Source organism: Lactuca saligna, chromosome 6, assembly GCF_052625555.1.
Source record: "Lactuca saligna cultivar CGN05327 chromosome 6, ASM5262555v1, whole genome shotgun sequence".
Taxonomy (NCBI): domain Eukaryota; kingdom Viridiplantae; phylum Streptophyta; class Magnoliopsida; order Asterales; family Asteraceae; genus Lactuca; species Lactuca saligna.
The window spans coordinates 133,891,365-133,963,453 of NC_136422.1; the positions used below are offsets into that span (position 1 = coordinate 133,891,365).

The 72,089-nt window shown below is 35.2% G+C and overlaps 2 protein-coding genes and 1 pseudogene across 2 annotated transcripts; 2 read left to right on the forward strand and 1 right to left on the reverse strand.

Annotated features, from left to right (window-relative positions):
- The first annotated feature begins 10,027 nt into the window (after window positions 1-10,027).
- On the forward strand, window positions 10,028-13,069 carry LOC145000910 (protein NTM1-like 9). Its single transcript, XM_078960213.1, has 5 exons — window positions 10,028-10,299; window positions 10,690-10,979; window positions 11,051-11,557; window positions 11,641-11,904; window positions 12,555-13,069. The coding sequence occupies exons 1-5, from the start codon at window positions 10,149-10,151 to the stop codon at window positions 12,822-12,824; spliced, it is 1,482 nt and encodes a 493-aa protein (XP_078816339.1). The 5' UTR covers window positions 10,028-10,148; the 3' UTR covers window positions 12,825-13,069.
- Window positions 13,070-26,549: 13,480 nt separating this feature from the next.
- Window positions 26,550-27,847, forward strand: LOC145002917 (uncharacterized; annotated as a pseudogene).
- A 17,217-nt stretch (window positions 27,848-45,064) lies between these two features.
- LOC145001203 (soluble inorganic pyrophosphatase PPA1) lies at window positions 45,065-46,475 on the reverse strand. The gene is made up of 8 exons (XM_078960559.1): window positions 46,317-46,475; window positions 46,219-46,247; window positions 46,077-46,142; window positions 45,867-45,974; window positions 45,728-45,793; window positions 45,522-45,642; window positions 45,353-45,434; window positions 45,065-45,275 (listed from the first exon to the last, which is right to left on the reverse strand). Exons 1-8 carry the CDS (start codon window positions 46,414-46,416, stop codon window positions 45,233-45,235), a joined length of 615 nt encoding a protein of 204 aa, XP_078816685.1. The 5' UTR covers window positions 46,417-46,475; the 3' UTR covers window positions 45,065-45,232.
- Window positions 46,476-72,089: the final 25,614 nt, after the last annotated feature.

The window sequence follows — 72,089 nt, forward strand, 5'->3', positions numbered from 1 at the left end:
TTATTACACTTGTCCCATGCTCCTAGCATGCACACAATATTTACCTATGGTTCTTACTTTTGTGAAATAGACAAATTGAACACATTTCCAATCATTCTCATTTTACAACTCCAAATCCATTTTCTTAAGTGTAAGAATATCAAATTCTTGTTACTTATAGAATATACTAGATTCTAACACTTTATGCAATGATCCTTTTGTAATGTCACTGCACCAAAGTCTCGAAGACTATTGCCAATGATATTACAAAGTCCTCTAACGTAGATTGTTACAAGACAATTCCTTAGATATGATGTCTCTCACTCAAAGTACATTCCTTTGAACATCCTTTTGCATAAAAGTTTCTAATCTAGACATAGATTTCCAATATTTACTTCCTAATATGAACACGCTTCCATATTTATCTCATGACAACTCATTCTTAATAGAATCTTTTCTATTTGTAATGATGTCGATATGGTCCATCCAATATGGAAACATTTCCATATTTTCCAATACTATACTTCCAACTACTCACAAGCGACCAATCCTCGTCGAACTTTGGATTGTCCTTTGATAGTTGTTTAATTATTTTAGTCAAAACCAATTCTAGTCCCTTTTCCCTCTAAATGCGCTAGACATTTGGAAAATTTTAGAATGGTCAAACATTAAAGCATTTGCAATCGATCCTATACCCGAAGCGTATGGGACACGATGCATAATGTTTATTTGCTATGTTCTCAAAATTCGAATTGTGAAGAGGAATGCCGTAATCATAATCGAAATTTTAAGAACACACTATGTACCTTTGACTAAATTTATCAACATTTCTCAACCTAATCCTTTACATTTGAAATGAAGCATAATATTCTCTCCCTTAATTATAGCACAACAACTTTACAACCCTTACGACTTTGCAAGGTATAACTCTTGTTTTTCTATAATTAATATTGCCAACATGCAATACTTTCTATAATAATCATACAATCATAACTTTTATGCTCCCACTATCATGATGATTACTATAAAACATAACACTTATGCTCCCACTAGCTTCGACATGTATTCATAAACATCTTAACTTTCAGAGAGACAATACCTATTGAATTTCTTAAGTCCATGTTTCTAATACTTAGTGCTTTGATAATCTTTTATCAAGGCTTCTTGAACTTATACACCTTTGCCTTTAGATAGTTCATATGTGTGTCTCAACAATTAAGACTAATTGCCAAACCTCATAATTCAAATTATGGAAAGGGATACCGTAACCATGATCGAATTCGAGAATGCAATTTTACAATCACTATCTTCTTAAAATCTTTCTTAGTGAAAGAATTTCCTCACAATCATTTTCATGAAGGAGGAAATCTTATGACACTTAGATTTAAATGGTGTATTTGTTCCTATCCATGTGAATTTGTTAAAACTAAAGTTTACGACAAATTCAAACTCATATGGACCGAGCCTTTTTTTAATCTTGATTTCTTGCCTTATGGTAGCACAACTGCCCACCACGTCTTCCAAGTAGTTAAGCATCTCACCCTTTTCCTATCAATGTACCTTTCATTGATCAAGGTGCTTTGTCTTTTATGCGTTCAAAATGAGTACTCATTGGACTCACATGCATAATTAACTCAATTGGAACAGCACAGAATCAAAATATCGTCAACACGATAGGTTGTAAAACTCAACTCGTGTGCTAGTGATGATCGATAAGGTTTATTTGATTTGTTCTTGAAACTTTTCAAGACATTTAAGACTCCCACTGCCTCCTTGACATATAAGATTCTCTTGTCAATAAACATTTGTTGACAACCAAATATTCAAGAGTTAGTGTAGCTTTTATCAAAACACTTCATAAATTGGTACAAGTTGGTCTTTGTCTTATTCAAGACATCACAACTTTTCACATTTTATGAATGTTATAAACCTTTAATACTTTTCACTCATTGTCACAATCTTAACTTTAAGACTTGTTATTGGAACGAAGTATGATAGACTTCTTGATTTAACCATTTCTTCAATCCTTGATTCCTCTTCTTAAACATACAATTGTACTAAGAGTTACTTAGAGGATCAATTGAGACATGGTTCTTAATCATTAAGACCCATTATAAAGCATAAAAGCTACTCTCCCTTCTTCTTAGAATGGAGAAACGTTTATCTTTCTGCCTACTTGATTCTTCTTGTTCGTTCTACTATTGATCTAAACCCTTTAATCAATTCATAATTACACTTAATCTTGTAAGTGTAATCATATTTACGAAGCCATTAGTAAATCATGACAAATATCTTTGTTACTCTTATGGTGAACTTGATCAACACACAACTTTGTGTACTCGATCTCCTAGTCCTTCACTTGACACTTTGTCAACGAATTTGTCTAATTTCCAAATATGAAATTTCTCATTCACCATGCAACCAAGTTGCGTGATTCCAAATTTCAGTCCAATTGAAACTTTGGGCGATGAGAAACTCTCCCTGTTTGGTAAATTCTCGACATTTCCATAAATAACATAACTAAGAATCATACCATTCGTTGTAGAAATATGCAAACATCAATTTTCATAACGATTTCATTTCAAGGAAGTAAACAAATAAATAAATAAGTCAAACAAAATTTATCTTATTTATAAAAGCAGCGGAAAAACATTTGTCCTTACAATGCAAAATCTATTGAAAACTACGTAAAAGGAAAATTTCTAACAACTCTATCATAACTATCTAAGCTCAAAATCCAATCTTCAAGTCCATGCGATCGAGATCCATCTCTTGTGATTAGATTCATCTTGCTCTCTTATCAAGCTTCCTTTCTTTTCACCGATCCTGCAAAACATTCAAATGCAATCTTACCACATCATGTATTTGAATCAATGAATAGGAACTTAACGAAGTTAGATAGTGGATTTTACCTGAAGCGCAGTCATACTCTTTGACTCTCCCATCTTTGGAATTTTCAGGCTCTTGGGGCAGACTTCTATCCAACGCCCTTTCTTTTGGCAGCAAACGCAGGTCGGTTCTCCTAGAACGTCCTCGGAAGCATGGTCGGTTGACTCTCCCAACAAATATGCTCCATTGCTTCGCCAAATCATTTCTGATTCAGCAGCAATGAGCATGTAGGTTAGGTCAATGAGGTTGTCGTCATGATCCATCATATAATACTTTCTTTTGAACTCATTATATGATTCAGGAAGTGACTGCAAAACCCAATTTACAGCCAACTCATTCGGGAATGACACACCCAACATAATCAACCTATCGATGTGTGATTTCATTCCTAGAATGTGGGCACACACGGATTTACCATCTTCATGTTTCATTTCCAATAGGGCCTTAGTGATATTGAACCTTTCAATTCTTTGATCTTGTGGGTTAGGGAGAACAATTGGAGGAGGAGGAGGAAGTGAAGCATGATTTCTTGTTCCTTGATCAAATCGTGGAATATCATCTTCATGTGGAATGCTTGTTCCACGGGATTTGGGAAGACCATGATTGTCGAACTTTGACATCTACAAAACGGGAGAAAACAAATTCAAGTTAGTTGATTGATTGAGTCCTTAGTAAATCACCCAAATGAGATACTAAGGCTAGGACCCAACACAATACGCTACAACCTAGAAAAGGGATGCCGTAATCTAGTTGCAGAATATTTGAAGGTAAGTGAATGACGATTCACTAATTTCCACCATGAAAAACAAAAAAGAAATTTCAGTTTTAAATCTATGAAAACTCCTAGATCCTTTGAGATTCATTGACCATTTCAATGGCATGTTTAAATCTCGATATGCCCCTCTCGTTTGTGACTGGGATGCCGAGGATCACAAAGCGGGTGTGAATAACCATGCAAAGTTACATGGTGCCCTCACATGTTACAGTCAGCTATTCGATGTGCCGGTAAACCACACACGCTCCACCGAACTATGACAAACATTGAGTCACCCTTTGCTACCTTTGCTTAGAACCATTTAGTGTGCCGGTAAACCACACACGCTCCACTAACGTCTTCGCAAGGGCACAAAGTGTAATTTCATGGAATTGCATCAATTCACTTTTCCTAAGTAACTAAGATTGGGAATTTGTAAAAACATTTAGTTACTTTGTATTTCATTATACTTATAATGGAAGGTTTCTTCCTATCCTACCCGTTCGGCTAACGACCCTCCATTAGTCAAGAGTGCGGTGGGTAAGACTGGATACCCATTCAATCTCCATTTTATAGGCAATTTCCTTAAACACCCCTTATAGACCAACTTCGTGAATGAGGCCTACTAATGGTAAGACTAACTTTTATTCATATATATATATATATATATATATATATATATATATATATATATATATATATATATATATATAATGTTAGACTTTTAATGTTATATATAGTATAGGGTGCATTTTTACACTTTTAAAATATTAGGTGGTTAACTTTAACAATTACACTTTTAATTCAATTAAATGGTTAACCTAGACTTTTATGGATTTATTAAGTCTCTTTTAATTATACTCCTTAATTAATAAATAAAAACATAAGGGAGTGATTTGAACTTTTCAAAACATTATTAGGGTTTTAGAATTTAACATTCCTAATCAACTTTTAATCAACTTTTAAATTCCAAAACTTAAGGGCAAGTTTTGAAACTTTTTTCAAAACATTAGGGTTTTAACTATTTAAATTTCAAAACTTCAAAACTTTTGGGTTCAAATTTAAACTATAAAACCTAAAGGGGAAATATGAAACTTTTCATAACAACAAGGATCAAATAACAAATAATTTTAAATTAACATTTAATCACATAATTATCCATATTTGATTTATTTAATGATTTCTTGCAAAACAATTTATCAATTTACTCAAAATAATTAATCAATTATCTTATAAGGAAACAATATCTTATTAATTGATAAATATCTTCATTTAGATCAACAATATAGTCAAATATATCATATAATCGGATTAATATTGATCTAACATGATAAGGTAACTATCCATATGCAAAAACAGCAATAAATCCCAAGATAAGCACTATCTGACGAGTTGACTCGTCGAGTCAAGCCTTGACTCGTCGAGTCATCCTGGACTCGGCGAGTTCAGCTATGGACTCGGCGAGTCCAGCCTCTAGAACACCAAAAAATCGAATTTTTTAGATATACAACGCATCAATACAATTGAAACCATCCTAGTCTCTGATACCACTGATGGGTTTTTTGGTCATAAGACATCATATGTGCTCATACAAACCCTAATGCTTGGATCTAGGTTTCTCTATTGTACATGCTTTGAATCCAAGACTATAAACCCTAAGTCTAGTATATGGAAATCGATATTAACATATGAATGGGTTTAAGAACATACCTTGATTGTTATATAGCAATAACAATCCTAATTCCACCTTGAATTGACTTTGGAATGCTTAGAGTCACAAGTGTCACTCCTCTAATGGCTTACAAACACCAAGAGCAAATGGAGAAGTTATAAAGATAGAGGAAAGAGGTTAGAATTCATCCTTAGGACTCCTTAGGAACAAGTACACGAATTCTAAGGCCTTAGGGTCTTTATATAGGTGTAGAGATAGGGTTTCAGTCATTATCCTTATCTAGTTGCTTTGAGATAAGCCTTGAAAACCCTTATCCTTTATCCTTTGGACGATTTCAAGGATCCTTATCTCCTTGAATTCGTTCAACCCATATTTAGGATAACCATTACCATATTTTGTAACTATCACATAATTACATTTCAGCCCCTCTAGTTTAATTAATTACACTTGATCACAAAATTAATTCCTAATTAATTATTGACCAATATTAATTAAGCAAATATGATTTCTCCTTTTATATATTATTCTTATAACCTATTAATAAATCATAATAACCTCTCTCTCTCTTTATTTATTTCTCCAATCAAGTTGCTTTGGTGAAGGCAACCTAAAAGGACCATGCACCATCGGGTCAAGTACATACCAAAATAGTTATGGACTTAGACACTAATCCAACAGTCCTGAACATCATACTAGCATACTGTGCCTAGGGCTAATCCCCGGGTCTTCTACTCATAACTACATGGGCCGGTATTGTGGCCTTAGACCCATTCACACAAAGGGAAACTCACCTGCACTGGCTGAACTTGCTGATGATCTCACTAGTTGCTGCCCGACAACTCACGGAACTCCTGCTCCCCTTGCTCCCCGAACTACCAATATCAATGAAACACTGAGTCTGACTGACCCCCGAAAGACAACCAACTCAACCCTGGTCAAGGACAAAGTCCTGGTCAAAGTCAACCTTCCAGGTCAACACTACTCGCCGAGTCACCCTACTGACTCGCCGAGTTCAAAATGACCAGATTCCTTCCATTCGTGACTCGACTCGCCGAGTCAGTCCATGACTCGTCGAGTCTACCGATTTCTGAGTCTTGACCTGTCCAACTCATTGAGTCTCCACCCGACTCACTGATTCGAGTCTCAATTCGAAGGGTTTGGGGTTTCGCGACCTGACTTGCCGAGTCCAAGAACAGACTCGCCGAGTACAAGACAATCTTCATACGACTCGACGAGTTGTTCATCCCACTTGTTGAGTTTCTCCACAACTTCATGCTACTCGCCGAGTCCACTCAAAGGACTCGTCGAGTCCCTTCAGTTCTCCTTACATGCAGAGGGCTTTTGAGTCATGCATGGACTCCAAACTACAGATCTACCCTTCCCGAGCCTATTCCTCATGTAAAGTTGCAAACTTTACGTGTAGAGAAGGAGATTTAGGCAAAATATGCCATAAACTAGGGTTTAAGGCCAAGAGACTTCAAAATCGACTCAATGGCTGATACTTTATGCTTCTCCAGACCATAACACACTTGGATCTGAAGTAGCAACTCCAGATCCGGCTTCTAACCCATAAGGGTGGCTAATCATGGCTTAAAAGCCCCAAAACTCACAACCAAAATTTGATCTAAGGGAAGGAAATGACTTAATACCTTCAATACTTCAGAAAGGTTCCACAAACTCCAGATCTTAAGCAAATCCTTGATGCTTCACTGATTCCCCTCCTTCTTCTTCCTTCAAATCACCCAAAAATGGCTTAGAAGCTTGAATGCACAATAATGGAGGCTTAGGCTTCGTTTTCTGAACAAGGGAGGCTCTAAGGAACCCTAATGGAGAGAATAAGGAGCTTAAATAGCGCCCAAAGTCCCAGACTTAAGGTTTTCCTCGCACATACCAGACTCGCCGAGTCCACTTGGCCGACTCGCCGAGTTGGCCACTTACACCTTGACCCGGATCCCGCTCGGACTCGCCGAGTCCCTCCTTTGACTCGCTGAGTTGACCTTTAAAAATCAGGGCCTTCTTTCCTTTCATGGCCTTTAAGACTTTGGGTGTTACAACTTGATAGAAAAACCATTTCTTTGATGATCTTCCTTCACAAACAAGAATTCCCACAACTCATTCAAAAGCTCAAAAATTGTCAAATGGATTAAGGTTTGCTAGGGGGTCGATATGAGGGATGGAGGATGATAAGAGGATAGGTTTTGGGGCTATAAGGGTGTTTAAATAGTACACAAACCCTAAATATTATGGTTTGGTCCAAGCCACGTAAGCCTTGCGTACTAGTGTATGCTCAGAGTACTCGCATGAGACCAGGTACTCCTAGCATACCACTATGTACGCCTAGTGTACCCATGCTGCCCCTAAAAATATAAAAATACCATAAAGGGTAACTTTGCAAATAATAATATACCATGTACGCCTAGCATACCAGCATGTACACCCATGCTGCCCCCACTTGAATTAGACTTCATCTTTGAAGTCTGATGCCATGAATAAATCAGTGTAGTGCTTCTGCATCTCCACCTGAGGTTCCCCCATCCATTCAGAACCTTTCTGATGTTGCCGGTGGACCTTGACCAGAGATACCTCTTTGTTGTGTAAATCCTTCGTCTTCCAATCAAAGATCGTCACCAGTCACTCCAGGTAATTCAGGCGATCATCAACTTGAATGTCAATCAGAGGAACAACTGTGGACTCATCAGGCTAATCCAGTCGGTATGCAACCTTGCCTACTCTGACAAATCTCTTGAAAGGACCAATGAATTTGGGGCCTAGCTTGCCCACTTCCGAAATCGGATGGCACCTTTCCAAGGTGACACCTTCAGAAGCACCAAATCTCCTAACTGAAACTCACGGTCTGAATGTTGCCGAGATGCATAACTCTTTTGTTGGCTCTGTGCGACTCGCAACCTACCGCACATCTGTTGAATCAACTCGGTGGTCTTGATTACAACCTCAGTACTACCATGATCTGATGTCCGACCTCCCCTCAGCAAACCAGGGTCTTGCACCTCCTTCCATTCAACATCTCAAACGGTGGTCGGACAATACTAGCATGATAATTGCTGATGTAGGAGTACTCGGCCAGTGGAAGGTAAGTATCCCAATTCCCTCTAAAATCTAGTACACAATCTTGCAGCATATCCTCGAGTGTTTGAATCGTCTGCTCGCTTTGGCCGTTAGTCTGGGGTGGTATGTTGTACTAAAATACAACTGAGTACCCAATTCCTCATGAAACTTCCTCCAAAACTTGGTGGTGAAATGAACGTCCTGGTCTGAAACCATCGAAATTGGCACCATGTATTGAATTACCACCTCTCTAACGTAGATGTCAACAAACTTCTCAGGAGATATGATCTCGGTAATCGGTATGAAATGCACACTCTTAGTTGTCCTATCAACAATGACCTAGATAGAATCAACTCCACGTCCCGTCCTTGGAAACTTTGTGATGAAATCCATGCTAATCTCTTCTAAATTCCATATGGGAATGGGTAAGGGTTGTATCTTGCAGTGGGGTATCTGGTGTTCAGCCTTGACTTTCCTACAAGTCAGGCACCGCTGAAGCAGATATCACGGCCTAATGACTCAAAGCATCAGCCACCATATTGGCCTTCCTAGGGGGTAAAAGATCTTGCAATCATAATCCTTTTCCACATCCAACCATCTCTGTTGCCGCATATTTAAATTCGGTTGATCCATCAAGTATCTCAAATTTTGTAGTTAGTGTTAACAGTACACCTGAACACATACATATAGTGACTCAAATCTTGAGGGTGAAAACCACCACCCCCAACTGCAATCATGCGTAGGATAATTTGCCTCATGAGGCTTCAACTGCCTCGAAGCGTAAGCAATCACATGAACCCTCTGCATAAGGGCAACTCCCAAACCTGAAATAGAGGAATCATAATAAACCACAAAATCATCCAAACCCTCTCGAAACTCAAGAATCGAGGCCTCGCATAGGCCTGTCAAATCGGGCCATCGTGTCGTGTTTTTGTCTGACACGACACGACACGACAAGATTTTTTGTAACACGAACACGACACGACACGATGTCGTGTTTTTTTTCACTAACACGAAAACGAACCAATTAAAAAACGACAACATGACACAAAACGACAAAGATAATATTACATAACTATTATTTTATTTAATTCATATTTAATCATATATAATACGATAAAAACGACAAACACGAAAACATGACAAATACATGCTCAATCGTGTTAATTTCGTGTGGATTTGTAAACACGAACACGACACGATACGACATCTTGTTTTTTAAACTTGACACGAACACGACACGAAAACAAATTCGAATTTTGATTTCGTCCCGATTTCGTTTCGTATCGTGTATTTTTGTCGTGTCGTGTCATAAATTGACACCCCTAGCCTCGCATAATCTTTGCTTCAGAGTCTCAAAAGCTAACTGTTGATCGGGCCCTTATCGAAGCACCACCTTCTTCTTTGTCAAGCAGGTCGGGTCGGGTCGGTTCCGACCGGTTCGGTCCGTTTGCTCATGCCTAGACAAATGTCACCGCACTCGCACCGACTTCAGAACGGTAGCATGGGGTGTTCCGAAGAAAACGGTTAGTTTCTGAAAAAAAAAATATTTTTATTATAAAGTGACATTTATAATGATTAATTTAATTATATCCCAACTTTCATCATATTTGTACAAAGTTAATAAGGATATTGTATCATTATTTATTTTGCAACCATGGTTACTTTATAAAGAAGCCAGGTTTCAAAAGTAGAATTCTTTTCAGCCATCTTTTTCATTTTTGCTTCCGAGATCAGTACTAGGGTTTTGCTGCACATTGTTGCTTCTTCTGATCGAGAAATCGAGAAATGGAAGCACTACCGTTGGGTTTCAGATTCCGGCCGACGGACGAGGAGCTTATCAATTACTACCTCCGCCAAAAAATCAACGGCCACCATTCAGAGGTTCATATCATCCCGGAAGTCGATGTCTGCAAGCTAGAGCCTTGGGATTTACCCGGTTTCTCTCCCTCTCACCTTCCTATTAACCTACAATATGTTTACATATCTGTCTGTATCTCTGCGTTTTTCTCTCGCATCAGCATAGTTTCTATGATACGATTTCGTCTTTAGAAGTTTTAACTTTTTGTAATCGTTTTATATGCATAAAATTGACCACGCGACCCCAAAATCTGGAATCTCGAATTTGTTCTTATCAATCATTAATGGTCAATTGCATCTATTCATGGAATATTAGTTAGGTGATAGTTAATAGTACTTGTCGTTTATCCACTTGAAATAGATTATAGATTTTTCAGATTTCGCTCTCGTATCTCCTCATCTTTTCTTAATTCCAACTAGACGAATCAATTTCTACTCTTAACATGTTCTGTATTCTATACATCTACAGATCAATCAGTTATAAAGACGGATGATCCAGAGTGGTTTTTCTTTTGTCCTCGGGACAGAAAGTATCCAAATGGCCATCGATCAAATCGTGCCACAAATGCTGGTTACTGGAAAGCTACAGGAAAGGATAGAACTATAAAAACTCGTGGTCGATCAGACGCTAAGATAATCGGCATGAAGAAGACGCTAGTTTTCTACAGAGGTCGAGCTCCCAAAGGCGAGCGCACCCATTGGATTATGCATGAGTATCGTCCCACAGAAAAAGATCTCGATGGCACAAACCCTGGGCAGGTAATTGTTTCTGTTTTCCATTTTCAAAATTTCTATACGCATCTCTTGATTTCTCAGTTCATGTAATGCAGGTAGCATATGTTCTCTGTCGTTTGTTCAGAAAATCAGATGAAATCATGGATGCCTCAAAGTATGAGGAACCAGAACCAAGTAATTTATCTCCTACACCACATAAATCATCTCCTGAAAATGCATCTTTTGTATTCCTACAACCACCATCACCACTGGATCTTCAAACAAATGGAATCGAGCCTGTTTGTTTTGAAAGCAGGGTTGCTGACGTGGACAAGATTCCAGAAATTGGAGCATACTTAGATTCAAGATTTGCAAATGATTTTGGTAGTGATGACAATGGGCTAGGTTTTCAAGATGGGACATGTGAACCAGATGTATCCCTTTCAGAATTGTTGTCACTCCTACAAAAGGGTAGTGAGTCATCATTTAAAGATCCATGTAATCTGAAAAATGAAGAAATGGGAAGTGAAACATTTATGTCTGGACCATTTCAGACATCACATCAAAGATTGAATGTCAATTCACATATGATAAACAATGGATATGATTTACCTCAAAAACAGGTAACAAATGGCTCATTCCATTCCATTCTTTTGTGATTCCATTCCATTATATCAATTTTAATTGGAATTTTCATGTCTTTCAGATTCTAATGCCTCCAAGATCTTCTGAATCAACTAGTGGAACCAATGCTAGTGGGAGTGGGAGTGGTCAAACGGGCCGACCCGACATCAAGATCCGGACCCGTCAATCTCAAACGGATCCAAATCCCGAACATGTCATTGGGCAGGGGACTGCTTCTAGAAGAATCCGTCTGCAGATTGATTCTTCTTCTGGATCAAGCAGCCATGGTGATAGCTGTAGCAACGACCATGAGAATGAAGAAGAAACAAGTTCATCAGTATCTGAGGTAATCCCAAATCTCTCACCCATGTTTTGTCATAATGGAGGGGCATTATAGTCATTTCAACATTTTATTTTATAATGGAGGGGCATCATAGTCATTTCAACATTTTTTTTATAATAGAGGGGCAATATAGTCATTTCAACATTTTTTTTAATGGAGGGGCATTATAGCCATTTCAATGTTTTTATATAATGGAGGGACATTATAGTCATTTCAACGTTTTTATAACGGAGGGGCAATATAGTCATTTCAACATTTTTTTAATGGACGGGCATTATAGTCATTTCAACGTTTTTTATATAATGGAGGGACATTATAGTCATTTCAACATTTTTATAATGGAGGGGCAATATAGTCATTTCAACATTTTTTTAATGGAGGGGCATTATAGTCATTTCAATGTTTTTTTTATAATGGAGGGACATTATAGTCATTTCAACATTTTATTTTATAATGGAGGCGGGCATCATAGTCATTTCAACATTTTTTTAATAATGGAGGGGCATTATAGTCATTTCAACATTTTTTTTATATAATGGAGGGACATTATAGTCATTTCAACATTTTTATAATGGAGGGGCATTATAGTCATTCCAACATTTTTTTTTATAATGGAGGGGCATTATAGTCATTTCAACATTTTGGTTATACAGGTTTGTGACACTGGAGAAGACACTGGGATAACTTCAAATGCATCCAAAACTGATCAAGGAGAAGATCAACGGCTGAGATCACAGAAGAAACAAGAGGGGGGTGTTAGTGTTATTTCCAACATTCAAATCCAACCGTTGATTTTGGTGAAGGCATACTGTGGTGGACATTTTCTGAGGTCTTCCTTATTTAAAATAATCAGCGTATTTCTTGTTATATTTTTAATGGTGATTTCTTTAGGTGTTGCAGAATGCCCTATTTTCCTTCTTTGATTAGATCAAAGATGACGATAAAAATTTGTTTATATGCAAACTTAGGTTTCATTTCAGGTGTTTATGTAATTGAGTTGAAATTCATGGGATTGGTTTGTGTATTTGTGTAATATTAGTTGCATGTATTGTTTCATGTGAAATCAGGTAATTTGTAAAATTTTCGATCTTATTGGGCTTTTTTATGGGCCAGGTTAAGAAGTTTAGTGGGGCCCGCTCGTTATAATTTTGGCCTTTCGGGTTCTTAATTGATTTTTTTTTTTATTTTATTTATTTATTTTTTTTTATAAAAAGTTTATAATATGTTATAATAAAATTGTTAACTACTTGAAGCCTTGACATGGTCTAAGCACTTTGTTATTTTGTTTCCAACCTCCTAAATTTTACTCTTAAATTACGTCTAAAGAAAAAGAGTGAACGAAACGAGTAATAAGAAGGGGGGAAAGGACACACTTCCCAACAAGAAAGCAAAGTTCATATGATGTAGTGGAGAAATCTCCAATGGAAGAGATAAGTTCATATGATGTAGTGGAGAAATCTTCAAGATGAGATGCAATCAAATTGTGTCCTTTCTTTAATATAAAAATACCTAAAACAATTTAAATATAAAATCGAAAGCTCATAAAGATTAGCGAGTTTTCTAAAATACTACAAACTATATATAACATAATGGGTCTACTTCAATCTGAGGTGAATGCTATGGGCCATATTATAGTTTTACAATCACTTTCTACCATGTGGCAATTCATTATCTTTATTTATAGAAGTGTTTTATTTATAGAAGTGTTAGGAGCCAGATTTTGGTCTTCTATACAACAAGGGTCCAAATCCTGGTTTTTGATGCAAATGTCAGTAGGCCAAATCTTGGTCTTTCATACAAATGACAGTGGCCAAACCTTGATATTTCATGTAAGAGTCACAAAGACAACCCCCATCCTAAATAGTATAATGAAAAAACTCATCTAAACTATTCAACATCAGCTCAACAACCACCTTTATAACAACACAACTACCCAAAGCGACCTAATGCCAAACGAAGATCATTCCTTAGCCAAATACTTAACTCTACCCAAGTTTGACCACAAGTCAAACTAGTCAACTCAATTCAGCAGGTTACACGCTGTGGTGAACTTTTGGCTACACCATGTCTCATAAACGACAAAACAATTGTGATGAGTCCCACCACCACGTCGTAAGCCTTCCCTGGCCACACCGTGGTTTCCGTCTGAAAAGCTTTTCTTCATTAAGGGCTTAATACAAAAACACCAAGGCTTATAACATCAGATCAGGTCCTTAATAGCTTCATAATGGATAAAGTTTCCAACTCTATCCATTACGATGGTCCAAACAACCAGGATTTTGACTTTAAGTCTCAAAGGGACCAATGATGCATCTTTCTCAACTTAATCCATTAAGTCCACGTCTCTAACCTTCGGATCTTAATCAACATTGTGTCTAGATGGATAAAGTTTCCAACTTTATCCATAATAATGCCAGAAACTTTCAAGATCTAAACTTTAATACACCAAAATGACATAAAGGACCAAGATAACTTACATGGCTTAAAGGGAAGGTTAAAGATCATAACTTTCCTAGTTCATGAGGTACAAGAAGCATTCCAAACCGATCAAAAGATGTTGGAGTCCACCCAACTCCAAGATCACCCATAAAATGGACAAAAAGTGCCAATAACCCCAAATGTCAAGATCTAAATAATTAAAGAGCAACTTAGGAACCTTATACTCACAATACTACAAAAATGAAGTGACTTTGATGGATCCAAACTTGAAACAACATTCCTTCATTCCTTGCAAACAAAAGAACTTTCTTGATCTTCAAGCTTCATCAAAACACCACCAAAAGAGGAGAAAAGAAAGGGGGGAAACTCAAATCATGAAGAGGGATGCTAGGGTTGCTCCTAAGGAGTTCTAGATGAGATGGAGGCTGAGAAAATGTCCTAAAATATGAATCCTTACCTTTAAATACGACGAAAACCCTAAAAATCATCAAAAATCATGGGCTTGGGCCTACTCAACTTCCACTGGGTGGAAGAAAATTCTCCACTCTATGCTGATTGCCACCCCTTCGAACATAATTTTCCACTCCATGTCGATGAGTTTCCACCTAAATATATTCCAACTTCAAACAACCATAACTTCTTCGTTTCAAATCTATTTTCGACGATCTTTATATGCACGAAAATGTATTGACAAGCCCACAATTATATCTAGTTACTATTGACTAAAAACTTATATAACTAAAATTCATTAATTCATGCAAGAAGTCTAAAATATCACATTCCCATTTTACCCTTTAGTTCAAATCACAAATCAAGGGCTTAGATCACTTAATCAACACTATCAACATCCAGTAATGTCTAAACTTTTATTCCTTTGTAGCCCAAAAACTTTTCCCAAATACTGAAATAAGAAACATCCCCAAATTGGGTGTTACAACTCTCCCCCACTTAAAGTGGATTTCGTCATCAAAATCCGTCTTGGTTAGAATATCTGAAAACAACACCAACAAAATCCATATGTTCCCTCCAACCGCTTTATAAAATTAAAGTATCCATAAAGAAAACTCAAGTGACTGCTCAGAACCCTACTGATGCCAACAAACGACTGAACACTTGAAAACATTCAACTACAACAACTACCTCTTTCTCCCCAAGTATAAGACCCATCTCATAGCGAAAACCATTAAATTCGGGAAACTCTCAAAACCAGTACTACAACCAACTCCAACAATATACTTCACAAAACCAGGAACCCATCAGTCTAAATTATAGAAACCATACCTAAGACTGATGATCATCCTTTGGTCATACCTACCCTTAGTCCCTGACTAGGATCACCACCAAACCATGCAGAGTGAATTCCCCGAACATCCCAATCATGTATTTATCAAATATCAAATACAAAATTTCTTCACAAAAGACCTCAAATAAACACTTGACTTCCTAGTAAGTCATCACTAACCCACCGTTCACACAAGCGTAATAATGGCCAGTCCAAGAATCTCACATTGCATCCAAACTCCTACATTAGCTCATGTATACAACCACCAAACAAATCCTTCAAGACATTTACAACAAACTTCAAGACCTGAAGTTTCAGAACCAATACCCAACATTGATAACCAAACTCCTACTAAACAATCCACAAGAAAACGAGGGTCAACATATGCAAACATTCAACAAGCGACTTCTTATGCACAACTAATACTTCCAACAAACACACCCCTACTATTCACATGATCCAAACCAGTTGGTCACTGAGCCTCCCGACTCCCTAAATTTTAACGATGCGAGACCTAAGAGTCTTAAACAAATGACTAATGGACCCCACCCATAAAATTCATATAATCACTGGTTCACGATACGATGTAATACCATTCAACCACATTAACCAAATGAATTCACATATCTAATCCGACGATGAAACGTACACCCACACATTTCATCTAACGAACCTTGAGAGAAACTAACTCGTTACTCTTAACGCGAAGGCTCCGAGGTTGTGCCTGAGAACATGTGAATAACCAATCCAATACATCAATACAAATCTAATATCCCCTCCCCGAGCCTCAATGAATGCAAAAATAAAAAACAATAATGAGTCAAATTCAACCCATGTGAATGCCATGATCAAACCATAAACTTATAGTCACTTCCGACCTATTTCAACTAATGGGATGCTTTCATACCTAGTCAATGTTACGGGCGAAATCGTAGTCGTACAATACTCCTGTAATTTCCATGGCTCCCCCATGTTCTTTCAAACAAAACTACATGATAACAAGCATGAACTAACACGAGTTGGACCCTTAGCATGCTTGACCTCATCAGACATTTAGGTCGTGATTCAAGCCCCAAAGCCTTAATTAGACAAGAAAAAGTAGAGACACCCTCACACAACTCTCGACTTGATCCTAGACACTAACTCAATATAGCGCCGCTACCAATGCTTCAATTCTATAGACTTGACAACCTTTAATTATCAACATCTGTTTCCTTGGTTACTACCTACTACTGGACAATATTTCCTTGCATAAGTTTCATCCTTGACAACAACCTAAATCTGCTTCCATGTAACCCTAGATATAAACCTCGAGACAACTCTTAATTATACGATATTGCATCCTAAAGGAGTGACTCTCCCCTACTTAGAATTAGTTATGCCCTGATACTTCATGTCCATACAAAATTCAGGCCAATCTACACACCACACCACTTGGTCCTTAACAACCACAACTATCAATTGAGGGTACACATACACAAGAGACAAGATATACACAACACCAAACTTGACAAAATATTGAGGCATCTATAACACTTCCAACTGATATAACTCAAAAACTTCGAACAATTTCAACTGACGACGATGAAGGAAATGACCAACTATCGAAAATGGATTGGAAATTAATCCAATGGTTCAACCCACTATTGAAAAAATCCCATGCGAAAAATATACATACCCAACTTTGATCCTTGTTACCAATTAACAACCGCTCCTCCCCTTACTACAGATAACGGTCTATACAATGAATTAAACAATCCTTCAACAACTGATACTCAACCTAAGTATATCCAGTGCCTCTTAACCTAATCTTCAATGTCCCCGAAAGGGACTATTGGCCCCTAACAAGGTCTTTTTTCTAACAGATTCCGATGTGAGGAGCACACACACATACCTGAAGGCACGAACCTGGTGGTAACTAACTCTGCACTTGCGGTCTGATCAAACCATAATTAATTCGTAACGATGAAGGATTTCAATGAATCCTTGAGAAAACGATGAGAAACTTCCCAACTCTTAGCACTTTGATGGTAGCCCACCTTCCTTCTTTTATGCTGCAATAAACACATACATGCAATGCAGATTGTTCGGACCCATTGAGCCGAAACCATAAAATTAAACTGGCTGATGATCCTCTAAGCATAATACCCAGTTCTACCCCACTTAGGCTCAAACCATCATCGACTGAAGTCTACTACATTAGAGCCTCTAACTGGATCAAATAGATATATACCAACCTTAACTCTCAGAATGTATAATAGCATATGACGATCCTTTGGATAATGAAAAAATAATCATAAAGAAACCTTGAACCTCAGAAACTCTCCCCAACACCATCTCCTCAATATTAGCGAAATCGATCATAATAACATTGGATTGACGAGGCACCTTACAAACTGAACTTCGCGCAACCAAAACTTGGATTAGAAGAATTTATCCACAACCATATCCTCCTCTAAAACTTCAAAAATCCCTTATATATGCTCAAATAATAGCTCTATCAAAATCACCATATGAATAGAAGTATCCTCTCCAAATCATGACATGGTCTTCACCTAGACCAATGAACCTAAAGAACAAACTAGTCTCAAACATTCCTTGCTAAAAGACATAAAGGATTCATCACGAGTCGAACGATACTCCCTTGCAGTAGAAACTGATGCAATCCCTTTCTTATATGTATCGATTGACACACATCCGATCTCTTCTCCCTGCAAACATGGGAGGATGAAAGAATATAACCCCATCGTAGAGAACAACATCCCTATCCATTGACCGACCACCCATCCTAAGGCTGCAATCCTCGAGTCGATTACCACATGCGCTTCCTACACGAGTTTATGACTCAGACTGGAACTGCCTTGAATAAGGTCTTCGACACCTTAAATCAACCGACTCTTACAAATTTGTACCCTTCAGATCCAAACTACCATGACCACTAAGGCCCGAACGAATACCAGACTCATCTTCATCATGGACAACCATAACTGAAAAACCGATAAACACATAAACACTGCAACGAATCATGGTGCCAAACCATGCTATTTAACCTCAACTAGCTCCTTAGAATACCCATGATTTCCCTCGATTTAAGTACAGATTATATGTTTCCAATAGTACGAGCCTAATACTACCTTCCACACCTATTTGTACTTACCACAAGAATCATCTCGGATTCTTTAAGTCGCTTCCCTATTACCATTCTCATAGATCCTTATGCTAAACAGTGTACTAAGGTACTTCCTAGGCTCTCCTAGGATTCCACATCCCATATAAGCATGTTCTAACACTGTTCCTAATCTACTAGGAACCCTACCTCACCCTGCTCTCAACCACAAAGGGAACTTCTACCAATGTCAATTCATTATCTTATGGATACAATTACATGCAACAAAGATTAAAACAAATATTTCGACTGAATCCTTCCCTACATCGGTTGGACTCAAACAAGAACTGCGTAGTAGAGCTAAATGAAGAAATCTAAAATTATTTAATCTTTGTGGCATGCAACCTAATGTATTTTCTTAATAGTTAATTAGCATAAATATAGGCCTCACATAGCACACATCAAGCATCATTCGAGCAGTGAAACTGAATGGGAATAAGGCGTCATAAAGATTGGGTAATCCTCACACTAAATTTCTTAAGATCCTTAGTCTACTCGTTATAATGCATCTCTACCAGTTCACATATCAGGCATAAATGACATCTCTCCTAAGAAGACATTATTCAAGCATGCAACCCTGATCAGATCCATATTCTAACTTCTAGCATACATATCATACTATAATACATACACTACTAGAAAAAAGGCCTTTTACGACGCTCATTGCGCGTCGTAAAACGCTCAGACGACGCGCAAATGCGCGTCAAGGAAGGCCCTGTCATAAAGAGAGACGATGCGCATTTACGACACGCATTGCGTATCAAGGAAGGCCATGTCATAAAGGAAGACGACACACATTTTTGCGTATCGTAATTTTAATTTTTTTTAAAAAAAATATATTTATATATTTATTAATTTATAAATTAAATTTGCATTTAATCTCTCATAATAGAAATAAAATATCATATATAAAAAATACAATCCATTGCATAATATAAAATAAAATACCATATACAAAAAATACAATCCAGTGCATTTAATTTGTATGTATAACAAAGACACATGTGTTAAACTTGTTACCATTAACATCTAATCGTATGGACTCGAGTGTTAAACTTGTTACCATTAATATCTGATTCATAAGTCCTTTCAACAAGATTGTTACCTGCATAAATGAAAACAAACAGGAACATTAACAGCCCAGCTATGAACAATATTGTTACCTGAATAAGTTTGTAAGAGGATAGCTTTCATTAACAATGGAACCACCTGTAATTTATTAAGATAAACAAGGTCAAAACTAAAAACTAAGTATGCCCTTGCTCCTTTTTTCCCCTTAACATACGTAAATGATGATGTCTATCTTGATAAAGCTTGTTCCTTTTCTAGATTGTAAGAGGATTTTGATTGAGTCATTAAGTCCATTAAGTCAAAATGAAACAGATACTAAGTATCTGTCTATATATGACATCAGTTAGTATCTTTCTAGATTGTTATATAATAAACAAACATACAAACAAACAACTTAGTATCTGTCTATATATAATAAAAACAAACAATTTAACATCAGTCTATATATAACAATTTAAGCTTTTTTATAACAAATCAACCAACCACATCAGTCTATATATGACTGTCCAAAAAGAAACAAACAACAAACAAATAATTTTGTCCAAAAACATCTTAAATTGTTTGTCCAAAAACATCTTCAAGAATATAAAACAATTTAGGTAATCAGAACTTATGAAAAAGTTTAAGTTCTAGACAAAATTATAAACACATAGGAGACAAATGAAGATCATAAGTTCTGATTACCTAAATTGTTTTATATTCTTGAAATCTGCTTATAAAACACAATAAATTGTTTGTCCAAAAACATCTTAAAAATAAAGAATAGAGGAAACAAACAGCAAGGGTATTTTCATCCAACAATAGTGTAAAAATCTACTTAGAAAACACAAAATGAAGCAAAACCCCAACCGTTTTACACTTGGACAGGTAAATTCATGAAATAATCACAATATCACATAGATACAGTAGGAAAATTTGTATGATCACATTCCATGGCTGTTGAACTACTTTAATAATAAAAAGCAGCAATAGTTATTTCACCTCCAGGATAGCCAGATCCAAACTCCCTATGAATGTTTCCAGCAGTTTCCTCAAAGACCCAATTTCTCAATGCTCGTTCCCTTGTCACCTGTATCATCAAATGGGTGATATTGTAATAACAGTGAGATCTAATTCGAAACACAACAAGTCGTCATTGAGTAATTGGAAATAAAATTCATATACCTTCGTGGCTTATGGGTACAACAACAACCAAGTTCCAGAAATTTTTGCAATCTAAGTGGGAGACGTGATACCCAAATAAGGAATTGTCTCAAAGCCATGCACATGCAATCACTTTTTCCAATACATTGCAAGCTAATCACATTATGCTTTTTTTGGTAATAATATCTTCAAGTTCCAAAAAAATTTGCCCAGGGCCCTTGTATGGTCATCACTTAGACATAATATTTTGATGTCCTTAATTAACAGCTTAAAATATTTTTAATTGATTTTGTGAAAATTAGAAAAACTCCATATTGCAAAGATCATAATTAAACACCCTGCTCCATAGATGTTAGTATTGCAAAGCTCACAGTATTAGCAGCTACAAGATTCAGCCCAACACCCCCTGCTCTGCTGGAAATCATGAAGACAAATGCAAAGTCGGAATCAGCTTCGGAATTGGAATTTCCAATTCCGGACTTTCGACTAAAACTCCGTATTGCAGCAAACCGCTCTTCAGCTCTGATGGATCTATCAAGCCGCTCATAAGGGTATTTTCTCAACTCCATATAGTCTTGTATTTCAAAATTTTCCAAAAAAGTTTAAGTTTAAATAATAACAGATGGATATACATAAGCACAGCTGACAGCTGGCAGTTTTTTTATGAAAAGATAATGAAGTAAACCTGTAAGACATCAAGTGTATGTGTCATCTGTGCAAACAGAAGAACACGGTGTCCAGACGTATGTAGCTTCTGAAGTAGCTGGTCTAAGACTACCAGTTTTCCACTTGCCTGAAAGAAATCACAAAGGTTTCAAATTTATTACTAACATTTTGTATGATTTTATAAATAAATAGAGATGATATATTTTTTATACCTGAACCAAGTGTTCACCCTCTTCATATGGTTCTGGCTCTATACCAGCAAAGAGGTGAGGATGACTACCTGCTTTACATAGTTGTGTAACCTGCATTAACACAAACAATCAAATACTACTTCTCAAGTAATTTATATTTTTGGTTCCTGTACTATATTGTGTTCTTTGAATACGATCCAAAAGGAATCTTTTTTTCATTTTAAGTCCCTAATGCAATGATTTATAGCACTTTTTGTCCAGTCATCAAATTTATGAAAAATGACTAATTTACCCTTGTCTAATTTTGGTAAAAAAAAACTAACAAGCCATGACAAAATGTTTACCTGCTAAATGTTCATGATAGTAAGCATAGAAGGAGAGATGTTGGCTCACAATATTCTCCAAGGATTGATGACTACAAGTTCCAGAAGACAATGCTAGAAGCTTAGGAAGCTCTCTTCTTAGTATTGACATATACACCTTCTTCTGCAAGGTCACCAACGGAGCCATCCTGATAAAACAAAATGGGATTTGTTAACAAATTTTTTTATCTAAAGTAATAATAAGGGTATTTCGGTCTTTCAATAAAAAGGAGGAATGAAATTGACAACGAAACAAACACGCACCATAACCGAATTAAAAGGTATATGAGAAAAGGTCGAACAATCCCCTGCTGATGGTGGGCTGAACCTTTTTGCAGGTGCACCAAGTTTCCGATCAAATTCAGGCATGCCAGGGACAACAGTGTCCGGAAAATTTAGATCAGGGGTGTTATGGTCATTTACCGGTTTTCCATGTTCAACAACTAAGTCAGCTTCTTCATGGAGATTGCTATCCACCCCTACAGCAGTGCCAACAAAGTAGACCACAATGTCCACAAACATTTGAACATAAGACCTCATTTAGGCGGTGTCTCGTATATGATGGAATCTGGAAAGTAATGTAATGGTTCGTTAATTTTAATTAAAATTATGTACACAATTAAGTAATTGTATTTACATAAAATATATAAAACTCATTTTATTTCATTCCTTCCTTTTTCCATTCCATGATTCCATTGGTTATTGGTGTTTAGCTGGTGTTCTTGATAGTTGGAATGAAATCCTTTATGCTCAAGTTTTGCCCAAACAATAGCAAAAGCTATAAAGTACATGTAATTAAATATGAATTACACTTTTTTTCATTTTTTACATAATATAGAAGATAGAAGATAAATAATATTGATATAATTCTTTTTCTTATAATTTTCATTTTTTTTTCATTTTTAGATGATGATTAATCTGTAAAGAAAAAACTTTCCAGTTATACAAAATACGTTTTACCTAGATTTGGGTCCACATCTATATTCGAAGAACTCCACATGTCATGGCTAAAGTAATCTTTCTGAAAAAAAAAATAACAAAAAGAAAGTGCCACTACCATCATCGCTACCACCACTGGTGTTTTCAAAAAATTTAAACTACAAAAACACAACAATCAAAATTTAACCTGATCCGGAAGAAGATAATGCTTAATAGAACGCAGCTTGCCAATGAGGTCATACTAATCCAAATCTGTTTTTGAAGTAAGAAGCATTGTGCATAAAGAACATAACCATGCCCATTCCTCGTTTCATACTCTTCCAAAAATCAGATATGACAAGGAAAACATAGGCAACTTGATACATCAAAGGTGCATCAAGTATAAAAAAGAACAGGGAAACTGATATTAACACTGTCATATAGTAGTTTGGTGCACTGAACACTGTCACCACATTCTTGTCCTAATATCAATCAGAAAATTATTAATAATTATCATTAAAGAGGGATAGAGGGATGGAGGGCTAATTAAGTAAATATACATGACACCAGTTGAAACCCTCCATGAAAAGCTGGTGAGCTCTGGAGATGAGAGTAAGCCCATTTGTATAGTTGAAGTGAGACGCGATGTCTTGTCCGAATGTGTACCCAGCCCCATGTGGAGAGAACCCCTACCCGCATCTATCATCTGGATCCGACCTTAACAGATCACACATTGTTCCTTCATGTGGGACCTACAAATTCTCAAACACACCAATTTAAGTATTAGAATTTAAGTATCACTATCATCTAAGATTGTAGAATCCAGTGTTTATGATATGTGTATACTAACTGGATCATGATTTTTTATAGCAAACATGGAGTCCCAACGACCTGTTGTCTTAGTTCTAAGTGGAAAATCAAAAAGTGAGAAGGAATTTGCAAGGTCTTTAAAAGAAAGTTCATCCCTTAAAATCACAGATGCTATAAAGTTCCAGACCTATTTGCATTCTGAGATGGAAAAGCAATCGGAAAAAGATGAATTCAACATTGATACTTACATGGATCTTGAAATCACTAAAGAAGGGCATTGGTCCTTCAGAAAAAGAAGAAAAAGCTTACTACTGAAGAAAGGCTTCGTGGAGAAAATTGCAATCAAGCCCTAAATTGAATAGTTCTCCATTTAAAGAAAACACAGTATAGGGCTAGAGTTGATAATTTGGAAGAAAAAAGACGAAGAACAGAAGAATATGAGGTCAAAGTAACAGAATGGAATAAATAAAGGAAAATTCTTACCTTTTTCTTCGAACGGAGGGTCAATTGACTTTCAATTTTCGGTGTTAGGGCTTAGCGATTGTAAGAGGAAGAAGACAGACGTACTTTCATAGATGATGGTTGTAAGCGCTTGATCTTGCGAAACGAGTTAAAGTAAAGAACTAGGGTTTTCTTGTTGTAAGTCAGGGGAGAAGCCGAGAAAGTAATTAGAGGAGAAGGGGGGAATTGCTCAAGAAGAAAAATAGGATGTCTTCGTAAGATGGAAGGGAAAATTGGTTTAGAAGCTGGTCAAACGTAATGAAATGTTGAAACGTTTGGAAACAACTTCTCCCAAATGGTTGGAGAAGATTGTCGGAGATAGTTGGCGGTGCGAGATCGGAGGTTGGGTGGTGGTGCGATGCTGCTATGAAGACCAATGCCCTAGGGCTTTTTCTTGCTAATCGGAAGAGGCGGGGGGGGGGGGGGGGGGTTAATTCTTGGGATCCAATATAGGCGGGTGAAATCCCGCTTAAAACGCGTGTTTCATTAAAAAATTATAAAGCAACACTCTTAGATGACACACGTTTTATGAAAGATGCCCTCCGCATTTTCTTTTTTTTCTTTTCTGACACTAATTTTAGGGCACGCACAAATGCGGTGCCCTCTATCCTTCATATTTTTCAAAACTGACATTATTTTTTAGGGCACGCACAAATGCGTATCGTCTATCAGCGCGTGTCATTGTTTGCGCGTCATTAAAGGTCTTTTTTCTAGTAGTGATATAATATATCAACATGTATGGTATTTTGGGAATCACTTACTTGATCCCTATCTGATTCCATGTATCGCACCGCTTTGTTTATAAAAACCTTTTTAGAAAATAGTATTATTTTAAGATAATTTATTATTTCTCAGTTTGAGTTCAGACACATTGGGAAGTGTGCCCAAATCCATTAAACCAAGGTTTTAATACCAACTTGTACCATCCCAAATTTTGGCATTTTTTTTGAAAATAAAAGCATTTGTTTAAATTACAACTTCAAAGATCTAGATAAAACCATTTGATTCAAAAACTTTATCAGAGTATCGTCATAAGTTATTATGCATGAAAATCTCCAATGGATATGATAAAATCGCGCCACACCCTTCTTTTAATATAAGAAAACCTACAACAACTTGAACATAAAACTGTAAGCACAAATCTTAGTGAGTTTCCTAACATACAACATACCATACATAACATAACAGATCTATATCAAACCCATGTGAATGCTATAGGCCAAATCATAAGCTTATAATCATTTCCTACCATAGGCCAAATTATGGTCTTTACTTATACAAGTGCTAGTTGCCAAATCTTGTTTTTCAATACCATTTCCAGGGCCCAAATCCAGGTCTTCCATACAAATGTTAGGGGCCAAACCCTATTTTTTCATACAAATTCCATGGGCCAAACCCTGGTCTTCCATGCAAGAGTCACAAAGATAGCTAGCATCCTACATAGTATAGTGAGAAGACTCACCTAAACTACTTAACATCAGCTTAACAGCCACCTCCACAACAACACAACTACCCAGATCTATCTAATGCCAAACCAAGATCAAACCTTATCTAAATACTAAATTCTACCAAAGTTTGACCAAAAGTCAAACTAGTTAAAAAGTCAACGAACAAAGTCAACTCAACAGGTCACCACAACATGGCTGCCAAACGACGAAACAATTGTGATGAGTCCTACCATAATGTCTTGGGCCTTCCATGGCCATGCCTTGGTTTCAGTATGAAAGGGTTTCAACTTTATCCATAATAATCACTACTAGAATATAGACCTTTAATGACATGCAAACCATAACACACACAATGATTTATGATATGCAAAAGTGTGTGCCCTAAAAATAATGTCACACCCCCCCCCCCCCCAAAAAAAAATTTTTTTTTAAGGATATAGGACACTTTTTTTTGTGTGACCTAAAATTAGTGTCAGAACCAAAAAAATAGAAACACCTAGAGTGCCGCTTATAAAACGTGTGTCGTGTAAGTACGTCGCTTTATAATTCTTAAAATGAACGCACAAACTATTTATCTTATAACAAAATCACAGGGACCACTATCTAGTCTTTTACAAAGGAGTGCTCTCTGCAAAGTTTAGAGTGATTTCAATGGCGACGATCTTATCCTTCGCCACGTCCACCTCCAATTATAGAGTGATTTCCAACTCAAGTAGAACAACAGGTTCATTACAGTCAGGGTTTCAAATTTCCATGGTCAATCACCGTCAACAATCTGCTTCTATATTTGTTGCAGAGATTTGTCTTCATATATTATGATTTTTATAACCTTTTTAATTGAACTCGATTATCCCTCGACAACTAATGTTATCTATTGTGTTGTTGCTTCTACTCCGCTCTTCTTGAAACTGCCCACACTCTCATGTCAAATTCGATACTTTTGTTGAAGCATAATTTATGATTTCATGTTGGAAATCAATAGAAATGGCTATAAATGAATTAGTTATCAGATTTGAAACTCATTTTTTTGACCAAATATTTACCAAATTGCATCCAGATTGGTATTATAGAAAAAGGAACGAGATAAATCAGGTGAAATTTGTTGGAGATCAGGTTATAAACAACATGCATTTGTTCAGAATGAAGTATAACATTGTATTATGACAAAACTCCACAATTTTCTTTGTATGTTTCTCAATTGAGGTTGAAAGTGCAGTTAATACTTTGTATCCAGAGTTCAGGGAAGTGGATAATCTTGTGGCATATAATACCTCTAGAGTTTTTAAAGCTTTTTAGAACGCAAGGGCCGGAGGAAGTAGGTTGCACTGGCTATGGCCATGAGGAAGCAGGTGGCAGAGAAGCCCTAGACCAAGCTTTTGTAGAATTTTTTTGTGCTGAATCAACAATTGTTCGTTCATAGGTTTACCATTTTTAATCATTCATCTGTTCTTCCTACCATTTTTATTAGGTTCTCAATTTACTTAACACACTTTAGTTTAGTTCTTCTCAGTGCCTTGTTTGCTTTCTTAAGGCTTGGTGATGAGGTACTTAATCTACTCATTCAGAAATCATATAATTTATTCATTAATTTTTATTAGCTTTTGGCAGTTGCTGGTGCTCCTTATGATACACTACAAGAAGTCATTGTAATCAGAGCCGGAAATGGATTAGGTTTATTAAGATATTTTTGAATAAGTTATCGAGAAGTTACAATAAGTTTCTTCTCATCTGTTCTTTAACCCTAAACCCTAAACCCTATGTTGCAAGTTCTTATGTATGCCTTGTTTCAGCTTGCAGATGATGGGGGTCTTGATTGGGATGTTCTTGAAGTCGCTTTAAAAACTGAAACAAAGTGTGCCTTAATACAAAGATCATGTGGGTATTATTGGAATAAAAGTTTAAGAATAGACGGTATTATGGGTGCAGTTGGATGCATATTTATAGCCTAAATGAAGTTTGAACCAAGAAGAATGATGGGGAATGACTTGGAGTGCTTAAATTGAAGAATCGTGTTCGAAACGAGTCAAAAAGTCAAATCTACGATCGTGGATTTGGATATCTACATTCGTATAAATGTGTTGAGGTTTTGTAAGGTCGGAAAATGCCTTATGGAGAAATATAACCAATTTCTGCGATCCCATTTTTCTTATGCAACTCCTGAAACTTCAGAAATAGCGTCGTACTTTATTTAATGGAAAATATGGAAAAAATGGTCATTTTTTCGATCGTATTTTTCATATCTGCGATGTTAGATTTTGATTTCTTGTTCCTGAAGCTTCCATCTCGCGTATAAATTTGACCCTCATGATCAGATTCGAAAGATAGACAGTTCCAGACGAAGAAAAACCCTTCTAAAGGTGATTTCTGATACCTTTCAACAATTTCTAAAGATTTGAAGGTTGTGAATCATCTCTTAAACGTAGTTTATACGATTAACCAGTTAATGTTTCTTTTTACTAGTTTATATTCGTTTATAACCATGTATGGACAAAATCCTAGTTTTTAGTTCTGCATTAGACTAGTACTTTTCATGTGATCAGTTATCTTGTTTGGTTTTTGTTATGTGCTTCTAACTAGTTGTTTTAGTTTTTAGCTTAATGAACACTTGATTTTTAATTCTTGTTAGGCTAATCACCTAGCTAGGATTTTATCATTCCAGATAATAAGTTAATAAAATCTATAATTGTTCTTGTCAAATGGGAATAAGTAATAAGTATAAGATTGGTTATGTATTAGGGATTTAACTCTGATATAAACTAAAATATCATATCTTTACGCTTTCGAGATTGTGAGAAGTATTGGGTATTGTTGGGAATTTTACACAGATGTTAATGAAACTTTTCTGATCTCAATTAAGAGCTTGTTCAATTAGATAGTAAAAAGTTAGGGTTAACTATAAATCTTGTTTTGGTTAATTTAACTAGGTAGAAGAGGTTATATTGGAGCTTGTTAGTTTTTTTCAGTACCAACTTAGATAGAACACATTCTGAATAACCAGATCTGGGCTGCTTGCATGATTAGGAAAGTCGCAACTGAGCAGGATGCTTTTTATTACTGAGTTTAATTTAGTCTATTTTCATTGCAATTTTAGTTTTTTAGTTAATAATTAAAAACCCCGTTGTATATTTTCTGTTTTGACTAGAATGTACCTTACACAAAAGGCATTAAATGTTAGGCTATCCCTAAGGATTCGACCCTGCTTCCCTGTGCTATCCATTAGTGCAACCAATAGTGAAATATTATATTCTTAATACGCCCGTGATAGCGTGTTAAAAAAATGGCACCGTTGATGAGGACACGGTCCTTCTAATAGTTTTATGCCATGAAAGTTTCATACAGGTATACCTATAGAAATAGATCCAAAAACTGAAGGAACTGCAAGGAAACATAATAAAGAAGTAGCGAAGAATAAAGGATCAGCTGGTTTCTTTGGTTCATCCTCTTCAATACCCCCAGAAATCACCACATCGCATGACACTCCCTTGTGGAACAAACAGATCCGTATTTTCCATTTTTTTACAAAAGTATCCTTATCTTCTCCTTCTAACAGCCCCTATATAAAATACTCTCCACCATCCTCATTTAAATTCGAGCAAACAGATTCTTATGAAACCCAATTTCAAAAATCAGAAACACCAGAACCTTCAGAATCTAAAAAATTAGCCATTAGTGACACATGAGAAGAAGCAGAAAAGACTCTCAGAGAGTGGGCTACCTAATAGGTCAATCAACAACCTCTTTGCATTACTTTTCCAGAAGCCCAAAACTTCAAACTGAAATCTAGGCTAATACATATTCTTCCGAAATTCTGAGGTCTTGCAAATGAAGACCCACATAAATCCATTAAGGAATTTCTTGTGGTTTGTTCAAGAATGACGCTGCATGCTATCACAGAAGATTTGATAATGTTAAGAGCATTCCCCTTTTCAGTTCAAGACTCAGCGAGAGAATGGTTGTACGATCTCCCATCCGGTTCCATCACCACTTATACAGAACACGAAAAATTATTTTTAGAAAAGTATTTTCTAGAAACATGAGTTTTGAGCCTCATAAGAGAAATCATTGGTATCAATCAAGGAAAAAGAGAAGCTTTACACACTTACTAGGACATATTTAAAGAGGTGTTGGTTCGTTGCCCCCAACATGGGATCAATGATTATCAGTTCTACAACCGTTTCTGCGAAGGTTTGACACCCATGGAGCGACGTCTGATAAATGCTTCCAATAGTGGTTCTCTAGGTGATATGAAACAAACATTAATCCAAGAACTGATCGAGAAGCTGGCGATAGAGTCGAGGCATTTCAGAAACAAATATGAGTGATACGCAAATCTGCCAAGAGGAGTAAAAGAAGTCAGCAATGCTCATCTGGAGTTCCAAAATTTTAAACTGACAAAACCTGTTTTATTACTGACAAAAGAAAAAGTAGTAGCGAAGAAACAATGCGGTATCTGCTTGAAAACCGAACACCCAACATATATGTGTCCGCTATTACAAGAGGATGTGACTCCAACAAAAGTTGTCAATGGATACCAGTAACATAAAAACTTTAATCAACCTCCAAATTTTTATCAAAGCAGATATCAGCAAGGAAAACAATTTCAACATCCTTCGGGTTTTTAGCAACAACCAAATTATCAACAGAATTTTAGAATCATCATCAACAAAATTTTCAACAGTCGAAATTTAATAATCAGCCTTCAAATCAGCAACCTAGTAGTTCCATCGTAGCCTTAGAAGTATTTTAAAAAGTCTTGCCACGAGCACCTAAGCATTGTAGAATGAAACCAAAGCTAGTATCAAGAATCTAGAACAACATGTCTCTCAACTTGCTACTTATGTGGGTCGTCCAGAATCTCAAGGAAAGTTACCATGACACACTGAAAATAATCCAAAGCATAGTGTGAGTGCTATCTCCTTGAGAAGTGGAAAAAGTTATGAAGGCCCAAGGGTATCTAAACTAGAAAAAGAAGTTGAAGAAGAATATCCAAAAGTTTTGGTTAAAGAAGATGCTAAAAAGATTGAAGGAACATAAACCCCAAGACTACTTGTCCTGGTACACATTTAAATAATAACTTATTCATTTTTGAAAAGCTACTCGACGAGTTAGGAGCCCCAGACTCGTCGAGTAGAAATGAGATTAGACACGGGATTTAAGTCTCATACTTGACGAGTTGAGAGCCTCGACTCTACGAGTAGGGATGTCAGGATGAAACCCTAATTTCGGGGGTTTGCACCCTATTTAAGCATCTTAATCCCCACTTTATGGCCTCATTTCCCGCCTCTAAGTCCCACACCCTAATCCACGAAACCCTAGAGCCTTGTGTGCGCTTGTGAGCCATTTTTGAGTGAACTTCGTGTTATTTGAAGCTTGTAGATGAAGAAGAAGCTAGAGGATTCCAAGAGAAGATTGTAGATTTAGACGCAATATCTCATCATCTTCATTGTCTGGTAAGAAAGCCTCAACATTGCTTAGTTGCTTGTTAGATCTCATTCTTATCATTTGATGGGGTTTTTGGTCCAAGAAGCTTAGTCCTTGGGATATGGACATCCTAAGTGATCTACCTTTCAGATCTGGGGTCTAGAAGAGGTTTCATGGCATAAAGGTGTAAACTTTATGACCATGGAAGCCCCATTCAAGCTTTAAGGTGTTATTATGGCCTTTCAAGCCCTAAAAGGTCATGCATGGAAGGAAAGTTAGGAGCTTTACATGTTTAAATGATGTCTAAGGCCTACATCTATATTAGTAAGATTTAGTTTGGAGTATTATGGTTTTTGGACGGAGATCTATGTCCTAGACAACTAGGATTTTAGCTAAACCCATTAAGAAGGACTAATAACCGGTAAAGTTGGAAAGTTTACCCTTACAAAGGCATTTCCACTATGTAGATGAAGTAAGGAGTTTGGATATGAAGGATAGGAGCTTAATCTGTTAAGATGGCTCAATCAGACTGGGAACTCGGTGAGTTTAGAGAGGGACTCGACAAGTTGAGTCGTTTTGTCCCAATTCAGTTTAAGGTAGAACTCGACGAATCTATGAAGGGACTCGATGAGTTGATTCGCCAAATCGCGAGTTGGACCGTAATTTCTGGGTTTTTGATTTATAGAACTCGACGAGTTGATGAGTCAACTAGGCGAGTTGCGTCAACCTAGGACGTTGACTTTGACAAGAATGTTGACTTTAACCAGGGGTAAAATGGTCATTTTACCCTAAGAAGGATTATCAGATTTTTTACTAAGGCACCAAGGCTGTCAGAGATTCCTCAACACGAGATTTGACAATCAGCTTTACGAGGTGTGTTTTCCTCCAGTAGGAACGAGTCGAAGATACCAAGGCCGGCGTATTTATGTATGATAGTATGTTCCAGATTAAGGTCAGATGTCGGGCGGGGCCCGATGTAGGTTTATATGTTTTTCTGGATTTCGATCCGATGCTGGGACGGTACCCAAAGAATGTTAGTATGCTTGATGTTTTTGTGATTCTTGCATGCATTTGTATTTGTATGTTCCGGACTACGGTCCGATGCCGAGGCGGTTCCCGAGGAACGTTTGTATGTTTCCGGATTTCAGTCCGATGTCGGGCGGGCCCCAAGGAATGTGTATATCTCTATAGTTATGTGGTTATGCTTATGCTATGTGTACTAATAGTTATGCTCATATGTATGTCGATCTTTGCTCGATGCCAAGCGGGGCCCGATGCCAGATGCAATCTGATGCTGGGCAGGGCCCGATGCCGGACAAGCCGATTCCGGCCAATGCTTGATGTAGTTGGGCGGGGCCTAATGTCTATTATATGCGATTTGATATAGCCAGGCAAAGCCCAATGTATGTTATATGCGATTATGTGATTATGTGTATGGTATGTGGTAGTTTGGGGAGACTCACTAAGCTTCATGCTTACAGTTTTTATTTTTGGTTGCAGGTATTTCTGCTAGTAAGGGGAAGAACTCAGGATGACTGCATGGCACACACCACATCGTTTTAGCCTAGAGGATTTACTCTGATATTTTGATATATGACTTGGATACAGTGTTTTGACATGATGTTTTAAGATACTACCACTTATGTTTTTAAGTGATGATTCGATTACTATGATTTAAAACGAAATTGTTGGACTATATTTTTGGGGTGTTTCACCAACCAAGCCGAATCTGAAGGAGTACAAGCCTTTACCTCCATTCACATCACATGTGAAGAATACGAAGCGCGAACAAGAGGACAAGGATATTATGGGAATTTTTTTCATAAGGTTGAGGTAAATCTTCCACTTTTAGATGTTATCAAACACATTCCTTGTTATGTCAAAATTTTAAAGGAATTTTATGTTTCAAATAAAAGATTTAAAACTAATGAAACATTACAAGCTGGTGAAAATATTTCAACTATTTTGCAAAAGGGTTTACCTCCAAAGTGCAAGGATCCGAGAGTTTTCTCGATTTCTTCTAAATTGTTCGACCTTAATTTTTGAAAAGCCATGCTTGAATTAGGAGCTTCAGTCAATGTCCTTCCTTTTTCAGTTTTTGAAAAAATTTAGGAACTTTAAAAGTGACCGAGACAATTATCGAGTTGGCTGACCACTCGATAGTAGACCTAAAAGGTGTACTGGGGGATGTTTTTGTCGAAGTGAATAACTTGATCTTTCCCATTGATTTTTATATTTTGGACATGGGTAATTTGAATATATTAGATATAAACTCTATTATTTTAGGTAGGCCATTCACAAAAACTACAAAAGCAAGAATAGATTTTTTAATGGTACAATGTCTATGGAGTTTGATGAGGAAGTGATTAATTTAAAAATAAATGAGGATGATTTTCCAACTGATAAATTTTCTGTTAATTATTTGGTTACTAACAGTCCTTTATATGAGGACTGTTGTGAGTTTTCTAATGTCTTTGTGCAAGAAATATTTGTAGACATGAAGTTATCAGACATATCGAAAGAGCTGGAAAGTGGGAAATCTTGAGGAAAAGAAGAGGAATTAGCTGCTGAAAAGAAGTTAACAGAAAAGGATAAATCTGAATAGGAGCATCTGATTTCTACTAAAGAAACATCAGATAAGGAGTTGACAGAAAAAAACTAAGCTTGAGGAAGAAGATGAGAAGTTGATTTCTGCTAAGGAAAAATCAGAGAAAAAACTGAAAAAGAAAAATGATTTTAGAAAAAGAAAATGCAGGAGAGGTGATTTCTAATATGAATCTGAAAAGAAGAAAATCTGAAGAGAGGGAGAAGATATCTGGAAATAAAATCTAAAAATGAAAGAAATTTGAAAATTAGAAGAAAAACTTAACTGATAAGAATATGAAGTCTTTTTAGTTTGTTGTACAACCGCCAGATCCACAAATTCTACCATATATTAAGGGATCTGGAGTAACAAGGAAACGAGTTGAGCTTCAGAGAAGTCCCAACCACACCAGTTAACAAATCTGGTTGGCCAAAGTAGAACCAATGACTTGAAAAATGGGCAACTTTCCGGGAGGCAACCTGATGAGTAGTTTTTAGTTTTTATGCTTTCAATAAAGAGATAGTCATAGTCCAAAACAAGCTTGGGGAATCAGAGAATCGACAAAGTTACTGAAATTCACATTTTTCTCCCACATTATCATCAAATTAGAATTTCTACATACTTATCAGAAACATTCTTTCCTAGCTGCATCCTTCTTGCTTTTATATGTTTTATTGAGTTGTTTATTCCTCTCTAAACATTGCATCATTTTAAGCTTGGGGATGTGGTTAGTGTAAAAATTTGCATTTTTTTTTAAAACTTTAAAAATTTTAGTTTTTCAACTAAAATTTTCAAATTTTATTTTCCTGTTTGTATTTTATTTTCTGCATTGCACTTGCATTTAAAAAATTCAAAAATAAAAAAAATTATGTTTTTATTTTTCTACACTCATAAAAAGTACACCAAAAGATTTTATGTATAGTTTTTAGCTTTATTTTCTTCAATATATATATATATATATATATATATATATATATATATATATATATATATATATATATATATATATATATATATATATATATTAAAAATCGTTAGAGATAAATTTTTCTAGTGTTATGTGGGATAATTTGAAGAGAGTTCTAAGATTTAATTGAACAGATATGTTATAATATATTTGTGACTTCCTAGTTCAAGTGAAATCATGAGACAACAACACGAACTTGTGTAGTTTGAGGGATATAATATGTTTTGTATCGTGTACTGAAATATATCTAGAAAAGTTTATATAGTCATTACACTCTAGAGTAATACTTTTAATAGTTAAGGGTTGAGAATAAGTTTCATTGCTTAAGTATATGTTTTTCTTTTAGGTTTTAGTTTAAAAAAAAACAAGGAGAAATGTTGTCAAAACTTGTTGGAAGATTAAAAAGTTTTCAAAGTATGAAGATTATGAGATTTAAGTTGGATGAAGATTATGAGAATGAAGAAATAATGAAAAATTACCAAGTGATCGAAGTTGTAATTTTTCTTTCTAGGTTGTTTTACCGTATGCATTCTTGGGAATCTAACAAAAATACATTGAGGTTAAGAAAATTTTCTGAGGGTGTATTCGGAGGGATACAAAAATGAATGTTGTTCAAAATAATTAGGGAACGTTTATGAGGAATGTCAGTATTTAGGACTTGGGAAGTAATTAGGATTTTAGACACAAATATATGCATTAAGGCGAGACAAAATTGGTGAACTCAAATTGGGTTATTATGTATGGTATTGGTGAGCAAGGTTTTGATGTAAAAAAAAAGAGTGAAGTATTTGAAGTTCAAGTTTTTAGTTTCCTTTATTTTGCTCTAAATTCTTTTTTCTCTCATCTACATATGTCCATTTATTTAAAATGTTTAATCTTTTTATTACTTGATGACAAGTAAGGTTCAAGCTTGATGAGATTTGATAGATGACATTTTATGCATCTTTTAGGGTAGTTTTTATTAACATTTAGTATCATAATTTGTATATTTGCATGTCATTAGTTTAAATAATGTTCAGCTCATGTCTTTTATCATAATTTCTGTACCATTAGCGTTTTTGTGTCGTTTTCAGATAATTAGAGTGGACTGGTACTATGGGAGTAGCTGGATGCATATTTGGAGCTTAAATGAAGTTGGAAATGTAGAAGGATGACAAGGAATGACTTGGAGTGCTTAAAATGAAGAATCGTGATCGAAATGAGCTAGAAAAGTCAAATCTTCGATCGTAGATTTGGACATCTCCATTTGTATAAATGTGTCGAGGTTTTGGAAGGTTGAAAATGGACCTAGTGAAAAAAACCAATTTCTGTGATTGCATAAGCATATCTGTGATTGTAGTTTTATTACACAACTCCCAAAACTTCGGAAATAGCATCGTACTTCATTTGAGGGAAAATCTAGAAAAAATGGTTATTTTTGGGATCATATTCTGCATATCTACGATCACAGATTTTGATTTCTTTTTCCGGAAGCTTCTGTCTTGTGTATAAATATGACCCTCATGATCAGATTCAAAAGAGAGACGGTTCCACACGACGAAAAATGTGATGACGATTCATGATACCTTTCAGGGATTTTCTAAAGATCTGAAGGTTGTGAATCATCTCCTACACTTGGTTTAGAAGATTAATTAGTTAATGTTTCTTTTTACTAGTTTAGATTTGTTTTTAGCTATGTCTAAATAAAACCCTAGTTTTCAGTTCTGCATTAGACTAGTACTTTTCATTGATCAGTTTTCAAATTTGGTTTTCGTTGTGTGCTTCTATCTAGTTGTTTCAGTTTTGAGCTTAGTGAATGTTTGATTTTTAATTCTTGTTAGTCTGATCACCTAGCTAGGATTTTATTATTCTAGTTAATCGGTTAATAGAATCCGTAATTGTTCTTGTCAACCGGTAATAAGTAATAAGTATCAGATTGGTTCTGTATTAGGGATTTAACTCTGATATAAACTGAAATATCATATCTTTACGCTTTCGAGCTTGTGAGAAGTATTGGGTATTGTTGGGAATTTTACACAAATGTTAATGAAACTTTTCTGATCTCAATTAAGAGCTTGTTTAATTAGACAATAAAAAGTTAGGTTTAACTGAAGAGCTTGATTTTGTTAATTATACTAGGTAAAAGAGATTATACTAGAGCTTGTTGGTTTTTCTTAGTACTAGCTTAGATAGAACGCATTATGAATAACCAAATTTGGGTTGATTGCATGATTAGGAAAGATGAAGCAGAGCTGAAATCGTTTTTATTACTGAGTCTAATTTAGTTTATTTGCACTACAATTTTAGTTTTTTAGTTAATAATTGAAAACCCAGTTTTATATTTTTTATTTTGACTAGAATGTGCCTTATGCAAAAAGACATTGACTGTTAGGCTATGTCCCAAAGGATCCGAGCCTGCTTTTCTGTGCTATCCATTAGTGCAACCAACAATGAAATATTATTTGCTTAATACACCCACGACAACGTATGAACAACAAGATACATATAAATATAGGAGGCTTCTAAAGAAATTGAACTATTTTATCAAACATATGCGTAAAGGTTCCAACCAATTGGCTGATGCATACAAGAGAAAAAAGACTCCTTACCACCATTAATAATGAAATAGTTAGACTTTAAAGCACTAAAAGAACGATATGATATCGATGATGATATCAAGGTGATCTTGGAACAGATATACATGATGAACCACCGATGAGAATTATTGATATCATAATGTTATTTGTTCTATTAGAATAATCCATACGTTTTCAAAAGTAGATGGGTACAATTATGTGGGGCTTTTCATTTTACCTTATCTGCTCTAATCATTTCTTTGTTTTCAAACAAGGCTGTCGACCAAGCCATTTTTCATTTATGTATCTTTAATAAAGTAGGTGGATAATGTCCAAAAAGTGGTTGTCTATTTTATTGTATGTTCTTTTTGTATAAAGGAAGTTTGTAAGTTTTTCAATTTTCTCTCAACTTTTGTCAGTTTCCTGTTCTCTTCCTTTGCACACATACTATGAAAACATGAAATACTCCATCTTCTTTTCTTTTTCTATAAAACTAAAGAAGTTATAAACGACAATAAACCAACATTTGGTATTAGAGCAGCACGTTTATGCCAAAATATCAACCTCAATATGCATTTATGGGAGATTCATCAAGGAACAAGAAGGACGGGAAAATTACACTATACTATCCAATGCTCTCAAGAAAAAACTATGCTACATGGGCCATTAAAATGAAAGCGTTCATGAAAGTACAAGGTGTTTGGGATGTTGTAGAGCCTAGTAAACTGGAAAATGTAGTTACAGTTAGAAAATATAAGATGGCACTTGCAACCATCTATCAAGGAATCCTAGATGATATGTTGTTGTCATTGGTAGAAAAACTAATAGGAATGCAATCTTAGGAGACTCTAAAAATTATGTACATGGGGGCTGATAGAGTAAATACAGCAACGATGTAGACGTTAAAAGTAAAATTTGAGGTTCTAAATATGTAGGAGATGGAGATAGTGGATGAGTTTTCTATGAAGATAAACAATGTGGTAAGCAATATATGGTCCGTAGGAGACAAAGTTGAGGAAGCATATGTTGTGGAGAAGCTACTACGAGTAGTGCCATCAATGTTCTTGCAAATTGCATCAACCAATGAGAAATTCGCAAACCTTGATAAGATGGCTATTGAAGAATTTGTTCATAGGTTGAAAGCTCACGAGGTGAGAATTTGAGGGCATAGTGAAGTTGAAGAAAAGAAGCTTTTGTTGAGTCACCAAGAGTGGTATGAAAGAAACAAGAAGCAAAGTGAAGGGGACTCAAAATCCTCTCATAGATCCTACCATAGCAGTCCATGAAATCAATAAGGTCGTGGAAGAGGTTGTGGTAGATGTAGTAATTATAGCAACCATGGAAGAGGCCATGGATGAGGCCGTGGAAGAGGTGTTGCTGACCAACAATGAAAACGAAATCGTGGGCCATCTAACATTCATGAAAAAAAGAAAACCAAAATACTATAATTTTCTAGAATATGGGCATTACACCTTAAGAGTGTAGAAACCCAAGACGTGAAAGGAACCATGAAGAAAATATGACACCAAGATGTTAAATGAAGAAAAAGTGACACCAAGACTGAAGTTAGCAAGTGATGAAACAACTCAGTCAAATGTGTGGTATTTAGACAATAGAGCAAGTAACCACATGACCGGTCAAAAAAAATTGTTTACAATCTTAACCAAAAAACTCAAGGTTATGTAAAGTTCGGAGATGGTTCCAAGTAGGGATGAGCAGTTTGTCCCAAATCCCGATCCCGTGCCGGTACCATACCGGAACTGGTACCGAACCGTACTGAATTTAAAAATACGGGACGGTACTTGGTACTCCAAATACATGAAATTCGGGAATCGGTACCGTCGATACCGGTACTAGTACTGAGTACCGGTACCAGTGATGTTAATTCGATTCGGTAATCGGGATTAACGTTCGATCAAATTCGGTATTCGGGAAATCAGGAACGGGACGGGTCGGTACCGGTTCCATCCCATGCTCATCCCTAATTCCAAGGTACATATAGAAGGGAAAGGTTCAATCATATTCCAGTGCAAGAATGGACAACAACGAAAGCGGCAATATGTGTACTACATCTCAAGCTAGTGTAATAATATCATAAGCTTGGTTCAACTAGCAGAGAATGGTGAACAAATCTTGATACATGGATTGTTTTTGTGGTTTCGTGATGTTGGAGGGAGACTACTTATGAAGGTAAAACAATCTCCAAACCGTGTATATAAAATCATCTTGAATGATGCGGGGTCCCGATGTATACTTAGAGAGCCTTATGAACAAACATGGCTTTGGCATGCATGAATGGGACATGTTGATTTTACTACCCTCAAACACTTGCTAGATAAGAACTTAGTTTATGGACTACCAAAGATAGATAGCCCTACATGGTTATGTGAGGAATGTATAGTGGAAAAGAAGACATAAAAATCATACCCAACACAAGCAAGCTTCAACTCAAAATGGAGGCTTGAGCTCGTACATGGGTACCTTTGTGATCCTATTTTACCACCCACGCCTATATGTAACCTATATTTTATGTTGTTAGTTGATGATTTTGACTCGAGTAATGTGGGTATATATATGATGAAGACTAAGGATGAATCCTTTGGTATTTTCAAAAAGTTTTGGATATCTGTTGAAACAGAAATAGGTGAAAAGTTAAAGACCTTCTGAATGGATCGTGGTGGTGAATTCCTGTGAAAACAATTCACCACATATTGTTAACAAAGCGGTCTACACCGACACTACACGAAACCATAGTCTCCACAACAAAAGGAATAGTATAGAGGCGAAATCGCACTATTGTAGAGATGGAAAGAAGTATACTCAAGAGTATGCATGAACTAGAGACGTTATGTGGAGAGGCTGTGCATCATTCTGTTTACGTTCTTAATCGGGTAACCACAAAAGCCTTAAGGGATGCAACACCTTATGAGATTTGTGCTGGAAAAAAGCCACAAGTTGATCATTTAAGAGTGTTTGGATATATTGCTCATGCAAGAGAAACAAGAAGTTATCTTCAAAATCTTGATGATTGAAGAAAACATTCGGTGCATTTAGGATGTAAGACAGGTGCGAAGGCATATAGATTATTTGATCCAAACATAGGGAAAATATGCATTAGTAGGGATGTATGATTTGAATAAGATAAATCTAGGTCATGGGAAAAGTAAAACATGTCAAAAACTACATTAGGAGCAACTTTTACTATTGAAGGCTACCTTCCAGAAGATAGCCATGAAGATATGAGCAACCAGGAATATGAAATATGGATGCAAAATCCTACACTAGAAGAAACACAACATACAAGTGCATAAACATCTACACTCACAAGTTCAACTAGTTTAGATGCTTCCACAAGTACCACATCAAGCTCGATAGGCGGAGGAGCCCTGAAATGGTATTGTTTATTGGACGACATTTATGATGAGTGTGACTAACTTTTATTAATGCATGATAGCGATGGGCCTTTTTTCATAATACATGGCTAGAAAAAATGTTGATTGGGTAAATACAATAAGAAGTGAACTGGAAGCCATTGAAAGAAATAAAACTTGGAACCTAGTTGAACTCCCACCAGGCCGGAAACTCATTGGTCTCAAGTGGGTTTACAAACTAAAAAAGGACCCAAATGGAAAGTATAGAAACACAAGGCGAGGTTAGTAGCAAAATTCTACATTTAGTAACCAAGGATAGACTTTGATGAAGTCTTCGCACCCGTTGCCCGACTCGAAATGGTATGTATTTTGCTTTCTTTTATAGGTAAAAATTGATTGTGCACCACCTTTATGTAAAATCTGCATTTCTATACAAAGATTTGGAAGAAGAAGTTTACGTAACTCGACCAGATATGTTTGTAAATCATAACGAACCAAGAAAAGTATACAAGCTGTCAAAAGCCTTTGTATGGGCTTCATCAAACTCCTAGATCTTAGAAATCCCGTTTGGCTAAATGTCTAAAAATTTGGGTTTTATAAGATTCTCAAAAGAATGTGCCGTTTACACAAGAAAAAAGAATGATATGCTCTTAATAGTTGGGGGTGTATGTTGATGATCTTATTATTACAGGAAATTGTAGTAATGAAGTGAAGCTCTTCAAAGAACAAATGCAACAAGAGGTTGAAATAAGTGATCTTGGCTCATTGTCGTACTAACTAGGTATTAAAGTGGTTCAACAAAGTATTCTATTACTCTAAAACAAACAACATATGCAAAAAAAATATCCTAGAAAAGGCAGGCATAGCTGAGTGCAATTGATGCAAGTGCCTAATGAAACCCAAGTTAGAGCTAACAATGGATGAAGAGGGAGACCCGGTACACTCTATAGATTATAGGAGAATTATAGGAGGTTTAAGATATCTTACACACACTCAAACCAACATCTCTTATGTTGCTATGATAGTAAGTCGATTCATGGAGAGTCCCACAGTCAAGCATCTACAAGAAGTGAAACATATTTTGAGGTATATCAAAGGACCCATTAATTGTGGCTTAACCTGCACTAGGGGGGGGGGGGGGTTAGAGAAGTCATTATAACCGGGTACACATACAATGATCTTGTAAGGGACATAAATGACAAATACAACACATCAGGATGACGTTCTATCGCAATGAAAATTTGGTTACTTGGGGGTCGCAAAAACAGGGGAATGTAGCTTTTTGCTCATGCTAAGCGGAATTCATGGCTGTGACAAGTGCAACATGCCAAAGGATATGGTTGCATTCATTGCTTCGTGAATTAACAATAATGATAGTCAGTCATGTGGTGTTGTATGTTGGCAACAAATCAACCATAGAATTCATAAAAAAAACCCAGTGTTTCATGGAAGAAGCAAACACATAGAAACAAGGTTTCATTTCTTAGGTGAGTGTTTCGAGAATGGAGATATAAAAGTCATGCATGTGACCAGCAAATAACAGAAGGCATATATTTTCACAAAGTATATGGCAAACAACAAATTTGAGGAAATGTTTAACTTGTTGGGAGTGAAGCATATTGACAATTATGGGTTAGGAGGGAAAAGATTAGAATAATCCATATGTTTTTATCTTATCTGCTCTAGTCATTTCTTTGCTTTTAATCAAGAATGTCAGACAAACCATTTTTGATTTATGTCTCTTTAATGAAGTAGGTGGATAATGTCCGCAACTAGTTGCCTATTTTAATGTATGTTCTTTTTGTAAAAAGTAAGTTTGTAAGTTTAAAAGTAATCGACTGTAAGTTTCTCTCAACTTTTGTCAATTTTATGTTCTATTCATCTGCACACATACTAGGAAAATAGGAAATACTCCATCTTCCATTCTCTTTCTACAAAAGTAAAGAGGTTATACAGGGAAATAAACCAACACATTCAAGGGAAAAAAATCACATCCAAAAAGCTCCCTAGGAAAATAAACCAACACATACAAAAATTCACATCCAAAAAGCTCCCTTAACAAGTATTTATTTTTCGTGAGTTTTAAACACATGTAGTGTCATATATATTCTGTAAGGGAAGTGATTCTTTCATAATAATTTTTCTCCATACACAACAATTTATGTTTTAAATAGTTGTACATTATAACATTTTAAAACATAAATTATTGTGTACGGAGAAAAATTGGTGGACTCAACCCAAGTTTCTTCCCTAAATTTTGATAAGTTAAAGTTTAATCACTCTCCCGATGGTGTGTTTTATGTTGATTATTTAAGGAGAATAATTGATTCAAAAATTAACTAGATCCTCAGCCATCCCACTGGTATGGATTAAAATAGTCCTTATAAAGGTGATTACCTTCATATGGAGGGCTTTCCTAGATCGTATACCCACTGCATTGTCCCTTAGGTCCAGAGGTTTGCATATAGCTTCTAGGTTTGCATATAGCTTCTTCTTCTTGCTCTCTGTGCTTGCAGGTTGAAGAATCCACAGTTCATATCCTTGGGTCTAGTTCGTTCACTTAAGAAGTAGTGCATTGGATTTTCCAATGGTGCTCCATTTCATCACTCAGTTTCTCTACAGTGGGGGATGTAATAAATTATGCAGTTAATTGAGGAAATTGTCCAAAGAAAAGAAAGGTGTTGTTAGCCATCATCTATGTTACTATTTGGTGTGTTTGAAAAGTGCGAAATGACAAAGTCTCAAAAAAGATACATATTAGCCCTTTCGAAGACAGCTGATAATGTCATTTGTTTGGTGTGTGGATGGGTTGAACATATGTGTAAGGACTAATATTATAAAAGCTCTAAATTTTTAACGCGTAATTGGAAAAAACCCTAATATTTTATTATTATAGCTATGGCCACAAGTTTCTCGCAGAATTATTATTCTAGCCCATTTAACGAGTTTCATGGTTAACTTTTTTTTTTTTTTTTTTTTTTTTGGCAAAATCAATCCTAAAAAGTTCAAATTTAGTTCCTAAGGTTTGCAAAAAATTACACCACATGGTTTTTTAACATTATTTTTTGTTTTTTTTGTATATTTTTGGGTTTTTTTATAAATATGTATACATTTTTTATTTTCTTTTTATATATATTTTATTTATTTTCATTTTTTAAATTTATTTTTATTTTGATAATTTATAATTTTTTTTAATTTTTATTCAAGTAAATAAAATAGTTATGTTTATATTTGTAATTTCTATCCAACTTATTTTATTTTTATTCTTTTTTTTTAGTGCTATTATATTTATGTTATGAGAAAATGAAAATTAAAAAAAAAATAGATTGTTTATTGAGACTTATTGCTCCAATGTGTTATATAACATGCAAATTAAATCATATTTTTATATGTGATATCAATTGTTTAAATTAAAGTTAATATTTTTCAGTTTGTTAATAAACTAAAAGAAAGAACAAAAAATATAATAATAGTCGGTCTCTATAAAAAACTTGTTATAGTAATTTAAAGTGAATTCAAGTTCTTGAATCTAAATAAATAAAAACATTAGGAAAAGCATAAATAACTAAAATAGAAAAAACAATATAGAAAACAAAAGGTAAAAAGGTAAAAAAAAAAAAGTTTAAATTGTTGAAAAATAAAGTTAAAAAAATAAAAATAAATAAAATATATATAAAAAAGAAAATAAAAATGTATATATATTTATAAAAAAAGCCCAAAAATAAATAAAATATACAAAAAACGAAAAATAATGTTAAAAAACCAAATGGCATAATTTTTTGCAAACTTGAAGAACCAAATTTGAACTTTTTATGATAGAATTTACAAAAAAAAAATTAATTAAATTAACCATGAAACTCATTAAGTGGGCTAGAACAATAATTCTACGAGAAAGTTATAGCCATATCAATAATAAAAAAAATATTAGAGTTTTTTTTCCAATTACACGTTAAAAATTTAAGATTTTTATAATATTAATTGTATGCGTAAAATAGGAAAATGTAATCGGCCTATTGGAGTTGTAATCCCTTCTTGTGTTTTGTAACTTTCTTGGCTTATTTTGTTTTTCTTCCTGCCCCTGCATCTTGCTAGGCAGTGGTAATAAAATTTTGCTGGTTAAAAAAAAAGTGTGTCGTTAAGGCCGATTACAATTATTATAGACATGCATGAAATTCTATCGTTTCCTATCCTCATTGAAAAGAATTAAGAGTCAAATATAGAATGAGAACGATAGGAATTCTTGATGTTATTGCCTTTACTCAGAAATATATAATAAATGATCCATTGACATATCAACTCTATTTATAGGGAAAGATACCAAAGATACAATCTAACCCATTAATTATAGTAAAAGGTAAAAAAAACAAGAAAACCACCCAACGCTGAACCATCAGCATCCGCATCATCAATCATCAATGGGTCCACCATATCGCCATCTACTTCTTTAAGGTTTGCATGATGTATTCACCATAAAGGTCCCTGCATAGTCATCATGAATAAGTTATCGTAAAATTCCAATGGCTTCAAATCCCTTTAGTGTATGAAGATAAGCTTACATAGAGTACTGAATGGCCTCATAAGCAGTTTTCGAAGGCAGAAACTCATCCACTGCAACCTCCTTGTGCTCATTCTTCTTGTCTATGTATATGTCAAGAAAACGTATTGAATCATCATGTTATTAAAAATCTATACCAGTTGCATATATGGAAGATGCAATAAGGATACAGTCCTCAAAAAACCGGCGGATTTCAGTCAGACGATGAGGAGCAAGCTGGCTTATATCCGTGTAGTGGCGATATTCTGGATCATCAGCACAAACTGCGATAATTTTATCATCTTTCTCTCCCTATATGCGTTAAAAACAATTCCCGTTTGTCAAAATATCTTTAATTGGTGATCGAAAGTTTGTTTCATGCTCAGCATAAAGGTACCTGATCAATCATTGGCATCAGCCCAATGGCTCTAGCTCGAAGAAAACATCCTGGCACCACTGGTTCCTGTTCAATGCTTCCAATTTAGTTGTAACTTGATTAGGGTTGATAGCTAAAGGGAATGTGATCATATGTATACCTGCATGATAACTAGTACATCCATGGGGTCATTATCTTCGCATAGGGATCGAGGGATGAAGCCATAGTTATGAGGGTAGACGACTGATGAATATAAGATGCGATCAACCTGAACATAAGTCATGTGTTTAAGATCATGCATAATATGAAATATAACATGCATGCAACCGCATATGGCTGGACGACAATGGCTGTTTAATGAATTTCTAACCTTGATGAGACCAGTTTTCTTATCGAGTTCATATTTCACTTTGCTTCCCTTTGTAATCTCAATGACCTGTACTTAACATCCGAACATAATACGCCAGACATTAATCAGAGAGAAAAACAATAGCGACATAGATAGTACGTACCACATTGAAGACCTGAGGAGCCTCTGGTCCTGCATAAATCAGATCGATCCATTCGTCAAATGGGAAAGCTCAAGAACAAGAAACAAACACATACGTACCGATATCAAGATCATGCCAAGGATGCGCTGCAACAGATCTCTTAGATAAGGACGAAAGGATCCTTTCATTCAAGCGAGGAGCACGCTTCTGATCAGTCATGATTAATTTGCTAGATTGATCTGGCCACCTGTCTTGGTTCGAAACTTAGGAGTTTCTGTGAAAACAGTTTGTAATTCATGCAGATTGATCATTAATGGATATTTATACAGAAATTAGTGGCCCTCCTTGTAAAGGGGACAAATCTGAGGAGTACGTACATTTACACCAATCGAGAGCGTCAAACTCGATTTCCAAGTGGACTATGAATTTAGTTATTCCAATTTATCTATAATTTTTTTTAAAGCCATATCATTAGTTTGGTTTTAATTAGAGGTTGATCCTAAATGAGAACTTAACCAAAGTGTAAGTTAATTGAGTTTTTTTAAACAAAATATTAAGTTTGTTGAGTTTTTTTGAATAAACAAAACATAATTAGAGTTTTTTGAACAACTTGAAAACTTCGTTGGATTTATAATTCATTTCCCCATGATATATGTGCCATAAAATGTCTTCCTACAAAACATGGCAAGCTAAATTAGTAATATTTTTATAATGACATAATGAGCAAATTTATAAGGTAAGATTGAAAACTTTTCTTTTGAATAGTAAAAATTTCATTCAACAAACTGCTAAAACTACAGGAATGTTTTACATTGTCCAAAAGGGTCGACACAACAATCACTCCGATTATGACACGCCTGTTGGATTAGTGTCTAAATCCATAACTATTTTGGTATGTACTTCACCCGATGGTGCATGGTCCTTTTCGGTTGCATTCACTAAAGCAACTTGATTGGAGAAATAAATAAAGACAGAGAGGTTATTATGATTTATTAATATGTTATAAGAATAATATATTAAAGGAGAAATCATATTTGTTTAATTAATATTGGCCGATAATTAATTAGGAATTAATTTTGTGATCAAGTGTAATTAATTAAACTAGAGGGGCTGATTTGTAATTATGTGATAGTTACAAAATAAGGTAAGGATTATCTTAAATATAGGGTGAACGAATTTAAGGAGATAATGTCGTAGAATTCGACTAGGATAAGGGTTTCAAAGACTTATCTTATGGTTACTTGGTGGGCAAACAACTAGATAAGGATAAGGATTAAAACCCTAATCTTTACACCTATATAAACCCCCTAAGGCTCATGAATTCGTCTAAGCCTTCCCAAGAAGTCCTAAGGACGAATTCCTACCTCTCTCCTCTCTCTTTATACCTTCTCCATTTGCTCTTGTTGTTTGTAAGTCATTAGAGGAGTGACACTTGTGACTCTAAGCATTCCAAAGTCAATTCAAGGAGGAATTGGGATTGTTATTGCTACATAACAATCAAGGTAACATCTTAAACCTAATTATATGTTAATATTGATTTGGTCATAAGACATGTAATGTCTTATGAACATGTAATGCATCAATACAATTGAAACCAAGCTAGGCTCTAATACCACTGATGGGTTTTGGTCATAAGACATCCTATGTGCTCATACAAACCCTAATGTTTGGATCTAGGTTTCTCTATTGTACATGCTTTGAATCCAAGACTATAAACCCTAATTCTAGCATTCAAGTAATCATATTAACATGAGAATAGGTTTAAGATCATACCTTGATTGTTATGTAGCAATAACAATCCCAAATCTCCTTGAATTGACTTTGGAAGGCTTAGAGTCACAAGTGTCACTCCTCTAATGGCTTACAAACACCAAGAGCAAATGGAGAAGTTATAAAGAGAGAGGAGAGAGGTAGGAATTCGTCCTTAGGACTTCTTGGGAAGGCTTACACGAATTCATGAGCCTTAGGGGGTTTATATAGGTGTAAAGATTAGGGTTTTAGTCCTTATCCTTATCTAGTTGCTTGCCCACCAAGTAACCAAAAGATAAGTCTTAGAAACCCTTATCCTAGTCGAATTCTAAGGCATTATCTCCTTAAATTCGTTCACCCTATATTTAAGATAATCCTTACCTTATTTTGTAACTATCACATAATTACAAATCAACCCCTCTAGTTTAATTAATTACACTTGTTCACAAAATTAATTCTTAATTAATTATTGACCAATATTAATTAAAGAAATATGATTTCTCCTTTAATATATTATTCTTATAACATATTAATAAATCATTATAACCTCTCTCTTTTTATTTATTTCTCCAATCAAGTTGCTTTGGTGAAGGCAACCCAAAAGGACCTTGCACCATCGGGTCAAGTACATACCAAAATAGTTATCGACTTAGACACTAATCCAATAGTCTCCCACTTGGATAAGTCTAATAACTATTCTGCGTATGACTTCAGATCCTGATCTGCAATCGTAGCTTGCCAAAGCCGCTGTCAACTCTGATCATATCAAATACGCGTGTCCTTAGATAAGGGATCATATATTCCTCAATTCTAGATATCGTCTAAGACATGATTTCTAATCATTCTCTTTGTACTATTTCTCGATTCCCGATTTATGACGACTGACTAATTGAACAAATCAAATTAGCCCTAGCTCGACCGAGCATTTACGTTTGTCATCACTAAACCATCGAGGGGCCCAAAGATATCGCTTTCATCCTACTTTGGATAAAAGGAACGGATAAACTTTAATACAATGCTCGCTTGCACTTACTTACCGAATCACACACAATAATACAATGCTCGCTTGCACTTACGACGGATAAACTCTAATACTCTTTTAGACAATCCACACACCAATTCACGACAGTCTTCATTCATATCTACTTCCAACATATCAACAACTGTGGCCCGTTCGAATAATTCGATTATTCTTAATAAACTCAATTATTCTGGAAGTCAAAACATGCAAAGTGAAACACAAGACTAATACTAATCCCATATGGCCTCAACCCTTTGAGTATAAATAAAACTCCTTTTATTTATCACCATATCGATTACTCATTATTTGTCGTTTCGGGTAATCAACTTCTTACTTGAATTACAACACTTATCCCATGCTCCTAGCATGCACACAGTTCACCTATGGTTCTTACTTTGTGAAATAGATCACATGAACACATTTCCAATCATTCTAATTCCACAACTCCAAATCCTTTTCCATAAGTGAAAGAATATCAAATTCTTGCTACTTATAGAATATGCTAGATTCTAACATTCTATGCAATTTATCCTTTCGTAATGTCACTGCACCAAAGTCACAAAGACCATTGCCAATCATATTACAAAGTTTTCTATCGGAGATTGTTACAAGACAATTCCTTAGATATGATGTCTCTCGCTCAAAGTACATTCCTTTGAACATCCCTTTGCATAAAAGTTTGTCATCTAGACATAGATTTTCAATATTCAATTCCCAATATAGATACATTTCCATATTTTCCATATGACAACTTATTTTTAATAGAATCTTATCTATTCCTAATAATGTCGATATGGTCCATTAATACCATGCTTCCAACTACTCACAAGCAACCAATCCTCGTCGAACTTTGGATTGTCCTTTGATAGTTGTTTAATTATTTTAGTCAAAACCGATTCTAGTCCCTTTTCTCTCTAAATGCGCTAGACATTTGGAAAATTTTAGAATGGTCAAACATTAAAGCATTTGCAATCGATCCTATACCCGAAGCGTATGGGACACGACGCATAATGTTTTATTTGCTATGTTCTCAAAATTCGAATTGTGAAAAGGAATTCCGTAATCATAATCGAAATTTTAAGAACACACTATGTACCTTTGACTAAATTTATTAACATTTCTCAACCTAAGCCTTTAGATTTGAAATGAAGCATAATATTCTCTCCCTTAATTATAGCAAAAAGAACTTTACAACCCTTACGACTTTGCAAGGTATAACTCTTGTTTTTCTATAATTAATATTGCCAACTTGTAATACTTTCCATAATAATCATACAATCATAACTTTTATGCTCCCACTATCATGATAATTACTATAAAACATAACACTTAGGCTCCCACTAGCTTCGACATGTATTCATAAACATCTTAACTTTCTAGAAAAACAATACCTATTGAATTTCTTAAGTCCATGTTTCGAATACTTAATGCTTTGATAATCTTTTATCAAGGCTTCTTGAACTTGTACACCTTTGCCTTCGATAGTTCATATGTGTGTCTAAACAATTAAGACTAATTGCCAAACCTCACAATTCAAATTATGGAAAGGGATACCGTAACCATGATCGAATTCGAGAATGCAATTTTACAATCACTATCTTCTTAAAATCTTTCTTAGTGAAAGCATTTCCTCACAATCATTTTCATGAAGGAGGAAATCTTCTGACACTTAGATTTTAATGGTGTATGTGTTTCTATCCATGTGAATTTGTTAAAACCAAAGTTTACGACAAATTCAAACTCATATGGACCGAACTCTTTTAATCTTGATTTCTTGCCTTATGGTAGCACAGCTGCCCACCACGTCTTCCAAGTAGTTAAGAAGCTCACCTTTTCCTATCAATGTACCTTTCATTGATCAAGGTCCTTGCCTCTTATGCATTCAAATGAGAACTCATAGGACTCATATGCACAATTAACTCAATTGGAATGGCATAGAAAACAAAATAGTGTCAACACGATAGGTTGTAAAACTCAACTCGTGTGCTAGTGATGATCGTTAAGGTTTATTTTGATTTGTTCTTGAAACCTTTCAAGACCATTAAGGCTCCCACTGACTCCTTGACATATAAGATTCTTTTGTAAATAACCATTTCTTGACAAACAAATATTCAAGAGTTAGTGTAGTTTTTATCAAAACACTTCATAAATTGGTCCTAGTCGGTCTTTGTCTTATTCAAGACATCACAACTTTCCACATTTGATGAATGTTATAAACCTTAATACTTTTCACTCATTGTCACAATCTTAACTTTAAGACTTGTTATTGGAACGAAGTATGATTGACCTTTTGATTTAACCATTTCTTCAATTCTTGATTCCTCTTCTTAAACATACAATTGTACTAAGACTCACTTAGAGGATCAATTGAGATATGGTTCTTAATCATTAAGACCTATCATAAAGTATAAAAGCTACTCTCCCTTCTTCTTAGAATGGAGAAACTTTAATCTTTCTACCTACTTGATTCTTCTTATTCGTTTTGCTATTGATTTAAACCTTTAATCAATTCAGAATTACACTTAATCCTGTAAGTATAATCGTATTTACTAAACCTTTAGTAAATCATGACGAATATCTTTGTTACTCTTGTGGTGAACTTGATCAACACGCAACTTTGTGTACTCGATCTCATAGTCCCTCACTTGACACTTTGTCAATGAATTAGTCTAATTTCCAAATATGAAATTTCTCATTCATCATGCAACCAAGTTGCGTGATTCCCAATTTCTATCCAATTGAAATTTGGGCGATGAGAAACTCTCCATATTTGGTAAATTCTTGACATTTCCATAAATAATATAACTAAGAATCATATCCATTCGTTGTAGAAATATGCAAACATCAATTTTCATAATGATTTCATTGCAAGGAAATGAGTCAAAATTTATTTTATTTAAAAAACCAGCGTAAAACAGTTGTCCTTACAATGCAAAATCCATTGAAAACTATGTATTTCAAACTGAAAATTTCTAACAACTCTATTATAACTATCTAAGCTCAAAATCTAATCTTCAAGTCCATGCGATCAATATCCATTTCTTGTGATTAGATTCATCTTGCTCTTTCACCAAGCTTCCTTTCTTTTCACCGATCCTGCAAAACATTCAAATGCAATCTTATCACATCATGTATTTGAATCAATGAATAGGAACTTAACGAAGTTAGATAGTGGATTTTACCTGAAGCGCAGTCATACTCTTTGACTCTCCCATCTTTGGAATTTTCAGGCTCTTGGGGCAGACTTCTATCCAACGCCCTTTCTCTTGGCATCAAACGCAGGTCGGTTCTCCTAGAACGTCCTCGGAAGCATGGTCGGTTGACTTTCCCAACAAATATGCTCCATTGCTTCGCCAAATCATTTCTGATTCAGCAGCAATGAGCATGTAAGTTAGGTCAATGAGGTTGTCGTCATGATCCATCATATAATACTTTCTTTTGAACTTATTATATGATTCAGGGAGTGATTGCAGAACCCAGTTCACAGCCAACTCATCGGGAAATGACACACCCAACATAATCAACCTATCGATGTGTGATTTCATTCCTAGAATGTGGGCACACACGGATTTACCATCTTCATGTTTCATTTCCAATAGGGCCTTAGTGATATTGAACCTTTCAATTCTTCGATCTTGTGGGTTAGGGAGAACAATTGGAGGAGGTGGAGGAAGTGAAGCATGATTTCTTGTTCCTCGATCTAATCGTGAAATACCATCTTCATGTGGAATGCTTGTTCCACGGGATTTGGGAAGACCATGGTTGTCGAACTTTGACATCTACAAAACGGGAGAAAACAAATTCAAGTTAGTTGATTGATTGATTGAGTCCTTAGTTAATCACCCAAATGAGATACTAAGGCTAGGACCCAACACAATACGCTACAACCTAGAAAAGGGATGCCGTAATCTAGTTGCAGAATATTTGAAGGTAAGTGAATGACGATTCACCAATTTCCACCATGAAAAACGAAAATTAAATTTAAGTTTTAAATCTATGAAAACTCCTAGATCCTTTGAGATTCATTGAACATTTCAATGGCATGTTTAAATCTTGATATGCCCCTCTCATTTGTGACTGGGATGCCGAGGATCACAAAGCGGGTGTGAATAACCATCCAAAGTTACATGGTGCCCTCACATGTTACAGTCACCAATTCGATGTGCCGGTAAACCACACACGCTCCACCGAACTATGACAAACATTGAGTCACCCTTTGCGACCTTCACTTAGAACCATTTAGTGTGCCGGTAAACCACACACGCTCCACTAACGTCTTCGCAAGGGCACAAAGTGTAATTTCATGGAATTGCATCAATTCACTTTTCCTAAGTAACTAAGATTGGGAATTTGTAAAAACATTTAGTTACTTTGTATTTTATTATACTTATAGTGGAAGGTTTCGTCCTATCCTACCCGTTCGGCTAACGATCCTCCACTAGTCAAGAGTGCGGTGAGTAAGAGTGGATACCCATTCAATCGCCATTTTATAGGCAATTTCCTTAAACACCCCTTATAGACCAGCTTCGTGAATGAGGCCTACTAACGGTAAGACTGACTTTTACTCATACATAGATACATATATATATATATAATGTTAGACATTTATTGTTATATGTAGTATAGGGTGCATTTTACACTTTTAAAATATTAGGTGATCAAATTTAACAATTATACTTTTAATTCAATTAAATTGTAAACGTAAACTTTTATGGATTTATTAAACTTCTTTTAATTATACACCTTAATTAATTAATAAAACCATAAGGGAGTGATTTGAACTTTTTCAAAACATTACTAGGGTTTTAGAATTTAACATTCCTAATTAAACTTTTAATCAACTTTTAAATTCCAAAACTTGAGGGCAAGTTTTGAAACATTTCAAAAACATTAGGGTTTCAACTATTTAAATTTCAAAACAACAAAACTTTTGGGTTCAAATTTAAACTATAAAACCTAAATGGCAAAATATGAAACTTTTCATAGCAACAAGGATCAAATAACAAATAATTTTAAATTAACATTTAATCACATAATTATCCATATTTGATTTATTTAATTGATTTCTTACAAAACAATTTATGAATTTACTCAAAATAGTTAATCAATTATCACATAATGAAACAATTATCTTATTAATTGATAAATATCTTCATTTAGATCAAAATTATAGTCAAATATATCATATAATCGGATTAATATTGATCTAACATGATAAGGTTACATTCCATAAGCAAAAACAACAAGAAAACCCGAGATACCCTCCATCTGACGAGTTGACTCGTCGAGTCAGGCTTGGACTCGTCGAGTCTGCATGGACTCGGCGAGTTCTGCTATGGACTCGGCGAGTCCAGCCTCCAAAACACCAAAAAACGATTTTTTTTGAACATGTAATGCATCAATACAATTGAAACCAAGCTAGGCTCTGATACCACTGATGGGTTTTGGACATAAGACATCCTATGTGCTCATACAAACCCTAATGCTTGGATCTAGGTTTCTCTATTGTACATGCTTTGAATCCAAGACTATAAACCCTAATTCTAGCATTCAAGTAATCATATTAACATGAGAATAGGTTTAAGATCATACCTTGATTGTTATGTAGCCATAACAATCCCAAATCTCCTTGAATTGACTTTGGAAGGCTTAGAGTCACAAGTGTCACTCCTCTAATGGCTTACAAACACCAAGAGCAAATGGAGAAGTTATAAAGAGAGAGGAGAGAGGTAGGAATTCATCCTTAGGACTTCTTGGGAAGGCTTACACGAATTCATGTGCCTTAGGGGGTTTATATAGGTTTAAATATTAGGGTTTTAGTCCTTATCCTTATCTAGTTGCTTGCCCACCAAGTAACCATAAGATAAGTCTTAGAAACCCTTATCCTAGTCGAATTCTAAGGCATTATCTCCTTAAATTCGTTCACCCTATATTTAAGATAATCCTTACCTTATTTTGTAACTATCACATAATTAAAAATCAACCCCTCTAGTTTAATTAATTACACTTGTTCACAAAATTAATTCTTAATTAATTATTGACCAATATTAATTAAACAAATATGATTTCTCCTTTAATATATTATTCTTATAACATATTAATAAATCATAATAACCTCTCTCTCTTTATTTATTTCTCCAATCAAGTTGCTTTGGTGAAGGCAACCCAAAAGGACCATGCACCATCGGGTCAAGTACATACCAAAATAGTTATGGACTTAGACACTAATCCAACAGTCTCCCACTTGGATAAGTCTAATAACTATTATGCGTATGACTTCAGATCCTGATCTGCAATCGTAGCTTGCCAAAGCCGCTGTCAACTCTGATCATATCAAATACGCGTGTCCTTAGATAAGGGATCATATATTCCTCCATTCTAGATATCGTATAAGACATGATTTCTAATCATTCTCTTTGTACTATTTCTCGATTCCCGATTTATGACGACTGACTAATTGAACAAATCAAATTAGCCCTAGCCCGACCGAGCATTTACGTTTGTCATCACTAAACCATCGAGGGGCCCAAAGATATCGCTTTTATCCTACTTTGGATAAAAGGAACGGATAAACTTTAATACAATGCTCGCTTGCACTTACTTACCGAATCACACACAATAATATGTTTTATAACACCAAGTTACTAGTGTGTTTACATATTATCAATATGCAACCGATTAGCAAGATACAACTCACACATCTCGGTTTCAAGAATATAAGATGTTATCGTCTCACCAATCACTCGTGATCCAATTCATGGAGTGATCCAAGTGAGCGTGGGTTTAATCCAATGCTCAAATTCATATTCATAAGCACTCATGAATGTTGCAGCAAACATTTGCTTATATCTAATACTCTTTTAGACAATCCACACACCAATTCACGACAGTCTTCATTCATATCTACTTCCAACATATCAACAACTGTGGCCCGTTCAAATAATTCGATTATTCTTAATAAACTCAATTATTCTGGAAGTCAAAACATGCAAAGTGAAACACAAGACTAATACTAATCCCATATGGCCTCAACCCTTTGAGTATAAATAAAACTCCTTTTATTTATCACCATATCGATTACTCATTATTTGTCGTTTCGGGTAATCAACTTCTTACTTGAATTACAACACTTATCCCATGCTCCTAGCATGCACACAGTTCACCTATGGTTCTTACTTTGTGAAATAGATCACATGAACACATTTCCAATCATTCTAATTCCACAACTCCAAATCCTTTTCCATAAGTGAAAGAATATCAAATTCTTGCTACTTATAGAATATGCTAGATTCTAACATTCTATGCAATTTATCCTTTCGTAATGTCACTGCACCAAAGTCACAAAGACCATTGCCAATCATATTACAAAGTTTTCTCCGAATTTATCCTTTCGTAATGTCACTGCACCAAAGTCACAAAGACCATTGCCAATCATATTACAAAGTTTTCTATCGGAGATTGTTACAAGACAATTCCTTAGATATGATGTCTCTCGCTCAAAGTACATTCCTTTGAACATCCCTTTGCATAAAAGTTTGTCATCTAGACATAGATTTTCAATATTCAATTCCCAATATAGATACATTTCCATATTTTCCATATGACAACTTATTTTTAATAGAATCTTATCTATTCCTAATAATGTTGATATGGTCCATTAATACCATGCTTCCAACTACTCACAAGCAACCAATCCTCGTCGAACTTTGGATTGTCCTTTGATAGTTGTTTAATTATTTTAGTCAAAACCGATTCTAGTCCCTTTTCCCTCTAAATGCGCTAGACATTTGGAAAATTTTAGAATGGTCAAACATTAAAGCATTTGCAATCGATCCTATACCCGAAGCGTATGGGACACGACGCATAATGTTTTATTTGCTATGTTCTCAAAATTCGAATTGTGAAAAGGAATTTCGTAATCATAATCGAAATTTTAAGAACACGCTATGTACCTTTGACTAAATTTATTAACATTTCTCAACCTAAGCCTTTAGATTTGAAATGAAGCATAATATTCTCTCCCTTAATTATAGCAAAAAGAACTTTACAACCCTTACGACTTTGCAAGGTATAACTCTTGTTTTTCTATAATTAATATTGCCAACTTGCAATACTTTCCATAATAATCATACAATCATAACTTTTATGCTCCCACTATCATGATAATTACTATAAAACATAACACTTATGCTCCCACTAGCTTCGACATGTATTCATAAACATCTTAACTTTCTAGAAAAACAATACCTATTGAATTTCTTAAGTCCATGTTTCTAATACTTAATGCTTTGATAATCTTTTATCAAGGCTTCTTGAACTTGTACACCTTTGCCTTCGATAGTTCATATGTGTGTCTAAACAATTAAGACTAATTGCCAAACCTCACAATTCAAATTATGGAAAGGGATACCGTAACCATGATCGAATTCGAGAATGCAATTTTACAATCACTATCTTCTTAAAATCTTTCTTAGTGAAAGCATTTCCTCACAATCATTTTCATGAAGGAGGAAATCTTCTGACACTTAGATTTTAATGGTGTATGTGTTTCTATCCATGTGAATTTGTTAAAACCAAAGTTTACGACAAATTCAAACTCGTATGGACCGAACTCTTTTAATCATGATTTCTTGCCTTATGGTAGCACAGCTGCCCACCACGTCTTCCAAGTAGTTAAGAAGCTCACATTTTCCTATCAATGTACCTTTCATTGATCAAGGTCCTTGCCTCTTATGCTTTCAAATGAGAACTCATAGGACTCATATGCACAATTAACTCAATTGGAATGGTATAGAAAACAAAATAGTGTCAACACGATAGGTTGTAAAACTCAACTCGTGTGCTAGTGATGATCGTTAAGGTTTATTTTGATTTGTTCTTGAAACCTTTCAAGACCATTAAGGCTCCCACTGACTCCTTGACATATAAGATTCTTTTGTCAATAACCATTTCTTGACAAACAAATATTCAAGAGTTAGTGTAGTTTTTATCAAAACACTTCATAAATTGGTCCTAGTCGGTCTTTGTCTTATTCAAGACATCACAACTTTCCACATTTGATGAATGTTATAAACCTTAATACTTTTCACTCATTGTCACAATCTTAACTTTAAGACTTGTTATTGGAACGAAGTATGATTGACCTTTTGATTTAACCATTTCTTCAATTCTTGATTCCTCTTCTTAAACATACAATTGTACTAAGAATCACTTAGAGGATCAATTGAGATATGGTTCTTAATCATTAAGACCTATCATAAAGTATAAAAGCTACTCTCCCTTCTTCTTAGAATGGAGAAACTTTAATCTTTCTACCTACTTGATTCTTCTTATTCGTTTTGCTATTGATTTAAACCTTTAATCAATTCAGAATTACACTTAATCCTGTAAGTATAATCGTATTTACTAAACCTTTAGTAAATCATGACGAATATCTTTGTTACTCTTGTGGTGAACTTGATCAACACGCAACTTTGTGTACTCGATCTCCTAGTCCCTCACTTGACACTTTGTCAATGAATTAGTCTAATTTCCAAATATGAAATTTCTCATTCATCATGCAACCAAGTTGCGTGATTCCCAATTTCTATCCAATTGAAATTTGGGCGATGAGAAACTCTCCATATTTGGTAAATTCTTGACATTTCCATAATGTAACGCCCGGGTTTTCAGGGCTAAGCATTTTTGTCAATGTAATAGTCTAGGACAACTATTGTAACTCTTTTTGAAGTAATAAATATAAAATATTTGAGTATTATGTGAATTATGTGTGTTTATGTGTTTATTATTTAATTATAAATGTATAATTAATAAAGAATAAAAATGAGCGTCAAAATTAAAGTGTGAGATAATCCCGATATCTCTACATAAAGTTTTAGAATACGTCTCAAGGTTTCCGTACATATAAAGAATGCCGAAATCCGAGCTATAACGAAGAAGTTATGGCCCGCCGAAGTTTTACGGCAAAACCGGCACGGCACCGGGAGACGTAAATAGTGAATTTACGATAGAAGACTTTTTAGCATTATCAATCTAAACAAAAGTCGTAGAATATGTTAAACTAAGAACATCGATAAAAAGAATGCCCAAATCTGACTTCGTATGAAGAAGTTATGATTTTTCTAAGATTCGGCTTAGCAGTGCACGGCCTGAAACTCGAATTTTAGTTCGAGCGGTTTTTGGCTTACGCAACGTAAATGAGAGTTGAAGATCTCATTAATAGGAAATCAACGGTAAAAAGACAGACAAAAACAGAGTCCGTATGTAGAAGTTATTAATTTTACGCAGACGTTTAACAGTATAATCTCCTTGTACTGTTAAATTTAAGATCGGTCGAGAATTAGGTGACGGTCTCAAAATGAAAGTTGTAGATCTTATCATTACCTATGCGTGGATATAAAGAACGTCAAAAACGTAGGTCGTATGTGAAAGTTACGGATTTTAGAAGTCGGAAGTGTGCTGTGCGAAAATGGGTGATGTGGCACAATCTTGGCCATTGCTTTCTCCCCAAGGCTTGCCACCAGATGGTGACATGTGGCACCAAGTTCAGCCACATTTCACCCTATAAATACCACCTCTCCCACCCTCATTTTCTTCACACCTTTCCCATTCTTTCTTCTCTTTACTCTCTCTCTCTCTCTAGAACCTCTCTCTAGCCCCGAAATCCCCCGAAAAGCCTAGGGAACCTCCCTAGCACGAGGCGGAAGCCCCGGAGTGCTCGAAGGCTCCGAGAAGAAGAGCTTTTCGGCTCGGGAACGCTGCTCCAAGCAAAGCCCGGTTTTCTATAAAACCCGCTGTAAGTGAGCTACGCCTACGCTATTTTTAATATAACTTTTATTTAATTATAGTAACGTTATTAGGAACTTATAATAAATACTTGGGCTATTATTATGGGTTATATAAGTATTTTTTTGACGCTTATATAATAATAATAATAATAGCTAGACTATTAATTAGTCTCGACGAATAATAAACTAAACTCTAGTGGTAATAATACTAGGTTTCGTCGAAGAAAATTCTTTTTAAGAAGCGAAGCGCTGTCTGAGTTCGGAATCACCACCTTTTCAGGTGAGTGCATAGTTACTTTCAGCTTACACATAGATATGAAGTATTTTATATAAATTACGTGCTATGTGTGCATATTATCTGAATACTTGCTATCTATGTTAGATGAACGTTGTTATACATGTTTTCAATGATTTAAACTGTATATGTATTTTATATCTACGAAAATGTTGGGGTAAAACATGGGTAGATGTAATAGGTGATGTGTGATAAAATGATGAGAGGCCTCGATGTTGTTGTTGTTGATCTAGTCATCTAGCGGAGTATAGATGACGACCACGGACTCTTCTAGACAGTCCAGTGGAACACTAGCAGGCTCGCAACCTGTAGGTGTTGTAAACGATGTGTTCACCGGTGTACTCCATCCCCCACATGGTTGCCTATTAGGACATTTATTGCTGAGGAATCCCCTTAGTAGCAGTGTCCATCCCGATGATGATCCTTAGGCTAGGTCCCTTATGATAGGTGTTTAGGGACGTAAAGTGAGGATAACGGGAACGGGTAATCAGGTTATTGTTGATTGACGAAATTAATAAACTTATTTATTGTGGGTTGAAAACCCTATGTGCTCACCAGGCTCCCAAGCCTGACCCACTCAGTTTTATGTATTACAGGAAGTGGCGCATGAGCATAGGTGTGATGTTTTGGACGAGGGATTACGGATATAGGCCTGTAGATATGAAATAATGTAGTAAGGCTTATATTGTACTGTTTATACTTTTGATCTGTACGAACATGACATCCGGAGTCTTTTAATGAAATACATTTCTATGGAAATGCTTTTGATAAATCTTTATCATATTATTGTTTTGGGACAAATTCCGCAATTCTTTTATTAAAAGATAACTCTGATTTTGAAATAAAGTATAAACAAAACCGGTCTTTTCTGGCCATGATTTTGGGGATGTCACACATAAATAATATAACTAAGAATCATATCCATTCGTTGTAGAAATATGCAAACATCAATTTTCATAATGATTTCATTGCAAGGAAATGAGTCAAAATTTATTTTATTTAAAAAACCAGCGGAAAACAGTTGTCCTTACAATGCAAAATCCATTGAAAACTATGTATTTCAAACTGAAAATTTCTAACAACTCTATTATAACTATCTAAGCTCAAAATCTAATCTTCAAGTCCATGCGATCAATATCCATTTCTTGTGATTAGATTCATCTTGCTCTTTCACCAAGCTTCCTTTCTTTTCATCGATCCTGCAAAACATTCAAATGCAATCTTATCACATCATGTATTTGAATCAATCAATAGGAACTTAACGAAGTTAGATAGTGGATTTTACCTGAAGCGCAGTCATACTCTTTGACTCTCCCATCTTTGGAATTTTCAGGCTCATGGGGCAGACTTCTATCCAACGCCCTTTCTCTTGGCATCAAACGCAGGTCGGTTCTCCTAGAACGTCCTCGGAAGCATGGTCGGTTGACTTTCCCAACAAATATGCTCCATTGCTTTGCCAAATCATTTCTGATTCAGCAGCAATGAGCATGTAAGTTAGGTCAATGAGTTGTCGTCATGATCTATCATATAATACTTTCTTTTGAACTCATTATATGATTCAGGGAGTGATTGCAGAACCCATTCCACAGCCAACTCATCGGGAAATGACACACCCAACATAATCAACCTATCGATGTGTGATTTCATTCCTAGAATGTGGGCACACACGGATTTACCATCTTCATGTTTCATTTCCAATAGGGCCTTAGTGATATTGAACCTTTCAATTCTTCGATCTTGTGGGTTAGGGAGAACAATTGGAGGAGGTGGAATGCTTGTTCCACGGGATTTGGGAAGACCATGGTTGTCGAACTTTGACATCTACAAAACGGGAGAAAACAAATTCAAGTTAGTTGATTGATTGATTGAGTCCTTAGTTAATCACCCAAATGAGATACTAAGGCTAGGACCCAACATAATACGCTACAACCTAGAAAAGGGATGCCGTAATCTAGTTGCAGAATATTTGAAGGTAAGTGAATGACGATTCACCAATTTCCACCATGAAAAATGAAAATTAAATTTAAGTTTTAAATCTATGAAAACTCCTAGATCCTTTGAGATTCATTGAACATTTCAATGGTATGTTTAAATCTCGATATGCCCCTCTCATTTGTGACTGGGATGCCGAGGATCACAAAGCGGGTGTGAATAACCATCCAAAGTTACATGGTGCCCTCACATGTTACAGTCACCAATTCGATGTGCCGGTAAACCACACACGCTCCACCGAACTATGACAAACATTGAGTCACCCTTTGCGACCTTCGCTTAGAACCATTTAGTGTGCCGGTAAACCACACACGCTCCACTAACGTCTTCGCAAGGGCACAAAGTGTAATTTCATGGAATTGCATCAATTCACTTTTCCTAAGTAACTAAGATTGGGAATTTGTAAAAACATTTAGTTACTTTGTATTTTATTATACTTATAGTGGAAGGTTTCGTCCTATCCTAACCATTCGGCTAACAATCCTCCACTAGTCAAGAGTGCGGTGAGTAAGAGTGGATACCCATTCAATCGCCATTTTATAGGCAATTTCCTTAAACACCCCTTATAGACCAGCTTCGTGAATGAGGCCTACTAACGGTAAGACTGACTTTTACTCATACATATATATATATATATATATATATATATATATATATATATATATATATACATATATATATATATATATATATATACATATATACATATATATATATATATATATATATATATATATATATATAATGTTAGACATTTATTGTTATATGTAGTATAGGGTGCATTTTACACTTTTAAAATATTAGGTGATCAAATTTAACAATTATACTTTTAATTCAATTAAATTGTAAACCTAAACTTTTATGGATTTATTAAACTTCTTTTAATTATACACCTTAATTAATTAATAAAACCATAAGGGAGTGATTTGAACTTTTTCAAAACATTACTAGGGTTTTAGAATTTAACATTCCTAATTAAACTTTTAATCAACTTTTAAATTCCAAAACTTGAGGGCAAGTTTTATAACATTTCAAAAACATTAGGGTTTCAACTATTTAAATTTCAAAACAACAAAACTTTTGGGTTCAAATTTAAACTATAAAACCTAAAGGGCAAAATATGAAACTTTTCATAGCAACAAGGATCAAATAACAAATAATTTTAAATTAACATTTAATCACATAATTATCCATATTTGATTTATTTAATTGATTTCTTGCAAAACAATTTATGAATTTACTCAAAATAGTTAATCAATTATCACATAATGAAACAATCATCTTATTAATTGATAAATATCTTCATTTAGATCAAAATTATAGTCAAATATATCATATAATCGGATTAATATTGATCTAACATGATAAGGTTACACTCCATAGGCAAAAACAACAAGAAAACCCGAGATACCCTCCATCTGACGAGTTGACTCGTCGAGTCAGGCTTGGACTCGTCGAGTCTGCATGGACTCGGCGAGTTCAGCTATGGACTCGGCGAGTCCAGCCTCCAAAACACCAAAAAACGATTTTTTTTGAACATGTAATGCATCAATACAATTGAAACCAAGCTAGGCTCTGATACCACTGATGGGTTTTGGACATATGACATCCTATGTGCTCATACAAACCCTAATGCTTGGATCTAGGTTTCTCTATTGTACATGCTTTGAATCCAAGACTATAAACCCTAATTCTAGCATTCAAGTAATCATATTAACATGAGAATAGGTTTAAGATCATACCTTGATTGTTATGTAGCCATAACAATCCCAAATCTCCTTGAATTGACTTTGGAAGGCTTAGAGTCACAAGTGTCACTCCTCTAATGGCTTACAAACACCAAGAGCAAATGGAGAAGTTATAAAGAGAGAGGAGAAAGGTAGGAATTTGTCCTTAGGACTTCTTGGGAAGGCTTACACGAATTCATGAGCCTTAGGGGGTTTATATAGGTGTAAAGATTAGGGTTTTAGTCCTTATCCTTATCTAGTTGCTTGCCCACCAAGTAACCATAAGATAAGTCTTAGAAACCCTTATCCTAGTCGAATTCTAAGGCATTATCTCCTTAAATTCGTTCACCCTATATTTAAGATAATCCTTACCTTATTTTGTAACTATCACATAATTACAAATCAACCCCTCTAGTTTAATTAATTACACTTGTTCACAAAATTAATTCTTAATTAATTATTGACCAATATTAATTAAACAAATATGATTTCTCCTTTAATATATTATTCTTATAACATATTAATAAATCATAATAATCTCTCTCTCTCTCTCTATTTATTTCTCCAATCAAGTTGCTTTGGTGAAGGCAACCCAAAAGGACCACGAACCATCAGGTCAAGTACATACCAAAATAGTAATGGACTTAGACACGAATCCAACAGGTGCTTTGGTGAAGGCAACCCAAAAGGACCATGCACCATCGGGTCAAGTACATACCAAAATAGTTATGCACTTAGACACTAATCCAACAGTCTCCCACTTGGATATGTCTAATAACTGTTCTGCGTATGACTTCAGATCCTGATCTGCAATCGTAGCTTTCTAAAGCCGCTGTCAACTCTGATCCTATCAGATACGCGTGTCCTTAGATAAGGGATCATATATTCCTGCATTCTAGATATCGTATGAGATATGATTTCAAATCATTCTCTTTGTTCTATTTCTCGATTTCCGATTTATGACGACTGACTAATTGAACAAATCAAATTAGCCCTAGCCCGACCGAGCATTTACGTTTGTCATCACTAAACCATCGAGGGGCCCAAAGATATCGCTTTTGTCCTACTTTGGAAAAAAGGAACGGATAAACTTTGATACAATGCTTGCTTGCACTCACTCACCGAATCACACACAACAATATGTTTTATAACACCAAGTTACTAGTGTGTTTACATATTATCAATGTGCAACCGATTAGCAAGATACAACTCACACATCTCGGTTTCAAGAATATAAGATGTTATCGTCTCACCAATCACTCGTGATACAATTCATGGAGTGATCCAAATGAGCGTGGGTTTAATCCAATGCTCAAATTCATATTCATAAGCACTCATGAACGTTGCAGCAAACATTTGCTTATGTCTAATACTCTTTTAGACAATCCACACACCAATTCACGACAGTCTTCATTCATATCTATTTCCAACATATGAACGACTGTGACCCGTTCGAATAATTCGATTATTCTTAATAAACTCAATTATTCCGGAAGTCAAAACATGCAAATTGACACACAAGAATGATACTAATCCCATATGGCCTCAAACCTTTGAGTATAAATAAAACTCCTTTTATTTATCACCATACCGATTACTCATTATTTGTCGTTTCGAGTAATCAACTTCTTACTTGAATTATTACACTTGTCCCATGCTCTTAGCATGTACACAATGTTTACCTACGGTTCTTACTTTTGTGAAATAGATCAAATTGAACACATTTCCAATCATTCTCATTTCACAACTCCAAATCCTTTTTCATAAGTGAAAGAATATCAAATTCTTGCTATTTATAGAATATGCTAGATTCTAACATTCTATGCAATGATTCTTTCATAATGTCACTGCACCAAAATCACAAAGACTATTGCCAATGATATTACAAAGTCCTCTATCGGATATTGTTACAAGACAATTTCTTAGATACGATGTCTCTCACTCAAAGTACATTCCTTTGAACATCCTTTTGCATAGATTTTCAATATTCAATTCCCAATATGGACACGCTTCCATATTTTCCATATGACAACTCATTCTTAATAGAATCTTATCTATTCATAATAATGTCGATATGGTCCATCCAATATCATGCCTCCAACTACTCACAAGCAACCAATCCTCATCGAACTTTGGATTTTCCTTTGATAGTTGTTTAATTATTTTAGTCAAAAGCAATTCTAGTCCCCTTTTCCTCTAAATGCGCTAGACATTTGGAAAATTTTAGAATGGTCAAACATTAAAGCATTTGCAATCGATCCTATACCCAAAGCGTGTGGGACACGATGTATAATGTTTTATTTTCTATGTTCTCAAAATTCGAATTGTGAAGAGGAATGCCGTAATCATAATCGAAAATTTTAAGAACACACTATGTACCTTTGACTAAATTTATCAACATTTCTCAACCTAATGCTTTAGATTTGAAATGAAGCATAATATTCTCTCCCTTAGTTATAGAAAAACAACTTTACAACCCTTACGACTTTGCAAGGTATAACTCTTGTTTTCTATAATTAATATTGCCAACTTGCAAAACTTTCCATAATAATCATACAATCATAACTTTTATGCTCCCACTATCATGATGATTACTATAAAAACATAACACTTATACTCCCACTAGCTTCGACATGTATTCAAAACATCTTAACTACAGAAAAACAATACCTATTGAATTTCTTAAGTCCATGTTTCTAGTACTTAATGCTTTGATAATCTTTTATCAAGGCCTCTTAAGCTTATACACCTTTGCCTTAGATAGTTCATATGTGTGTCTAAACAATTAAGACTAATTGCCAAACCTCACAATTCAAATTATGGAAAGGGATACCGTAACCATAATCGAATTCGAGAATGCAATTTTACAATCACTATCTTCTTAAAATCTTTCTTAGTGAAAGCATTTCCTCACAATCATTTTTCATGAAGGAGGAAATTTTATGACACTTAGATTTTAATGGTGTATATGTTCCTATCCATCTTAATTTGTCAAAACCAAAGTTTACGACAAACTCATTTGGACCGAACTCTTTTAATCTTGATTTCTTGCCTTATGGTAGCACAGCTGCCCACCATGTCTTCCAAGTAGTTAAGCAGCTCACCCTTTCATATCAATGTACCTTTCATTGATTAAGGTGCCTTGCCTTTTATGCGTTCAAAATGAGAACTCATAGAACTCACATGCATAATTAACTCAATCGGAAACAGCACTGAAACAAAATAATGTTAACACGATAGGTTGTAAACCTCAACTCCCGTGCTAGTGATGATCGAGAAGGTTTATTTGATTTGTTCTTGAAACCTTTCAAGACCATTAAGACTCCCACTGATTCCTTGACATATAAGATTCTCTTGTCAATAAACATTTGTTGACACCCAAATATTCAAGAGTTAGTGTAGCTTTTATCAAAACACTTCATAAATTGGTCCTATTTGGTCTTTGTCTTATCCAAGACATCACAACTTTCCACATTTAATGAATGTCATAAACCTTCTTAGTACTTTTCACTTATTACCACAATCTTAACTTTAAGACTTGTTATTGGAACGAAGTATGACTGACTTCTTGATTTAATCATTTCTTCAATTCTTGATCCCTCTTCTTAAACATACAATTGTACTAAGACTCACTTAGAGGATCAATTGAGATATGGTTCTTAATCATTAAGACCTATCATAAAGCATAAAAGCTACTCTCCCTTCTTCTTAGAATAGAGAAACTTTTATCTTTCTGCCTACTTGATTCTTCTTATTCGTTTTGCTATTGATTTAAACCTTTTTAATCAATTCCAAATTATACTTAATCTTATAAGTATAATCATATTTACTAAGCCTTTAGTAAATCATGACGAATATCTTTGTTACTCTTATGGTGAACTTGATCAACACAAAACTTTGTGTACCCGTTCTCCTAGTCCTTCACTTGACACTTTGTCAACGAATTTGTCTAATTTCCAAATATGAAATTTCTCATTCATCATGCAACCAAGTTGTATGATTCCAAATTTCAGTCCAATTGAAATTTGGGCGATGAGAAACTCTCCCTATTTGGTAAATTCTCAACTTTTTCCATAATCACCATAAATAAGAATCATATCCATTTGTTGTAGAAATATGCAAACATTAATTTTCATAACGATTTCATTGCAAGGAAGTGAAGAAATAAATAAATAAGTCAAAATTATTTTATTTATAAAAGCAGCGGAAAACATTTGTTCTTACAATGCAAAATCCATTGAAAACCATGTATTTCAAAAGGAAAATTTCTAACAACTCTATCATAACTATCTAAGCTCAAAATCTAATCTTCAAGTCCATGCGATCAAGATCTATTTCTTGTGATTTGATTCATCTTGCTCTTTCACCAAGCTTCCTTTCTTTTCACCGATCCTACAAAAACATTCAAATGCAATCTTATCACATCATGTATTTTAAATCAATGAATAGGAACTTAACAAAGTTAGATAGTGGATTTCACCTGAAGCGCAGTCATACTCTTTGACTCTCCCATCTTTGGAATTTACAGGCTCTCTGGGCAAACTTGTATCCAACGCCCTTTCTCTTGGCAGCAAACGCAGGTCGGTTCTCCTAGAACGTCCTCGGAAGCATGGTCGGTTGACTTTCCTAACAAATACGCTCCATTGCTTCGCCAAATCATTTCTAATTCAGCAGCAATGAGCACGTAAGTTAGGTCAATGAGGTTATCGTCACGATCCATCATATAATACTTTCTTTTGAACTCATTATATGATTAAGGAAGTGACTGCAAAACCTAATTTACAGCCAACTCATTCGGGAATGACACACCTAACATTATCAACCTATCAATGTGTGATTTCATTCCTAGAACGTGGGCACACACGGGCTTACCATCTTCATGTTTCATTTCCAATAGGGCTTTTGTGATATTGAACCTTTCAATTCTTCGATCTTGTGGGTTAGGGAGAACAATTGGAGGAAGAGGAGGAAGTGAAGCATGATTTCTTGTTCCTCGATCGAATCGTGGAATATCATCTTCATGTGGAATGCTTGTTCCATGGGATTTGAGAAGACCATAGCTGTCGAACTTTGACATCTACAAAACGGGAGAAAACAAATTCAAGTTAGTTGATTGATTGATTGAGTCCTTAGTAAATCACCCAAATGAGATACTAAGGCTAGCACCCAACACAATATGCTACAACCTAGAAAAGGGATGCTGTAATCTAGTTGCAGAATATTTGAAGGTAAGTGAATGACGATTCACTAATTTCCACCATGAAAAACGAAAAAGACATTTAAGTTTTAAATCTATGACAACTCCTAGATCTTTTGAGATTCATCGAACATTTCAATGGCATGTTTATATCTCGATATGCCCCTCTTGTTTGTGACTGGGATGCCGAGGATCACAAAGCGGGTGTGAATAACCATGCAAACTTACATGGTGCCCTCACATGTTACAGTCACCTATTCGATGTGCCGGTAAACCACACACGCTCCACCGAACTATGAAAAACATTGAGTCACCCTTTGCTACCTTTGCTTCGAACCATTTAGTGTGTCGGTAAACCACACACGCTCCACTAACGTCTTCGCAAGGGCACAAAGTGTAATTTCATGGAATTGCATCAATTCACTTTTGCCTAATTAACTAAGATTGGGAATTTGAAAAACATTTAGTTACTTTGTATTTCATTATACTTATAATGGAAGGTTTCGTCCTATCCTACTCGTTCGGCTAACGACCCTCCACTAATCAAGAGTGCGATGGGTAAGAGTGGATACCCATTCAATCGCCATATTATAGGCAATTTCCTTAAACACCCCTTATAAACCAGCTTCGTGAATGAGGCCTACTAACGGTAAGACTGACTTTTACTCATACATATATATAATGTTAGACTTTTAATGTTATATATAGTATAGGGTGTATTTTACACTTTTACAATACTAGGTGGTTAAAAAAAATTAATAATTATACTTTTAATTCAATTAAATTTCAAACCAAAACTTTTATGGATTTATTAAACCTCTTTTAATTATACACCTTAATTAATTTAATAAAACCATAAGGGTGTGAATTGAACTTTTTAAAACATTACTAGGGTTTTAGAATTTAACATTCGTAATTAATCTTTTAATCAACTTTTAAATTCAAAAACTTGATGGCAAGTATTGAAACATTTCAAAACATTAGGGTTTAGAATTTAAATATACATCAAAATTAAACTATTTAATCAAAATTTAAATTCCAAAACTTGAGGGCAAGTTTTGAACCTTTTTCAAAACATTAGGATTTCAACTATTTAAATTTCAAAACAACAAAACTTTTGGGTTCAAATTTAAACTATAAAACCTAAGGGGCAAAATATGAAACTTTTCATAACAACAAGGATCAAATAACAAATAATTCAAATTAACATTTAATCACATAATTATCCATATTTGATTTATTTAATGATTTCTTGCAAACAATTTATCAATTTAATCAAAATAATTAATCAATTATCACATAAGGAAACAATTATCCTATTAATTGATAAATATCTTCAATTAGATCAAAATTATAGTCAAATATATCATTTAATTGGATTAATATTGATCTAACATGATAAGGTAACTATCCATAAGCAAAAACAGCAAGAAAACCCGAGATTCCCTCCATCTGACGAGTTGACTCGTCGAGTCATGCTTGGACTCGTCGAGTCTGCATGGACCCAGCGAGTTCAGCTATGGACTCGGCGAGTCCAGCCTCCAGAACACCAAAAAACGATTTTTTTCAGTTATACAATGCATCAATACAATTGAAACCAAGCCAGACTCTGATACCACTGATGGGTTTTGGTCCTAAGAACATCCTATGTGCTCACACATACCCTAAAGCTCGGATCTAGGTTTCTCTATTGTACATGCAAGTTATCCAAGACTATAAACCCTAATTCTAGCATTCAAATAATCATAGTTGCCATAAGAATAAGTTTATAATGTTACCTTGATTGTTATGTAGCAATAACAATCCCAAATCTCCTTGTATTGACTTTGGAAGGCTTAGAGTCACAAGTGTGACTGCTCTAATGGTTCACAAACACCATAAGCAAGAGGATGAATAGGAGTGAGGTTGGAAGCTGCCCAAAAACGTGTGAAACCCTAGAAAGATCATTAGCCACGTTTTTAGGTCATAAGGGTCTTATATATAATAAGGCTATTAGGGTTATCTAACAAGGAAACCCTAAATTGGATGCTTAAGCCCTAAGCAACCCATGGAGCCTTTTCTTTAAGGCCTTGCATGATTTCATATGGGCTTCCCCATAGAATTCGTCCACCTTATAATATAAGGCAATCCATGGCCCAAATTGCAATTATCTTAATATTACAATTCCAGTCCCTTAAGTTTAATTAATCTCTTTTAGTGACAAAACTAATTACCAATTAATTATTGACTAATATTAATTAAACAATATGATTTATCCTTTAATATATTATTCCCATAATATATTAATAAATCATATTTAATCCTTTCTCTCCATAATTCATCCTATCAAGTTGCTTTGGTGAAGGCAACCCAAAAGGACCATGGACCATCGGGTCAAGTACATATCAAAATAGTTATGGACTTAGACACTAATCCAACACTATGGTCTTCCCAAATCCCGTGGAACAAGAATTCCACATGAAGATGATATTCCACGATTCGATCGAGGAACAAGAAATCATGCTTAACTTCCTCCTCCTCCTCCAATTATTCTCCCTAACCCACAAGATTTAAAATTGAAAGGTTCAATATCACTCAAGCCCTTTTGGCAAGTAAACATAAAGAAGGAAAGTCGGTGTATGCACACGTCTTAGGGATGAAGTCACACATTGATAGGTTAAGAATGATGGGATCCGTTGTAGGTGAAGAGATGGCTGTTGATTGGGTTCTTCAGTCACTTCCTAACTCGTATAGTGAGTTCGTAAGAGAGTACTATATGATGAGCCACGACGTGACCCTTATTGATCTCACCTATATGCTTATTGCTACTGAATCAGCAATGGTTTGGCGCAATAGAAAAGCAAAGTTGATTGGCAAATCTGCCTTCAAGACCTCTATGGATATAGAAAATGGCAATGAAAGACATGCAATGATCGAAAAGTTTGATCATAAGAGAAAGGCGATGTCTGAAGTAGTTCCATGTGTTGTTCCAAAAGAGTCAATTTGTTTTTATTGCCAAGAGAAGGGGCATTGGAGACGAAGTTGCTCTATTTACCTAAGAGATCTATGAGATGGGAGAGTCAAAAGTATGACTACGCTTCAGGTAAAATCCACTATCTAACTCCGTTAAGTTCCTATTCATTGA

Coding starts and splice junctions, on each gene's coding strand:
- LOC145000910 (XM_078960213.1), top strand. CDS start 10,149: ATGGAAGCACTACCGTTGGGTTTCAGATTCCGGCCGACGGACGAGGAG. Junction 10,300..10,689: donor AGAGCCTTGGGATTTACCCG/GTTTCTCTCCCT, acceptor ATACATCTACAG/ATCAATCAGTTATAAAGACG. Junction 11,558..11,640: donor ATGATTTACCTCAAAAACAG/GTAACAAATGGC, acceptor CATGTCTTTCAG/ATTCTAATGCCTCCAAGATC.
- LOC145001203 (XM_078960559.1), bottom strand. CDS start 46,416: ATGACTGATCAGAAGCGTGCTCCTCGCTTGAATGAAAGGATCCTTTCG. Junction 45,975..46,076: donor AGAAAACTGGTCTCATCAAG/GTTAGAAATTCA, acceptor ACTTATGTTCAG/GTTGATCGCATCTTATATTC. Junction 45,794..45,866: donor ATGTACTAGTTATCATGCAG/GTATACATATGA, acceptor AGCATTGAACAG/GAACCAGTGGTGCCAGGATG.